The sequence below is a fragment of the Salvelinus alpinus genome, chromosome 20 (assembly GCF_045679555.1).
Source record: "Salvelinus alpinus chromosome 20, SLU_Salpinus.1, whole genome shotgun sequence".
Taxonomy (NCBI): Eukaryota; Metazoa; Chordata; class Actinopteri; order Salmoniformes; family Salmonidae; genus Salvelinus; species Salvelinus alpinus.
The window spans coordinates 22,283,654-22,355,742 of record NC_092105.1 but is presented as its reverse complement, the minus strand read 5'-3'; the positions used below and the strand labels follow the sequence as shown (position 1 = coordinate 22,355,742).

Genomic DNA, 72,089 nt, shown 5'->3' with positions numbered 1-72,089 from the left:
ATAAATACTATGCATGCCATTCTCTCTTGGCTTGAGGAGAGACTGACTGCATCACTTCTTCTTTTTATAAAAAACATTAATGTGTTGAAAATCCAAAATTGTTTGCATAGTCAACTTACACACAGCTCTGACACACACAAACTTACCCCACCAGACATGACACCAGGGGTCTTTTCACAATCCCCAAATCCAGAACAAATTAAAGAAAGTGTACAGTAACTCCATTCCATCTCATATTGCTCAAATGAACAGTAAACGTGGTTTCAAAAAACAGATAAAGCAACACCTCACGGCACAACGCCTCTCCCCTACTTGACCTAGATTGTTTGTGTGTATGTATTAATATTGATATGTAGCTGCTGCTTTTGCAACAGTTAATGGGGATCCTAATAAAATACCAAAGCGAGACATCCTGTCTCACAAACAGGATGATGTTCTCTGTTCTGTAACATGGATATTTCCGTTGTTTTTTTTAAATACATTTGCAAAAATTAATAGAAACCTCTGTTTGCTTTGTAATTATGGGGTATTGTGTGTAGATTGATGGGGGGGAATCAATTTTAGAATAAGGCTGTAATGTAACAAAATATGGAAAAATGTCAAGGGGTCTGAATACTTTCCGAATGCAGAGTATCTCCAACTATAGGACAGACACTTCAGAACACACATCCTTTAGATTTTTGAGGGAACTATCTGTTGTTCCATGTAATGAATCTGTTATTCAATACGTTTGTATGTGCTAATAGCAGGAAGGCCAAAAGTAATTTTTAATAAAATAATTTTTTTATACTTCAAGGGGTCTTAAAATTCCAAATCAAATAGCTAAATGGTCCTTGGTATGACCTTCTTAAAACAATTCCATATTGCTTAGTAGAACCCCCCTCCCTCGGCTTGAACAGGATTTATGGGTGAAAAAAATACTTACTAGTCGCCAAAGTGATGTAGTGTATGTTGCAAAATATTGCATACAACTGCAGGTGATATTGCTTCACATAAGGATTATGTATTGATCCATAATGTTAATACTCTACAAATAATACCACTTTACATCACTGTTCATTTTTGGTCTAAAAGGCAGTCTTATAGAAACATCCAATCAAGTGTAATCGTGACAGCTTATAAAAATACAATTATTTTCAGCATAAAAAGTAAAAATAGACAGCATCTTAATTGTCTCAGATAGAGAAAACACGACTTTCAATCATTCATTAGGCTTCAAGACGTTCTGGGAAGGAGAAACAAGAAATGACAGGGTTTCCATAGCAACTGCACAGAAATGGAAAGGCCAGCATGTGGGGATTGATTGAATTTGGAAACTGGTGGATCCTTTAGTTCACAGAATATATTTTTGGTCTTTCTCCTCTTTAACAACTTGGGAGATTAATATGTTAACAAACAAACTGTTTTACGTTATTCTAGGGATTAAACCAGCTTTATATAGATGACCATAGCAAAGCTTTTATCATTATCATCCAATTAAAACCAATGTTTACCCATTATACTGCCTGGAACTGCAAAGCAGCCCGCCAAGTCTACACTAACTAACTAACAAAACCACCCAATGGGCTCCCGAGTGGCGCAGTGGTCTAAGGCACTGCATCTCAGTGCTAGAGATGTCACTACAGACACCCTGGTTCGAATCCAGGCTGTATCACAACTGGCTGTGATTGGGAGTCCCATAGAGCGGTGCACAATTTGCCCAGCATCGCTGGTGTAGCACGTCATTGTAAATAAGAATTTGTTCCAAACTGACTTGCCTAGTAAAATAAATACATGTCAATTTAATTTCCACCTTTAGAGGTTGGACACAGACTTCATGTGCTACTAGATGTGAACTTATGTGGGGTCCTACTGATGTTAGTGTGTGAGGATGGTCTGGTCATATTGATCTCAGCTCCTTTGTCATGGCTCAAGGTAGCTAGTCTATAATCAATGAGACTGGACTGCTTTGATCCCCCTTGAGGCCTGCCAAGACTGGTTTCCCTGCTGTCTTGGGAATAGTTTCAAAGCACAACCATTATATCATTCTAAATCTCTAGTCCAAAGTGCATAAATAAATATCCCTTTATAATCTCTGAGTTTTACTGCTCAGAGATATGGTTACAAACGAAAGCCGATAAACACTGTTTATGTACCTAATGGGACAATTATAGGAATGATAGGAATTAGATGGAGCAACACCACACTTTCTGACTGTATCTGGAAAGTTCCACTAGTCAGAAGCACAAGAAGTCCAATCAGAAACTAAAAATAATGTGGTTAAAAAAAAGAAGCCTTTTGTGAAATAATACTCCCACTTGACTCTTTCCCCTCTTACTAGCTCTGACTTTGCTGATAGCTACTCTATTGAGGAAACATGTACTTACTGTGATATGTGGTTGTTCCACCTAGCTATCTTTAAGATGAATGCACTAACTGTAAGTCCCTCTGGATACGAGTGTCTGCTAAATAACTTAAATGTAAGTGGTAGAATGTGATAAGGAGGGAACGCAGGGGAATCGCTAAGTTGAACAAATATCAGAATACATTATTGATATTTGATAGAGTTTTCCACTTGCGATTTACGTCTGAGGACTACTTTAAAAGGAGCTGTGATGGTTCCATTCAAACACATTACTGGGAATAGCTTTTAAGATAAAAAAAAAAAATCTGCATAGGAAATTTGGAATTTGGAATACTGCAAGTCTGCCACTTGGAATTGTGGTCAATAAACACAGGGTGAGACATTACTTCCATCGACAATGAGTCGAGGTATAACCAAAATAAATATTCTACGTAGAAAAGCTAGGTAGAGTTGCGCCTACTTCTCTTTTTTGATAAATAAGCCTATGTATTTTCACATACATTTAACTGACATGCCATTGTTTCCCCTCACATTTTTTTCAGCTGCGGTGGCAAGGGTAAAGTGCATACCATTATCCCAGAAATCTGAGACCCACTCCAATTTGCATACCGCCCCAACAGATTGTTGGGTTCTGAGAATATGAAATATACTTATTTATGTCACTGAGGGAGTGCTGAGGTTTAGAGGGTCTACACTAGAAGTGCATTGTTATAGTAGGAAGGTATATAGTGTGTGCAATTAAGCTTGGAATGTGTTGGGTGCAGGGAAGCGATTACATGTGGCAGGCATTGATAAGGGAAGAGAGCCATGGATTAGTGACGGAGGGGGTTGAGGTCAGGTCACCTTAATGGAGAAATACAAGTTTATGGCTCGTATCACTAGTGTCCTGCCTAGCAGTAAAGAACAATGTTTGTACAGATGTGTAGGAGGAGACTCAGCCTTGAGGAACGGTTAAATATCAGTGCTTGTATGAAAATGTTTTTGTCTAATGCAGCCTTATTGATTCTCTGGGAAGAACAAACATGGGTTAAGCTTTCATAGTGTCCAGAGATTTTTAGTATGAAAATTAGAACCTAACAAATTCCGCAGATGATGCAATCTCTATTGCACTCCACACTGCCCTTTCCCACCTGGACAAAAGGAACACCTATGTGAGAATGCTATTCATTGACTACAGCTCAGCGTTCAACACCATAGTGCCCTCAAAGCTCATCAATAAGCTAAGGACCCTGGGACAAAACACTTCCCTCTGCAACTGGATCCTGGACATCATGACGGGCCACCCTCAGGTGGTAAGGGTAGGTAACAACACATCTGTCACGCTGATCCTCAACTGTTATGAGAATTATGTTCTCAATGTTCATGAACTGAACCTCAATTAACTACTCAGTCTGCAACCCATAATTTATAAGATACTGGTTGAAATGAAAACAGACAGAGGCCCAGCCAACAATAGTCGAATGTTTATTCACGAGGACATCCTAGTCCGTTGTACGGAACCATCCATTTTATACAGGCTCCTTACCCACATACCTTCACACACAAACAGCAGGTATCCTACGCACATACTGTATCACTACCCAGCCGACAAAGATTAGGGACCGTGAGAAGTACTCCCTGTCCTCCCCCAAGATTAGGGGGACCGTGAGAAGTACTCCCCGCCCCTCCCAAATCTCTCAGAGGCCTAGCCAGGTCGGCACCGAATTTTGCTCAGACAGTCTGTGTTTAAGATACTATAAAGATATATTGTACAGATATATTGTTTTACCCTAATTCTGACTAAAACTACACACATCATTAATTATAATTTTACTGACTAAAACTACACACATCATTAATAATAATTTTATGATTCTAATCCATTTCATACAATTATAAGGATTCAGAGTGGAATTATTTCATCATTATCTTTCAACATTTAAATTATTTTATCATCAACACAGGGGCCCCTCAGGGATGCGTGCTCAGTCCCCTCCTGTACTCCCTGTTCACTCATGACCGCATGGACAGGCACGACTCCAACACCATCATTAAGTTTACCAATGACACAACAGTGGTAGGCCTGATCACCGACAACGATGAGACAGCCTATAGGGAGGAGGTCAGAGACCTGACGGTGTGGTGCCAGGACAACAACATCTCCCTCAACGTGATCAAGACAAAGGAGATGATTGTGGACTACAGGAAAAATAGGAACGAGCACGCCCCATTCTCATCGACGGGGCTGCAGATGAGAAGGTTGAGAGCTTCAAGTTCCTTCGTGTCCCCATCACCAACAAAATAACACGGTCCAAGCACACCAAAACAGTTGTGAAGAGGGCACGACCAAACCTATTCTCCCTCATGAGACAGAAAATATTTGATATGGGTCCTCAGATCCTCAAAAGTTTCTACAGCTGCACCATCGAGAGCATCCTAACTGGTTGCTTCACTGCCTGGTATGGCAAAATTGTCAAAGACTCCAGCCACCCTAGTCATAGAATGTTCTCTCTGCTACCGCACGGCAAGTGGTACCGGAGTGCCAAGTCTAGGTCTATGAGGCTTCTTAACAGCTTCTACCCCCAAGCCATAAGACTCCTGAACACCTAATCAAATGGCTACCCAGACTATTTGCATTCCCCCCCCCCCTCTTTTACACCGCTGCTACTCTCTGTTGTTATCATCTATGCATAGTCACTTTAATAACTCTGCCTACATGTACATATTACCTTAACTAACCGGTGCCCCCGCACACTGACCCTGTACTGGTACACCCTGTATATAGTCCCGCTATTGTTATTTTACTGTTGCTCTTTAATTACATGTAACTTTTTTTTCTTATTCTTATCTATATATTTTTAACTGCATTGTTGGTTAGGGGCTCGTAAGTAAGCATTTCACTGTAAGGTCTGCACCTGTTGTATTCGGTGCATGTGACTAATAACATTTGATTTGATTTGATAGAGTGCATTGCTACTAATGTTAGCGCAATGACATGCTAGATTTTCCCATAGACTTCCAGACATTGATCCAACGACTATCTATTTATAAGTGCGTCTCGGCAGAAATGTATATACAAAAAATACAGTTGAAGTCAGAAGTTTACATACACTTAGGTTGGAGTCATTAATACTCGTTTTTCAACCACTCCACAAATTTCTTGTTAACAAACTATTGTTTTGGCAAGTCGGTTAGGACATATACTTTGTACATGACACAAGTAATTTTTTCAACATTTGTTTACAGACAGACTATTTCACTTATAATTCAGTGTATCACAATTCCAGTGGGTCAGAAGACTCCAGCCACCCTAGTCATAGTATACACTAAGTTGATTGTGCCTTTAAACAGCTTGGAAATTCCAGAAAATGATGTCATGGCTTTGGAAGCTTCTTGTTAGGATAACTGACATCATTTGAGTCAATTGGAGGAGTACCTGTGGATGTATTTCAAGGCCTACCTTCAAACTCAGTGGCTCTTTGCTTGACATCATGGGAAATCCAAAGAAATCAGCCAAGACCTCATAGTTTTTTTTTGTAGACCTCCACAAGTCTGGTTCATCCTTGGGAGCAATTTCCAAATGCCTGAAGGTGCCACGTTCATCTGTACAAACAATAGTACGCAAGTATAAACACCATGGGACCACACAGCCGTCATACCGCTCAGGAAGGAGACGCGTTCTGTCTCCTAGAGATGAATGTACTTTGGTGCGAAAAGTGCAAATCAATTCCAGAACTTGTGAAGATGCTGGAAGAAACAGGTACAGGTACAGGTACAAACAGGTACAAAAATCTATATCCACAGTAAAACGAGTCTTATATCGACATAACTTGAAAGGCTGCTCAGCAAGGAAGAAGCCACTGATCCAAAACCGCCATAAAAAAGCCAGACTACGGTTTGCAACTGCACATGGAGAAATGTCCTTTGGTCTGATGAAACAAAAATAGAACTGTTTGGCCATAATGACCATCGTTATGTTTGGAGGAAAAAGGGGGACGCTTGCAAGCCGAAGAACACATCCCAACCGTGAAGCACGGGGGTGGCAGCATCATGTTGTGGGGGTACTTTGCTGCAGAAGGAACTGGTGCACTTCACACAATAGATGGCATCATGAGGGAGGAAAATTATGTGGATATATTGAAGCAACATCTCAAGACTTCAGTCAGCAAGTTAAAGCTTGGTTGCAAATGGGTCTTCCAAATGGAAATTACCCCAAGCATACTTCCAAAGTTTTGACAAAATGACAACAAAGTCAAGGTATTGGAGTGGCCATCACAAAGCCCTGACCTCAATCCCATAGAATATTTGTGGTCAGAACTGAAAAAGCGTGTGCAAGTAAGGAGGCCTACAAACCAGACTCAGTTACACCAGCTCTGTCAGGAGGAATGGGCCAAAATTCACCCAACTTATTGTGGGAAGCTTGTGGAAGGCTACCCAAAACGTTTGACCCAAGTTAAACAATGTAAAGGCAATGCAACCAAATACTAATTGAGTGTATGTAAAATTCTGACCCACATGTGATGAAAGAAGTTAAAGCTGAAATAAATCATTCTCTCTACTATTATTCTGACATTTCACATTCGTAAAATAAAGTGGTGATCCTAAGTGCCCAAAGACAGGGAATTTTTACCAGAATGAAATGTCAGGAATTGTGAAAGACTGAGTCTAAATGTATTTGGCTAAGGTGTATGTAAACTTCTGACTTCAACTGTATATATATTTGGCAGCAGTTGCAACAATTTAGCAGCGGTGGGACACTGCTGCTAAATCAATATAGGGGAAACGCTGCATAGTCCTGCAGTGAGAGTAACCTGTGACCTTAGTCAATACATTTCCTTGCAAAAGTATTCATCCCCCTTGGCGTTTTTCCTATTTTGTTGCTTTACAACCTGTAATTTAAATGGATTATTTGGATTTCATGTAATGGACATACACAAAATAGTCCAAATTGGTGAAGTGAAATGAAAAAAATTACTTGTTTAAAAAAATAATAAAATAAAACGGAAAAGTGGTGCGTTCATATGTATTCACCCCCTTTGCTATGAAGCCCCTAAATATGATCTGGTGCATCCACTTCCCTTCAGAAGTCACACAATTAGTTAGATTGCACACAAGTGGACTTTATTTAAGTGTCACATGATCTCAGTATATATACACCTGTTATGAACGGCCCCAGAGTCTGCAACACCACTAAGCAAGGGGCACCACCAAGCGAGCGGCACCATGAAAAGTTGTGGAGAAGTACAGATGAGGGTTGGGTTATAAAAAATAATCAGAAACTTTGAACATCCCACGGAGCACCATTAAATCCGTTATTAAAAAATTGAAAGAATATTGGACTACAACAAACCTGCCAAAACCACCAAAACAAACCACCAAAACTCTCGGACCAGGCAAGGAGGGCATTAATCAGAGAGGCAACAAAGAGATCAAAGATAACCCTGAAGGAGCTGCAAAGTTCCACAGCGGAGATTGGATTATCTGTCCATTGGACCACTTTAAGCCATACACTCCACAGAGCTGGGCTTTACGGAAGAGTGGTCAGAAAAAAGCCATTGCTTAAAGAAGAAAATAAGCAAACACGTTTGGTGTTCGCAAAAAGGCATGTGGGAGACTCCCCTAACATATGGAAGAAGGTACACTGGTCAGATGAGACTAAAATGTAGCTTTTCGGCCATCAAGGAAAACGCTATGTCTGGCGCAAACCCAACACCTCTCATATCACCCCGAGGACATCATCCCCACAGTGAAGCATGGTGGTGGCAGCATCATGCTGTGGGAATGTTTTTCATCGGTAGGGACTGGGAAACTGGTCAGAATTGAAGGAATGATGGATGGCAGGGAAATTATTAAGGGCAAAATGTTTCAATCTTCCAGAGATTTGAGACTGGGATGGAGGTTCACCTTCCAGCAGAACAATGACCCTCAGCATACTGTTTAAGCAACACTCGAGTGGTTTAAGAGGAAACATTTAAATGTCTTGGGATGGCCTAGTCCAAGCCCAGACCTCAATCCAATTGAGAATCTGTGGTATGACTTAAATGTTGCTGTACACCAGCAGAACCCATCCAACTTGAAGGAGCTGGAGCAGTTTTGCTCCAGCTCCTTAAAAACAATCCCGGTGGCTAGATGTGCCAAGCTTAGAGAGACATACCCCAAGAGACTTGCCGCTGTAATTGCTGCAAAAGGTGGCTCTACAAAGTATTGACTTTGGGGGGGTGAATAGTTATGCACACTCGTTCTGTTTTTTTGTCTTATTTCTTGTTCGTTTCACAATAAAATATATTTTGCATCTTCAAAGTGGTAGGCATGTTGTGTAAATCAAATGATACAACCCTCCACAAAAATCGATTTAATTCCAGAATGTAAGGCAACAAAATAGGAAAAATGCCAAGGGGGTGAATACTTTCGCAAGCCACTCTAGCTATAGCAAGCAGACCAGGGGCAGAGCGATCAAGGTTGACATGGAAGACCCCCTGTCACTCAGCATCAACATAAACAATGACTCCACTCCTCTCCACCAACATCACTCATCATTGTTAGTGTCAACATTACAGCAATGATGCCTTTGGAAACAGTCAATCAAGTATCTGGGGCTTGTTTGTCCCTTAAAGACATGCTCCGGAACTTTGGCGACTAATTAGTATTTTTTTACTTCCCGCGTTGGGCTGGATGTGTCAATGTGTAGTTCATACATGCATAATCTAAGACAGAATTACAGTCTTGCCTCAATTAGCCGTGAAATCCCTAGTTTGAATGTACGTTCTTTTTGGAAGCTGTGCTGCGCAATTTTTCCCTACATGTTCCCCCATGTGGGCCAGCACCCTAGTAAGTTGAGTTCAAGCAATGAGCTTCAGCTCCTCGCCATATGAGTGACAGCTAGCAAAATGCACCCACAGCAGAGCGAGAGCAATGATGTGGTATACGTGATGTATTACACAATTTCAGAGACCACTTTTGGCTGGTGAGCGCTACTGGCTAAAAAGTATACAAAAGTACAGAATAATCCCTTTAATAGACTATTAAATTATTAATGTAACAGTAACATAAGGATTCCAATAAATTGTACAAGATGGAAACTAGGCTACAGTGTACATGACTTTGTCTTGTCAACAGATTTAAATCTGTAATGACTGGTCAATTGCCTTCATGTCTTAATAACAACCTACATAAACTATTTTGGCTCTGGAGAAGAAAGATGCAATCCTGCAAGCTTCATGTCTGGTCCTCTTCTACAATGGTGCCTGATGACATCCTCTGTCAGAAACCACATTCTTCATTGTGATGGAAGCACTTCTGCAGATGGAAGGCAGCAGGAGCCCTGCAGTCATCCTTCTCAAACTTAATGAAAGTTAGCATGCAATAATGGGATGACAAAACAAATCCCTATACATTCTCCTCAGCCTGCCAGGCAGTGAGGTTTGAAGAGGGCTCCGGGCAGAAAACCATCCCCAGCTGATACCATAACAAATCGAGCAGGTGCCTCAGTGCAGGCTCTGTATACCTGCCCACAGAGGTAAACCTGAAACCTCTGTCTGTGTGTGTGTGTGACAGTGCTCAAAAAAATAAAGGGAACACTTATACAACACAATGTAACTCCAAGTCAATCACACTTCTGTGAAATCAAACTGTCCACTTAGGAAGCAACACTGATTGACAATAAATTTCACATGCTGTTGTGCAAATGGAATAGACAAAAGGTGGAAATTATAGGCAATTAGTAAGACACCCCCAATAAAGGAGTGGTTCTGCAGGTGGTGACCACAGACCACTTCTCAGTTCCTATGCTTCCTGGCTGATGTTTTGGTCACTTTTGAATGCTGGCTTTCACTCTAGTGGTAGCATGAGACGGAGTCTACAACCCACACAAGTGGCTCAGGTAGTGCAGCTCATCCAGGATGGCACATCAATGCGAGCTGTGGCAAGAAGGTTTGCTGTGTCTGTCAGCGTAGTGTCCAGAGCATGGAGGCGCTACCAGGAGACAGGCCAGTACACCAGGAGACGTGGAGGAGGCCGTAGGAGGGCAACAACCCAGCAGCAGGACCGCTACCTCCGCCTTTGTGCAAGGAGGAGCAGGAGGAGCACTGCCAGAGCGCTGCAAAATGACCTCCAGCAGGCCACAAATGTGCATGTGTCTGCTCAAACGGTCAGAAACAGACTCCATGAGGGTGGTATGAGGGCCCGACGTCCACAGGTGGGGGTTGTGCTTACAGCCCAACACCGTGCAGGACGTTTGGCATTTGCCAGAGAACACCAAGATTGGCAAATTCGCCACTGGCGCCCTGTGCTCTTCACAGATGAAAGCAGGTTCACACTGAGCACGTGACAGAGTCTGGAGACGCCTCCCTGCACCTCTTGAGTCGCTCTGCAGAGCCTGGATCAGGGGGCTCCATCTTTCTCATTCCGCTGCCCTTCCTCCCCTACTTCTCAGTCTCCCCCTTCTCCTCGCCAAGGAGCAGAGACGATCTTCGTACTGGGCGACTTCAACTAGGGCGGTCGGGGAGCCAGAAGATCCCTGTCTGTGGACGTAATGGAGCATGACAGCACATTTGACACTGCCAGAGGTCAGCAGTGGGGTCAGGTCAGTCACAGCGGTCACTGCCAGTCTGTGTGTGTCTGTGTCACAGGCTCCACTGGCACCATCTCGCCTGCTTATCTTGGCCGCAGGCTCTGGGTGAGAGCAGGGAGATGGGGTCTTTGTGTGGGGGGGGGGCTGGGTTGTGGGGAACCAGGACACTTGGCTGTGGGTCTGAATGACCGCAAGCGCCTGGCACTGGCCTGCCTCTGTCAGGATGGATAAAGTCACTCTCCGCTAAGTTGGAACAAAAATATATAACACGTCAGGAACAATCACTTTGGACACGGTAGGTTGCCGCACAGGGAATCAATTACATTTTGCATTCATGAAGTGAGTGAGCTAGTGAGTGCCAGCAGCATACCACCATGCATCCCACTGCTGGCTTGCCTCTGAAACTCAGCAGGGTAGGTCCTGGTCAGTCCCTGGACGGGAGACCAGAAGCTGATGGAAGTGGTGTTGGAGGACCAGTAGGAGCCACTCTTTCCTCTGGTCTAAAAATATATATACAGTGGGGAGAACAAGTATTTGATACACTGCCGATTTTGCAGGTTTTCCTACTTACAAAGCATGTAGAGGTCTGTAATTTTTATCATAGGTACACTTCAACTGTGAGAGACGGAATCTAAAACAAAAATCCAGAAAATCACATTGTATGATTTTTAAGTAATTAATTTGCATTTTATTGCATGACATAAGTATTTGATACATCAGAAAAGCAGAACTTAATATTTGGTACAGAAACCTTTGTTTGCAATTACAGAGATCATACGTTTCCTGTAGTTCTTGACCAGGTTTGCACACACTGCAGCAGGGATTTTGGCCCACTCCTCCATACAGACCTTCTCCAGATCCTTCAGGTTTCGGGGCTGTCGCTGGGCAATACGGACTTTCAGCTCCCTCCAAAGATATTCTATTGGGTTCAGGTCTGGAGACTGGCTAGGCCACTCCAAGACCTTGAGATGCTTCTTACAGAGCCACTCCTTAGTTGCCCTGGCTGTGTGTTTCGGGTCGTTGTCTTGCTGGAAGACCCAGCCACGACCCATCTTCAATGCTCTTACTGAGGGAAGGAGGTTGTTGGCCAAGATCTCGCGATACATGGCCCCATCCATCCTCCCCTCAATACGGTGCAGTCGTCCTGTCCCCTTTGCAGAAAAGCATCCCCAAAGAATGATGTTTCCACCTCCATGCTTCACGGTTGGGATGGTGTTCTTAGAGTTGTACTCATCCTTCTTCTTCCTCCAAACACGGCGAGTGGAGTTTAGACCAAAAAGCTCTATTTTTGTCTCATCAGACCACATGACCTTCTCCCATTCCTCCTCTGGATCATCCAGATGGTCATTGGCAAACTTCAGACGGGCCTGGACATGCGCTGGCTTGAGCAGGGGGACCTTGCGTGCGCTGCAGGATTTTAATCCATGACGGCGTAGTGTGTTACTAATGGTTTTCTTTGAGACTGTGGTCCCAGCTCTCTTCAGGTCATTGACCAGGTCCTGCCGTGTAGTTCTGGGCTGATCCCTCACCTTCCTCATGATCATTGATGCCCCACGAGGTGAGATCTTGCATGGAGCCCCAGACCGAGGGTGATTGACCGTCAACTTCAACTTCTTCCATTTTCTAATAATTGCGCCAACAGTTGTTGCCTTCTCACCAAGCTGCTTGCCTATTGTCCTGTAGCCCATCCCAGCCTTGTGCAGGTCTACAATTTTATCCCTGATGTCCTTACACAGCTCTCTGGTCTTGGCCATTGTGGAGAGGTTGGAGTCTGTTTGATTGAGTGTGTGGACAGGTGTCTTTTATACAGGTAACGAGTTCAAACAGGTGCAGTTAATACAGGTAATGAGTGGAGAACAGGAGGGCTTCTTAAAGAAAAACTAACAGGTCTGTGAGAGCCGGAATTCTTACTGGTTGGTAGGTGATCAAATACTTATGTCATGCAATAAAATGCAAATCATTTCCTTAAAAATCATACAATGTGATTTTCTGGATTTTTGTTTTAGATTCCGTCTCTCACAGTTGAAGTGTACCTATGATAAAAATTACAGACCTCTACATGCTTTGTAAGTAGGAAAACCTGCAAAATCGGCAGTGTATCAAATACTTGTTCTCCCCACTGTATATGCCCTGTGTAGGGTGCCGTCTTTTGGATGGGATGTTAAACGGGTGTCCTGACATTGTGGTCACTAGCGATCCCATGGGGTGCTAAATTCCCAATCTGGCCACCATACTATTATGACCACCTAATCATCCCCAGCTTCCAATCTGGCCCTCATACCATTATGACCACCTAATCATCCCCAGCTTCCAATCTGGCCCTCATACCATTATGACCACCTAATCATCCCCAGCTTCCAATCTGGCCCTCATACCATTATGACCACCTAATCATCCCCAGCTTCTAATCTGGCCCTCATACCATTATGACCACCTAATCATCCCCAGCTTCCAATCTGGCCCTCATACCATTATGACCACCTAATCATCCCCAGCTTCCAATCTGGCCCTCATACCATTATGACCACCCTATCATCCCCAGCTTCCAATCTGGCCCTCATACCATTATGACCACCTAATCATCCCCAGCTTCCAATCTGGCCCTCATACCATTATGACCACCTAATCATCCCCAGCTTTCAATTGTCTCATTCATCCCCTGTAACTATTTTTCAGGTTGTTGCTGTAAATGAGAATGTCTTCTCAGTCAACTTACCTGGTAAAATAAGGGATATGAGTAAATTAAAGAAGTCTCAAAGTGCCTGGAGAGCCCATGTGCTACTTGAGCTGTACCAGCAATTCCATCATAAGGATGATGCTCTCCAGACAACTGGAGAAACTTGGACTTTTGATTGGTCTGCGCTTCCACAGAAACAGCTCCAGGGCTATTGGAGAGCATGTTGCCATGGTGACCAGACAGGCATGTGGCTGCTGTGGAGTATTTTCTCAGAAAGCCTGTAGTTATCGCCTGAGAGAGACTGGCGCTTAACAGTAGCTCTTCTACACTTTAGGCTGTGGAAGGTGAGATGTTATTGACGTCTTGCTTTGAGAGCACTTCACAGGGATAAACAGAGTTTGATGTTAGGTTTGTTTGCTATATATCCTCATCAATGCAATGATCAAAGTCGTGATGTCGAGACAAATGTCCGGAGGGGAAACATTCTCTATCAGGTGTGATTTAAGTGAATGGTTTTGAAGATTAGTATTCAGGCTTTTGGTTTGGGGAATTGCTCTCATTTGTAGATAAAGAAATCTGGTCAGACACCAGTTGTGGGATCTAACAGCTGGTAAGTGGCGCTCACCAGGCAGGAACCATGGTTGACTGAACCCCATTAACACATACAATCATTATATTAACACTGCCACTATCATTCCCATAGACATGCCCTCAGCTCCATAACCTTAACAAGATATCATGAAGATTTGAAGCGTTACAATTCACTACTATTCGCTACTGGGGGTGGCAGGTAGCCTAGTGGTTAGAGTGTTGAGCCAGTAACCGAAATGTTGGCGGATCGAATCCCCTGGCTGAAAAAGTACAAATCTGTCATTCTGCCCGAGTATGGCAGTTAACCCACTGTTTCTAGGCAATAATTGTAAATAAGAGTTTCTGACTTGTTGTCCTTTCTGACTTAACTGACTTGCCTTGATAAATAAAGGAAAAATGAAGTGTTACTGAGGAAAAAAAGATATCTCCTGGCTTCCACACATAACCTACAAGCTGATGCACTGATGCAGACCTTTGTAACATCTACATTTTAAAAAGTCTAATAAATACACGTAATATAGCCTACACCTTCACAATAAATCCATTATTTATTTTAGACAGGTCTAAAGAAACGTGATATAAAGAAAATGCAGTCTATTTCAGAAGAATAGCATACTCTGAGTTGTCCTTATGTTAGGTCCTGATGTGGGCTACACTAGTTCATTTAGCAGACAACATTTGCTTAGAATTCCGTGGCATTATTTTATATTATTTTAGAGTATGAAGAATACAATTGAACAAAGCTGAAAAATATGTGCGCACATGCGGCTATTCTGTGTTGAGCGGTTAACAAAGAAATAGGTACTCCTTTTTGTTTAATTTAGAGTTATTCATGTAACTTTAGTTGTTCTACAAACATTGGGCTATATGTTTTGATTTTTAATACATTTTATGGCTACATGATGAGACTAAAGATGATTTGAAAAAAGTTGCAGGCATGAGAGGCAAGTTGAAAGGCATGAGCTCGAATTAGTTTGTTTCGCAGGCTGTACACACTTCAATTGCCTCATTCACAATTTGACAAGCACTTGATAATGCCTCAAATTTCCTGGCGGCATTCCCTTTGTGGCCGTAATGCACCCTAAAAAAATCCATGCCTTTTGCGGCCCAGAGTGCTGCGTTGTGCCCTTCTCCCTGAGAGCTTCGCAATCCGAAGCGACTCTCACTCATATGTCTCTCCATCACGCGATAGGGTCTTTCTCAAAGGCTACAAGTGAAGACAGACACATCGGGGACGCAACAGCGCGCGTCCTTATCCAATTTCGAGGTGCATATTGAAGATATTGGAAGAACTGTCCACATTTACTTTTGTCAGCCAACAAGAAGAGTAGGCCTAAAAAACATCATTTGAGTCAATTGGAGGTGTACCTGTGTATGTATTTCAAGGCCTACCTTCAAACTCAGTGCCTCTTTGCTTGACGTCATGGGGAAATCAAAAGAAATCAGCCAAGACCTCAGAAAAAAATGTAGACCTCCACAAGTCTGGTTCATCCTTGGGAGCAATTTCCAAATGCATGAAGGTACCACGTTCATCTGTACAAACAATAGTACGCAAGTATAAACACCATGGGACCACGCAGCCGTCATACCGCTCAGGAAGGAGACGTGTTCTGTCTCCTAGAGATTAACGTACTTTGGTGCGAAAAGTGCAAATCAATCCTAGAACAACGGCAAAGGACCTTGTGAAGATGCTGGAGGAAACAGGTACAAAGTATCTATATCCACAGTATAATTAGTCCTATATCGACATAACTTGAAAGGCCGCTCAGCAAGGAAGAAGCCACTGCTCCAAAACCGCCATAAAAAAAGCCAGACTATGGTTTGCAACTGCACATGGGGACAAAGATCGTACTTTTTGGAGAAATGTCCTTTGGTCTGATGAAACAAAAATAGAACTGTTTGGCCATAATGACCATCGTTATGTTTGGAGGAAAAAGGGGGAGACTTGCAAGCCGAAGAACACCATCCCAACCGTGACGCACGTGGGTGACAGCATCATGTTGTGGGGGTGCTTTGCTGCAGGGGGGGCAGGTTCACTTCACAAAATAGATGGCATCATGAGGGGGGAAATTATGTGGATATATTGAAGCAACATCTCAAGACATCAGTCAGAAAGTTAAAGCTTGGTCGCAAATGGGTCTTCCAAATGGACAATGACCCCAAGCATACTTCCAAAGTTTTGGCAAAATGGCTTAAGGACAACAAAGTCAAGGTATTAGAGTGGCCATCACAAAGCCCTGACCTTAATCCTATGGAAAATGTGTGGCCAGAACTGAAAAAGTGTGTGCGAGCAAAGAGGCCTACAAACCAGACTCAGTTACACCAGCTCTGTCAGGAGGAATGGGCCAAAATTCACCCAACTTATTGTGGGAAGCTTGTGGAAGGCTACCCGAAACGTTTGACCCAAGTTAAACAATATAATGGCAACGCTACCAAATACTAATTGAGTGTATGTAAACTTCTGACCCACTGGGAATGTGATGAAATAAATAAAAGCTGAAATAAATCATTCTCTCTACTATTATTCTGACATTTCACATTCTTAAAATTAAGTGTTGATCCTAACTGACCTAAGACAGGGAATTGTTACTAGGATTAAATGTTAGGAATTGTGAAAAACTGAGTTAAATGTATTTGGCTAAGGTGTATGTAAAATTCCGACTTCAACTGTAAGTAACTGTTATCATATTGGTGTTGATGGTAGTCTCTGATCCTCTCTAGTAGGAAGGACTTGTTTCTCTATGGGATGAGGCTGATAAGTCAGAGGATGAGGCAACAGATGAGAAGATGCAGGTTATACCTTCAATTAGGGCTATTGCGGTGACCGTATTACCGCCACACCCGTGGTCACAAGTCATGAAGTCAGTCAAATTCCAGGTGACTGTTTAGTAATGGGAATTAGGCTTTTCCAATCTCTGATGCTGCTGCTGGTCATTATTAGCCTACCAAACTTGCTAACTGCCTGGTACTCAGCACTCTATTGTCCCTCTAATCACTCTGACATTAATGCGAATGTAATCGAAAATCTAATCAAACACTTCATGAGCTCATATTGTACAACATTTCTATAGGCAATGCATTTGCACGAGAAAACAGGGCGATGGCCTCTACTAAAACGAGGAGGATCCCATCAGCTTTCTATAGACTAAACCTACTATATTTATTTCGCAACTTTCCTAATATTAAGCACATTGTTTATCTTTACAACAAGAGTATAGCTTACCTGGCTTGTTTGAAAATGAACCACAGGAAAAGCATCCTCCATTCGCTATTTAAGTGCATAGATGACATGTATTTTTTCCCGCTGCCCCTGTTTCGAGACAGGTGCATGAAAATGGTCCATTCTAAAGCAAAACAAATTTCACACATATTATTTAGCTTATGTAAAGACAAGATTAAATCAAGAATAGTCTGATGGGTGACAATATTAGCCTATCACTTGTGAATTATATATTATCACTTGTGAGTTATTATTATTATTATTTTTTTCACCTTTATTTAACCAGGTAGGCTAGTTGAGAACAAGTTCTCATTTACAACTGCGACCTGACCAAGATTAAGTAAAGCAGTGCGACACAAACAACAACACGAGTTATACATGGAATTAACGGAACATACAGTCAATAACACAATAGGGGAAAAAAGGATACATACAGTGTATGCAAATGAGGAAAGATAAGGGAGATAAGTCAATAAATAGGTCATAGTGGCGAAAATAATTACAATTTAGCAATTAAACGCTGGAGTGATAGAGACTGGAGTGATAGATATGCAGAAGATGAATGTGCAAGTAGAGATACTGGGGTGCAAAGGAGCAAAAATAAATAAATAACACTTTGGGGATGAGGTAGTTGAATGGGCTATTTACTGATGGGCTATGTACAGGTGCAGTGATCTGTGAGCTGCTCTGACAGCTGGTGCTTATAGATAGTTCCAGTCATTGGCAGCAGAGAACTGTAAGGAAAGGCGGCCAAAGTAGGAATTGGCTTTGGGGGTGACCAGTGAAATATAGCTGCTGGAGCGCGTGCTACGGGTGGGTGCTACTATGGTGACCAGTGAGCTGAGATAAGGCGGGGCTTTCCCTAGCAAAGACTTATAGATGACCTGGAGCCAGTGGGCTTGGCAACGAATATGAAGCGAGGGCCAGCCAACGAGAGCATACAGATCGCAGTGATGGGTAGTATATGGGGCTTTGGTGACAAAACGGATAGCACTGTGATAGACTGCATCCAATTTGCTGAGTAGAGTGTTGGAGGCTATTTTGTAAATGATATCGCCGAAGTCAAGGATTGGTAGGATAGTCAGTTTTACGAGGGTATGTTTGGCAGCATGAGTGAAGGATGCTTTGTTGCGAAATAGGAAGCCGATTCTAGATTTTATTTTGGATTGGAGATGCTTAATGTGAGTCTGGAAGGAGAGTTTACAGTCTAACCAGACACCTAGGTATTTGTAGATGTCCACATATTCTAAGTCAGAATCGTCCAGAGTAGTGATGCTGGACGGGCAGGCAGGTGCTGGTAGTGATCAGATGAAGAGCATGCATTTAGTTTTACTTGCATTTAAGAGCAGTTGGAGGCCACAGAAGGAGAGTTGTATGGCAATGAAGCTCGTCTGGAGGTTTGTTAACGGTTTCCAAAGAAGGGCCAGAAGTATACAGAATGGTGTCGTCTGTGTAGAGGTGGATCAGAGAATCACCAGCAGCAAGAGCGACAACCCTGTGGCACCCCCATAGAGACTGCCAGAGGTGCAGACAACAGGCCCTCCGATTTGACACACTGAACTCTATCAGAGAAGTAGTTGGTGAACCAGGCGAGGCAGTCATTTGAGAAGCCAAGGCTGTTGAGTCTGCTGATAAGAATGTGGTGATTGACAGAGTCGAAAGCCTTGGCCAGGTCTATGAATACAGCTGCACAGTATTGGAGGTTATGATATCGTTTAGGACCTTGAGCGTGGCTGAGGTGCACCCATGACCAGCTCGGAAACCAGATTGCATAGCGGAAAAGGTATTGTGGGATTCGAAATGGCTGGTGATCTGTTTGTTAACTTGGCTTTAGAAGACCTTAGAAAGGCAGGGTAGGATAGATATAGGTCTGTAGCAGTTTGGGTCTAGAGTGTCTCCCCCTTTTGAAGCGGGGGATGACCGCGGCAGCTTTCCAGTCTTTGGGGATCTCAGACGATACAAAAGACAGGTTGAACAGGCTAGTAATAGGAGTTGCAACAATTTCGTCTGATAATTTTAGAAAGAGAGGGTCCAGATTGTCTAGTCCTGCTGATTTGTAGGGGTCCAGACTTTGCAGCTCTTTCAGAACATCAGCAATCTGGATTTGGGTGAAGGAGAAATCGGGGAGGCTTGGGCAAGTTGCTGTGGGGGGTGCAGGGCTGTAGGGATGGCCAGGTGGAAAGCATGGCCAGCTGTAGAAAAATGCTTATTGAAATTCTCAATTATCGTGGATTTATCGGTGGTGACAGTGTTTCCTAGCCTCAGTGCAGTGGGCAGCTGGGAGGAGGTGCTCTTATTCTCCATGGACTTTACAGTGTCCCAGAACTTTTTGGAATTTGTGCTGCAGGCACAATGATGAATGATGCCCAGCATAAGAAACTGCCTTTTTTTTGCGACATTTTCGAATCATAGTCGCACACCTCATGTAGCCTAGACCATAGGCCTATATGTTTTGGTAAGCTTTGTATCACAACTAAAGTGGCCAAATAACTTATTAAAATTAAGCACATTAATCCGCTTTACAAGGGTTTTAGATCCTAACTGGCATACAAAAGCCGCGCGTGAGTTTCAAGTTTGGGGAAGATCATTTTCACCATAAAAATGCACCTTTATAATAAAAGCATAATCACATTTGTGGTCACTTTTGATAATGGTGTTTTCCCGCTAATGGAACATGCACGCTTATAGCCTACTGCCATGTGCACATTGCTGCTTGAAGAAAAAGCCTAATAGTTTATCAACATTTTAAGCTAAACTTTCTGATCTGTTGCGTCATCCACATTGGGTAAAAACGTTTTTTTTTTATGCTAGTGTTTGTATTAATTTGGGATCTATTGCACCCCACAAGTGTCCCAGACTATGTTTGGAATATTTATTTATTGCACAGAATAGATCGACTTTTGTACTATGGGGGATGGTAGACTGACATAGGCTAGGGCTTTTGCTGTCAATTAGGCTATCAGAAGCTTCCAAAGCCATGACATCATTTTCTGGACTTTTCCAAGCTGTTTAAAGGCACAGTCAACTTAGTGGTATCTAAACTTCTGACCCACTGGGATTGTGATACAGTGAATTATAAGTGAAATAATCTGTCTGTAAACAATTGTTGGAAAAATGACTTGTGTCATGCACAAAGTAGATGTCCTAACCGACTTGCCAAAGCTATAGGTTGTTAACAAGACATTTGTGGAGTGGTTGAAAAACGAGTCTTCAACTGTACATCTAAATGGCATATATTGAATGGTAAGAAAGATCATGATAATGTAAGAAAGATAAGCGTGACTCTGCGATTGACAATCACCTGCTCTGTCTGGGTGAGAATGTGTTCTCTTCCTGAGACCTCTTCTGTAAGGGCTTGGACTGACTGGCGTAGAACCCTCTCCTTCACCCGTACATCTCTCTGAAGAACCTGGAGCAAGGTCAGGACACTCTATAGAAACACATCGGGGGGGGGGGGTATCAACAACAACATGTTGGATAAACTGGAATATTGTTGCATCTGGACAATAGACTCCAAACATTACAACCGTTTAATAATTGGCACGTCCTCATTAGTACCCAAATACCAATAACAGCTTTGATGCTGCTATCTTTAATGTAACAATATACCTGTAGTCTGGCCTGTAGAATTTTGACAGTTAGGAGGTAGTTCTCCTGAGCTGTGTCAGATGTGTTCCGTCCTTCACTGCTCTCCTGTCCATGCTGAAACATACAACAATCTTCACACATCAGAACTGGGTTATAAGTAGGGTGTTATAAGACTGGTAAAGAACAGCAAAATAGTACAGCGTCTCTCAGAATAGGTTGTCCCACAGAGATCTGTGATGAGGTATTGATCCACTGGGCCCACAGGAGGGCTCTGGCTTCCAAAGACCAGCTGTATCTGATCTGTTCCACAGCCCACAACGTCATCCACATGGAGGGAGCTCACACCTGACCAACATGAGGGAGACAGAGCAGGGCCATGAGAATTATACAGTTTTACACAGTAAGCAATGAGCATGATGATCTCACAAAATAACATTCTAATACCTGAAAAGTATCTTTCCATACCGCACAGACATGTCCATGGTTGAAAGAGATGGCAAACATTTTTATTTTATTTATCCGTTATTTTACCAGGTAAGTTGACTGAGAACACGTTCTCATTTGCAGCAACGACCTGGGGAATAGTTACAGGGGAGAGGAGGGGGATGAATGAGCCAATTGTAAACTGGGGATTATTAGGTGACCATGATGGTTTGAGGGCCAGATTGGGAATTTAGCCAGGACACCGGGGTTAACACCCCTACTTTTACGATAAGTGCCATGGGATCTTTAATGACCTCAGAGAGTCAGGACACCCGTGTAAAGTCCCATCCGAAAGACGGCACCCTACAAAGGGCAGTGTCCCCAATCACTGCCCTGGGGCATTGGGATATATATTTTTTTTTTAGACCAGAGGAAAGAGTGCCTCCTACTGGCCCTCCAACACCACTTCCAGCAGCATCTGGTCTCCCATCCAGGGACTGACCAGGACCAACCCTGCTTAGCTTCAGAAGCAAGCCAGCAGTGGTATGCAGGGTGGTATGCTGCTGGTCACATACCAGCAGCATACCAACATTCATCCATTCCGTCCAGTGTTGACCATCTGAATGTGGTGAGGTTCTTCAAAGGAAACCTGGCATACCTTTCAAATACATCAACTGCTTTTTACTGGTCGCTGCCACCAGTTGATTTCGACACACTGTTCACCTCTCAGCTGAGATCACAAATATACACGGTGTGATGGAAAAATAGGCATTAGGTAAGATCAGAGCACCGTTAAATACTTGTCCTTCCTCTACAAAATACCCCAGGGATTTGCTCCTCCCTGGAGAGTCCAACTGATCATTCAGGCATTCTTTGGATAGTGTTTGGGAATCTAGTATGAATATTTTCCTTTTGTTGAGGGGATCCTCACCAATAAAGTTCAGAGACAGCTTGATAGGCATTTGTCTAACTTCACCTGCTTGTAGAGCAATGTAAAAGACAACACCTTCATGGCTCCAAATTACAGTAGGGCCCTGCAAGACAACATTAACATTATCTTTCATCTGGTATGGTAGTTTAAACTCCATATGTGGCTCTTATCTATTTGACCTGCTCAAAGTGAGAAGCCTGTACTTGAAGACATCCCCCTACCTATCAGTAAAATGCATGGTGAAGTCACTGTTTCCCACATGTAGGGCAAAGATGAATGCCACCATATCAACATCTGATTAACTCTTTCTGTTGATAACAGCCAAATTACCAACATTCCCATTTGAGTAAGTGCAGTCATCCGTTGAAATGCCAGTTCTGATCCTCTTCGACTTTCGCCATCTCTGGGAATTTAGCGTTAGTATTGAAATGTGAGAATATCACCACGGAAGGAAAGTAGTTTCATGTGTTGGCTGGGACAGTCTTGTGTCATTGTGGTATTATTGCCGCGTTCAAGTGATAGTCAGAACAAGGAAACTCGGAAATGTTCGACTTGTAAAAGTTGTACCGTCGTGGCCAAAAGTTTTGAGAATGACACAAATATAGATTTTCACAAAGTTTGCTGCTTCAGTGTCTTTAGATATTTTTGTCAGATGTTACTATGGAATACTGAAGTATAATTACAAGCATTTCATAAGTGTCAAAGGCTTTTATTGACAATTACATGAAATTGATGCAAAGAGTCAATATTTGCAGTGTTGACCCTTCTTTTTCAATAACTCTGCAATCCGCCCTGGCATGCTGTCAATTAACTTCTGGGCCACATCCTGACTAATGGCAGCCCATTCTTGCATAATCAATGCTTGGAGTTTGTCAGAATGTGTGGGTTTTTGTTTGTCCACCCGCCTCTTGAGGATTGACCACAAGTTCTCAATGTGATTAAGGTCTGGGGAGTTTCCTGGCCATGGACCCAAAATATCGATGTTTTGTTCCCCGAGCCACTTAGTTATCACTTCTGCCTTATGGAAAGGTGCTCCATCATGCTGGAAAAGGCCTTGTTCGTCACCAAACTGTTCCTGGATGGTTGGGAGAAGTTGCTCTCGGAGGATGTGTTGGTACCATTCTTTATTCATGGCTGTGTTCTTAGGCAAAATTGTGAATGAGCCCACTCCCTTGGCTGAGAAGCAACCCCACACATGAATGGTCTCAGGATGCTTTACTGTTGGCATGACACAGGACTGATGGTAGTGCTCACCTTGTCTTCTCCGGACAAGCTTTTTTCCGGATGCCCCAAACAATCGAAAAGGGGATTCATCAGAGAAAATGACTTTACCCCAGTCCTCAGCAGTCCAATCCCTGTACCTTTTGCAGAATATCAGTCTGTCCCTGATGTTTTTCCTGGAGAGAAGTGGCTTCTTTGCTGCCCTTCTCGACACCAGGCCATCCTCCAAAAGTCTTCACCTCACTGTGCATGCAGATAAACTCACACCTGCCTGCTGCCATTCCTGAGCAAGCTCTGTACTGGTGGTGCCCCGATCCCGCAGCTGAATCAACTTTAGGAGACGGTCCTGGAGCGTGCTGGACTTTCTTCTTCTTCACAACAATTGAACCGCTTTCCTTGAAGTTCTTGATGATCCGATAAATGGTTGATTTAGGTGCATTCTTACTGGCAGCAATATCCTTGCCTGTGAAGCCCTTTTTGTGCAAAGCAATGAAGACGGCACGTGTTTCCTTGCAGGGAGCCAGGATTGACAGAGGAAGAACAATGATTCCAAGCACCACCCTCCTTTTGAAGCTTCCAGTCTGTTATTCGAACTAGGTCAGCATGACAGAGTGACCCCTAGCCTTGTCCTCGTCAACAGTCACACCTGTGTTAACGAGAGAATCACTGACATGATGTCAGCTGGTCCTTTTGTGGCAGGGCTGAAATGCAGTGGAAATGTTTTTTGGGGATTCAGTTCAAGCATTTAGCAAGTCGAACATTTCCGAGTTTCCTAGTACAGAGTAGCACGTGAACCCAGGCTGAACTTCGCAGCTGCTGACGTTAACTAACGTTACATGCATACATGATTTAGTTATACAAATTATAACAGATTATGCTTACCTACACAGAGTTATTGGTCAATAGTTTGCCGAATACTTATCTATCAGAGTTATTGGGCAACAGTTTCTCGAATACGTATCTATCAAACATCACTGCTCAAAAGTCAAAACATCGCGCCAGCAAACTGGGTGCGCTCGATTCATGTCGCTCGCGTGGAAGACGTTGAGTTATTTTGATGGGCTACATCCAAAATGGTTCATATACGTTTAAATTGATATGAAGGTATAAATATGATATTATAAAAGTTATACGCTCATATAAGTATCATACAAAGCTTTAAATCCGATATGCAACTACTTTTGCTCAGTATTGGCCGCTCATCCGTGTATCCGGGGCAGCACATAACGCAAATGAAGTAAGAAACTTTGCATTGTGGGTTAGCCAGTATTGTCTCCGGCAACAGACTCTTGTACAATACATTTTGTTTTCATCAATGCTTACGTTGATAAATATTTAAATAGTCTATGCAATGTTCTTTACATTTGATTGAATGGACCTGAGATGTCTTATTTTTTTTTCGGTATCACTTTGATGATCTAGCCTAGAGCTAAAATGGCAATACAAGGACAACCGTTTCATACGCTAGAACTGATTTATTCCTCAACTTCAATGTACCCACACTAGCCAGAACAGCAGAGGCACTTGAACATGGCGGAAGTTGGGAAGTTCGAACCAGAGCAGGTAGCTTACCAGTGATTTTTTTTGTTGCAATAATACGTACATTTTGCTAGGCAATTTGTATTGCATTCATTACACATGGCTAACTAATCTCTCTTATACAACAGGACATTGAGAAGAAAATTGAAGAGACGAGACAGAAGTTCAATAATGAGTACGTCCAAGGACAAGGTAAGTTCATGCTAACATGCTAACGTTAGTTAGGTAGCAAAATATCATTTTACAACAACACCCCAATAAACTAAAGGAGTGTAAATTAAAGGAGTGTGTTTTGAATTATTTTTGTTGTATTAATGCTACTTAATCTCTCCTCAGACTAATATTATTCTGTTTGTCCTGTGGGTACCTTTGCCACTGTTCCACCCCTTGTGTGTTGCGCTGTCATGGTGTATTTTATAAAAGCCAGATATCATGGGTTGTTCGATTTCATTCCATCCATCTAGCTATTTTACTTAGCTAGCGCAACAAATTATCGTCATAGCTACTTTACCAGTCAGTTGTCTGACAGATTGTTCTGATATATTAATTAATGGATGAGTAACGTTAATCATTATTAGTTTGGCTACTGGCAGTGACATGACATATGTCTGTATTAACACCATAATTATGATCTAAACTTGTTTTTGTAATAGAAAATACAGTTATATTGACTAGCCTACCTGAGGTGTAGATTTTAAAGCCATACTATATCAAATCAAATTTTATTTGTCACATGTCACAGTGAAATGCTTACTTACAAGCCCATAACCAACAATGCAGTTTTAAGAAAATACCCCCAAACACCCCCTCCCAAAAGTATGAGATAAGAATAACAAATAATTAAAGAGCAGCAGTAAATAACAATAGCAGGGCTATATACAGGGGGTACCGGTACAGAGTCAATGTTAATGTGCTGGGGCACTAAAGTGACTATGCATAGATAATACCAGAGAGTAGCAGCAGTGTTCCAGAGGGGGGGCCATGCAAGTAGTCTGGGTAGCCATTTGATTAGCTGTTCAGGAATCTTATGGCTTCGGGGTAGAAGCTATTTAGGAGCCTCTTGGACCTAAATGTGGTGCTCCGGTACCGCTTGCCATACGGTAGCAGAGAGAACAGTCTATGACTAGGGTGGCTGGAGTTTTTGACAATTTTTAGGCCCTTCCTCTGACACCGCCAGGTATAGAGGTCCTGGATGGCACTGGGCCGTACTCCCTACCCTCTGTAGTGCCTTGCGGTTGGAGGCCGAGCAGTTGCCATACCAGGCAGTGATGCAACCCGTCAGGATGCTCTCGATGGTGCAGCTGTAAGACCTTTTGAGAATCTGAGGACCCGTGCCAAATCTTTTCAGTCTCCTGAGGAGGAATAGGTTTTGTCGTGCCCTCTTCACGACTGTCTTGGTGTGCTTGGACCATGTTAGTTTGTTGGTGATGTGGACGTCAGGGAACTTGAAGCTCTCAACCTGCTCCACTACAGCCCCGTCGATGAGAAGGGGGGCGTGCTCGGTCCTCCTTTTCCTGTAGTCTACAATCATCTCCTTTGTCTTGATCACGTTGAGGGAGAGGTTGTTGTCCTTGCACCACACGGTCAGGTCTCTGACTTCCTCCCTATCGGCTGTCTCATCGTTGTCGGTATGCCTTTCAGTTCCCTGTTAAGCATTGTTGAGAGACCAATCCATCTTTCAAAGAACACTTGTTTCCTAAACAATCTTTATATTGGTAGATACATGTCAGCATTTTAGTAAATGAGGTAGCTGAAGGCAGCCTTGTTTTGTATAGAAGGCTAAGTGCTGTCTTCACTCTATGGTTGGGTCTTGTCATAAAAGGTTATAAGCAACAAACTCATAGGTGCTGTAGGTGTTATGGTTGTAGGTCAGACGTTGGAGTAGGAATTCAGTTTCATGTCAGTGATGTAAGTTTTTTACTTTACTCCCTCTCAGAATCTGACAAATATGACTCCAGAGATGTGGACAGGCTACAAAAGGATGATGCTCTGGTGGAGGCATACCTGACATGGCGACTATACTCTGTGGACGATGCCCTGAAGATGATTGACGACAGTTTCTTGTGGAGGAAAGAATTTGGTTTGAATGGTGAGCGGTCTGGGCACATATTTAACCTCTCGTAAAACTGCACTGCAGGTGCACTTGTTTTCAGAGAATGAAGAAGGTGTCAGTGTCGGTCATCAATTAATCACTCTTGAAGTGATTCATCACGATCTGAGAAGCCTGTGGCTGTATTTGTACCCTACAACATGTGACTTTGGCCTTGTTTAGGGTTGAGTGTAGAAAACAGGAACAGCACACATTCTCATTCCCTGCTAAACTAGTATATAAGTTATACAGTGCAGTTTTATTTGGGCCTATCAGTATCACCACACTGTGGGATGATTCATCAGTAGCTGTCTTTGTGTGTCAATGTGTTATAGATTCTTGACCTTCTCTCAGATAAAGGCTTATTGTGTGCTGTGTGGTAATATTTCCATCTGTTCCGCATGGAGACAATCCTCTCTATTTTTCTTACGTTTCACTTTTAAATTGCTACATTTTACTCATACAAATACAGGGCTTTCGAGCCAGACAACATTCAGTTTGTTAAATCGGTGTCATGCAGAAATTAGATTTACAAACGTTATCTCTTCCAATTGCCTAACTTCTGATATTGACAATGCCTTATTGTCACTTGTTGACAAGATTTGTCTGTCTTGTATGGTGGCGAGGAGTTAGGAATACTTTGGTTTTTATGATAATTATTTTGGCCAATAATTGTTTTTGTTATAAAACATTCTTATTGAATGCTGTTTTATATTGTTGGCTGATAATGTTTTGTCTTGTTTCAGACCTCACTGAGAGCAGCATTCCAAAGTGGATGTTTGAGACGGGGGCTGTCTTCCTCCACGGCTACGACAAGGAAGGCAACAAGCTCTGTATGTTGATTAATGATGCTCATACTGCACCATATGTATAATTTATTTATCTCTAATAATTACTCACAGACACCATTACCCCTTACAAAAGGTTACCAAAAATTGTAAGCTATTGTTTTGTAATATGTTTAACACATAAAGTACCAGTCAAAAGTTTGGACACCTACTCATTCCAGGTTTTATTTTTTATTTTTTGCTATTTCCTACATTGTAGAATAATAGTGAAGACATCACAACTATGAATTAACACATACAGAATCATGTAGTAACGAAAAAAGTGTTAAACAAATTAAAATATATTTTAGTTTCTTCATAGTAGCCACCCTTTGCCTTGATGACAGCTTTGCACACTCTTGGCATTCTCTCAACCAGCTTCACTTGGAATGCTTGTCCAACAGTCTTGAAGGAGATCCCACATATGCTGAGCACTTGTTGGCTGCTTTTCCTTCACTGTTCGGTCCAACTCATCCCAGACCATCTCAATTGGGCTGAGGTCGGGTGATTGTGTAGGCCAGGTCATCTGATGTAGAAAATCGTTTTTTTAAATAATTTTTTTAAACCTTGAATGAGTAGGTGTGTCCAAACTTTTGACTGGTACTGTATGTTGAGGTTATTGAATGCAATGTGTTTTCAGTCTGGTTCAAAGCCAAGCTACATACCAAGGATGCAAAGACCAGCATGGACAAGAAGAAGTATGTTGCCTTCTGGCTGGAGCGCTATGCTAAGAGAGAGCCAGGGATGCCACTGACTGTTGTGTTCGACATGGCCGATTCAGGGATTAGCAATATCGTAAGTGAACACTTACCTTTTTGATTAACATTGTAGTCTTTTCTTGTATTTGTAAATTTAACCTTTATTTAGCTAGTGAAGTCAGTTAAGAACAAATTCTTATTTACCATGACGGCCTACTGGGGGGGAAGGGGGTTAACTGCCTTGTTCAGGGGCAGAACGACAGATTTTTACTTTGTCAGCTCGGGGATTCGATCCAGCAACCTTTCAGTTACTGGCCCAACGCTCTAACCACTAGGCTATTTGATAGTGTTTGAAGAATCAAACCAGGGCTACAGTATGTCAATAGCTCTGATTTCTACCAATGTCACTGTTGATCCACTCTACATAGATTTAAGGAGGGCTTTATTGGTCAATTTCTGTCTTCATAATTAAACATGTTTTCCCCATTTTCAAAAAGAAGTAGCCTACGTCTGTCTGTGTGTGGTTATGAGTGTCATTGACGTCCTGTTGAGCTTTCTAATTTTGCTTACTGTTTGAGCCTAGGACTTGGAGGGATTGATGCTCTTCAATGGTTTAACACATTGAAAGTGACCTTTAAATTAGTTTGGTCATTCCAAGTCGACTGACTGCCTAATTCATAGACTGACTTTGTCTCCATCGGAGCTTCCCAGCAGGCACTCTCCTTTCTGTCAGCCAGCTCGCTTCACAGGCCAAACTCTCTCCTGGAGAAATGTCCTAATTATATACACACGAGCCAGAGAGATAATAAATAACTTCACGAAACCCTAATATGAAATTAGTGTATTAGTAGATCAGTTTGGGGAGCAGTCTTAATGAAGTTTGCTGAAATAGGCACTGTGTGGGCTGGAACAGGCCTGGCTAGTGTTATCTCTATCTTTCTTAGTGAGTCTAATGCAGTGGTTCCCAACAAGGGATACTAGGACCCCTGGCAGTACTTGGCCTATCCACAGGGAGTACTTGAGAAATCTCATGAGACCATTGGTAAAATGCTGGTAAAATACTGGTAAAATGCACATGAGAGGGTAAATCAGGGGTACTCTGAGCAGACCAACATTCAGTAGGTGGGACAGTAAACGAAAAAGGTTGGGAACCATTGATCTAGTGCAGTGTTTCCCAACCCTGGTCCTTAAGTGCCCCCAACAGTACACATTTTTATTGTAACCCTGGACAAGCACACCTGTGTACTGTTTGGGGTACTCGAGGACCGAGTTGGGAAACATTGGTCTAGTGCATAGCAATGAGTCTCTGTAGGGCATAGGATGTAGCCAGGCTGATAGGCTCTTCTTCCTAAGGGTCTGACTAGAATATTGAAAGTGTGTGACCATTATACTTGAAAGTGCGCCTAAATATGTTGTGCGACCTGGAATTTTAGTTTAGGACCACCAATGCACATAGAAAAATTAAGGATTCTAGCTTTAATATCTCAAACATTTTTTGTTGTGCTCCTACATTTCTTTGTGTGCGTCTGCGTTTTTCTACTTAGGCGCACACATGCTCCTTGTGAAAAAGGTCAGCGTAGAGCCCTGCTGAGTAAATTCTCATGAAGGAGGCATTTCATGGTTAGCTGTAATCCATTAAACTGGCTGTGAAATGTTTTAGATACTGTTAGTCTTGTGGGATTGTATAAAAACCCACCTCTGTCTTTGTTTGAGGTTTCCAACACTCTGTCCTGCCCTCCGGAGCATGTTTAATTTTTTTTACCCTAGCACTACACATCTGATTCAAATAATCAAAGCTTGATGATGAGTTGGTTATTTGAATCACCTGTGTAATGCTCGGGCAAAAACCAAAACTTGCACCCAGAGGGGGACCCAGGACCGAGTTTGGGAAACCCTGGTTTAGAGAACACTTTTGCACAGACAAAAAGGAAACATTTGAGTTTCAAAGCTGTCTGTAGTTCTCAGCAAAGGCTTGATACTGTATGTAGAGCAAGTTTATTCAACCTTCTATGAAGATCAAGGTTACGCAATCATAAAGTAAACAACCAGACCAAATACTGTGAATGGATTAGAGTTAATAATCCAATTTGAGCAACGTAAGAGTAAAGTAGTTGTGGTGTTGCATGGGGTGTAGTGGGCACTGCACACACACTACTTTTGTATCACACGTTTTTCCCAGAAATATATTTAATATGATTGAGTTGAGGGAAGGTGTTTGAAAGTATTGACTACAGCTTTGTTCATTTTTGTGACAAAGTTTAAATGGTTATGAATTGGGTCATTGCACAGCTAGATTGAGGCAGTAAATGTCTCCGGCTGAGCGAACGGGTTCCCTATTGAAAGGCCATAAAACGTCTTTGCTAGTCAAAGCCTGCTTTGAGGCTGTATATAGTACTGTACTTTCTGAGTCCTAATTATACTCCCTTTCATTTTTTTCAGGACATGGATTTTGTGAAGTATGTAATTAATTGCTTCAAAGTGTATTATCCAAAGTTTCTATGTAAGTATATAAAATTTGAAACAATATGTAGTTCATTCACAGGTTGATTGATAAACGTTGTATGACACATATATGTAATTGTTCCTATTATTGACCCACATCCTGTTTTAAAATGTTATTTAATGTATTATAAGAAACAAAAGTACATGGAATGCCGTCATATGATTCTGTGTTAGGGCCAATGCTACATTAGTACACCGAGCTTTGGGAACACCATCCTAATATTGAGTTGCAACAGCTCCCCTTTTACCCTCAGAACAGCCTGAATTTGTCGGGGCATGGACTCTACAAGGTGTCGAAAGCGTTCTACAGGGATGCTGGCCCATGTTGACTCCAATGCTTCCTACAGTTGTGTGAAGTTTGCTGGATGTTCTTTGGGTGGACCATTCTTGATACACTCGGGAAACTGTTGAGTGTGGAGAAACCCAGCATATCCCGTTCAAAGGCACTTAAATATTTAGTTCACCCTCTGAATGGCACACATACATACACAAGAGTGGCTTACCAAGAAAAACTTCAGAAAGGACTAATTCGAAGTAAAAAGGAGTTGGCACACATACACAATCCATATCTCAATTGTCTCAAGGTGTAAAAGTGCTTCTTTAACCGGTCTCCTCTCCTTCATCTACATTGATTGAAGAGGATTTAACAAGTGACATCAATATGGGATGATAGCTTTCACCTGGTCAGTCTGTCATGGAAAGAGCAGGTGTTTTTAATGTTTTGTACACTCAGTGTATTTCACCCCTCAGTCATGGTCTTGTCATTTCAGCCAAAATGATCATTGTCGACATGCCATGGATCTTGAATGGTGAGTCATGTAGTTATTAAAACGATTTGCAATAGAAACGTAATCTAATCATCGTAGTTTGAACATCGTAGTTCAAATCAAAGTTTATTCATCACGTACACAGATTTGCAGGTGCAGCGACATGCTTACGTTTCTACATCCAACAGTGCAGTAATATCTAGCAATACAATAACCAAAAACAACAAATTACAAGTTCGGACATGTGTTTTTGTTTTTTTAGCTGCATGGAAGATTGTGAGGACATGGTTGGGTCCAGAAGCCATCAGCAAGCTCAAGTTTGCATCTAAAAATGAGATCCAAACATTTATTGGCCATGAATACCTGCCTCCTCACATGGGTGGAACGGTATGTACCCGCAGTATTCAACTCACTGAAGATGGCAATGATGCCATCTATCTACCTGGCTATATACATTTTCATCTTACTATCATCTGATAAATTCCCTTTTCAAATGTCAACATTTGACAGGTTGTTGCCTCTATTTCTTCCTTCACTTGTCATGAGAAAATGTGACTAACCTGTGATTAGTCAATATTTTTATTTATTGTTGACTTAACAGAATGAGTCCCACTTAACGCCGGTGCGTTTTGGACTTCTAACCCCTTTTAAACATTGTGTTGGATTCATCTGTTTCTTTTGCAGACTAATGGTTGGTACCTATGGCTGTGTGATTAACGGGCTGAGCTAGAGCGGTTTTTGTGAGAAGAACGGATCCCGAAAGGGGATTTTTTTATCTTTAGAGTCCAATTCGTCAGTGACAACTCCACACAGTTGTCACTGACGAATTGGATATTCATTTCCCAGTGAGCAAACAATATCTGTACTTAAAGCATTCATATAAATAATTTTTTTATGAGGTTTTTGTTTCGGCGGACCTTATTTATTTAATTGACGTTCATGAATGCAACTGTTTATGTCAACTTGTTTTGTGTTCTACTTGTAGCCATGGTTCTCCTGAAAAGAAAATGGTAAAACACTTCATTGTGAGACCGAATATAAGGGCTGGACTTGCAGATAAGTGAAAAGCTGATTTTTGGCACTGATAGTATTAACCCTATCGCTGACTTCATTCCAGGATCCCTTCAGATACAGCTATCCTCCCCTTCCTGACGATGACTTCCAAACGCCAGTATGTGAGAACGGACCAATCGTCAGCGAGGACGACAACGAGAGCAAGGACTTCGAATCAGACAGCAAGGAGTTAGAGTCGAGCTTCAGCTCCGAGGTCGCAATCAAGCCCAAAAAGGTACAAAACCTCCCCTTTTGTTTATTTACCAAACTCCTCCCTCTGAATGTAGGTACAGTAACGCATAGAAACGCATGAAATATTCACGCTGGGGCTGCATATAAACTCATACTCCGCCTTGAATAGCCTACTACTTATCCACTTGATTTTCAGAAGTAGTACATGAGTCTTTTGTCATGTTTCTAATGTAACCTATTGTTAAATCTGATGATGGCTGCTGCTATTACTCATTAACAGTAGAGTCAATACAGTTAGTATCTGCAGTGAGCTGATTACTGACGATTTAACCCTGCATTGGGCTCTCTTAGAAACAGCAGAGACCTTTTCTCTTCGTCATTAGCCTTAATTAACATTAAACACACCCCATTCACACTTGTCAGTCAAATAAGACATTAGAGGTTCAGTCAAGTCCCTCCTCACTTTGATGTGCCGTTTTCCTCCCAGACCCTTTCATTTCCCAGCGTTTATTGTGAGATTACAGCATGTAATCGGGCTCCTCTGTGGAGAGAGCTGTGAATTGTAGAGGCGGTAATGTCCTAATTTGGCAGCTGTTACGCTCCTCCTCATTGTCTCAGTCAAGGTGACTCCACATGTCTCCAGCTGCAGCTTAATCCTTCCTGTCCACTGACTGTACCCACATAACACATCACAGTCCCTTCTTCAGTCTCCCTCACTCACCCCACGGCTCCTCTCATCTCCTGAGCACTTCTCTGGTTACTGAGAATGTGTCAAGTCTTACTGCCGTCACAGAAGCTCTTCCTAGCTGTGCTAGAGACTGCTTTCCCCCCCGCATGCTTCATTCAGCATACCTAACTTCACAGGAGTTTTTAAAGCACTTCCCAGAATATTAAATTTATTTTGTGTTGCCACTAATGATTTTGGCTCAACCTTGTTGGAGGCTGGGTGATGAGAGTGAGACAGACTTTGGGGTGATGTGGTTTGTCAGAGGCTGTTATTTGTGTGTGTGATGGTCTCAGCTGGTTAGTTGGCAGGCCCACCGGCCTGGACGGCCCCCGTGCAGCCAGGCACCATCACAGAGACCCTGCAGCTCTTGGCTTTAACACACCTCCTCACAAACACCATCTAGCATTCTCTGCTGTCGTCAGGCTGCTGCACCGTAGCAACGGTCAGGGCTTCATTGTCAGCATATGCAGCACAAATTTATGTATCTGTCTCTGTCTTTCTCTTACTGTAGCTAGGGGTCTTCATTTATTTATCCACAGTTGATATTTGGCCTCTTCTTTGTGACACAGAAAACAAACACATTGTAGTGAGTAGCTAATAGATCAATATCAGCCTGGGATGTAGGGTACACCCTATATATACATTTCTGTCATGAAGACTAGCCTGTATGAGTAGGCCTACCTGTTTCAATAAATATTATTCAGTGTAATGTGAAGTGATTGTGTTAATGTGGCCTCTGGGTGTCGCTGCGCTGGGTGTTGCTGGGTGTCGGTGTCACTGCTCTGGGTGTGTTGTCTCTACCGTGACAGACTCGAAGGAGGGGTGTGTGTGACTGCGCTGTGTCGAAGCAAACTCATCCTGCTCCCTTAAGCCTTCTGGGTAACCTGCACCACTGTCATAGCTCACAGGGGACTCTGTACACACACACACACGGGTGTTTACACACACACACACACACAAACGAGCTTGCGCTCCAGAGTTGCCCTGTCAGCTACACATCACAAAGCTGCTCACATGAGCCTCTTAAGCCTCTTCATTGTCAATGATGATAAATCAGTTTGGCAAACCAGAATCTAAGCCTGATCAAGTTTGTGTGGGTGGTTTTGTGTGGGTGACCTATGTGCAATTTAGTGGATGAATGTATGTCATCAATACACGTGAGCAATGTTCCCTCTAACTTTTTTTCAGCACTATGCAAATTTCAGGTCTGCTGAGCGAAAACCTTAACATTGTGAAGATTCTGTGCAACTTCCAGCACATGATTACTGTGAACACTGAGGCTGTACCCACTTACAGTTTCAGACAGTGGTCAAGTAGCCTACTTTGGCTGTTTGATCTTATTGTAGGCCTATCAGTGGCCTACCATCAAAAACAATGGAGAAAAATGCATCCCATAAAATGTTTACGTGGAATTAGCTGTTATATCATTCAACCTACAGTACAGCCAATGTGTGGTGTTCAATGTAGGCCAACATTAATGAGACTTTTGGGAAAAAAAACATCTAGGTCTTGACATTAAACCGTTTATCCACTTGTCCTTCAGATGAGGAGATGACTGAAAATGTGTTGTTTGATGCAAGAAGCCACTTTACAAAATACAATATCTGTATATTCCCATACCATTATTCCAGAGAATCAGACAACTTATACTACGCACTGCCTGTGGGCTACTTAAGACAGTCTCAAAACACAACACTGCCCCTTTAAGACAAAAAAAAAGCTTAAACTAACAAAGAATATGAACAAATGTGCACACGTGGCTACAGGCAGCTCTCTTTTATTTAAATTAAAGAGAGGCAAGTCAGTTAAGAACAAATTCTTATTTACAATGACAGCCTCGCTTTGATTTTTTTATTTTATTATTTTTTTAAATGCATCTACTCAAGATCGCTCATACCGTAGCCTATACACAGTCCAGTTCAAAGTGAATTGCACAGATCCATATATGGCAATGGCTATTTGCATATAGGCCTACTGCAGCTCTGATTGCTTATGGCACACCGGCCTGTGTAGAGTACGGGCCTGAGTCATGCCTGTCAATGCAATATAATCCTACTCCAATGCTTTCTGCCTACAAGAAATTCTTTCACACTTCATTTTGCGTACTAAGTCTTGCATAGTTTGTTTTGTTTTATTACATTGATTTGAAAGTGGATAATATTGCGGTGACTCAATCACGTTTCTCACAGTAGAGCGAAATGTGATAGTGTTAACTAAAGGGGAAAACTCAAGGAAGGTGAGTGAAGTTCAGTGAAGTTCAATCTCGTGCTTCTCTGCGTGGGGGAATATTTATTCTGCTTGGCAGTCTGAGGGGAGCTACGCGCCCGCGTGCAGCTTTAAGGGAACGTTGCCTGTGAGCAGAATGTAGTCTTTGGTGCCTCTGATTTAACCAGTCCCTAATGATCTACCTAGGCTATAGGCTAGTCTCTTGGCTTGCTGGCTTTAAAGACATACTTCGGGAATTTGACAATGAGGCCCTTTATCTACTTCCCCGGAGTCAGATGAAGTTGTGAATACCATTTTTATGTCTCTGTGTCCAGTATGAAAGAAGTTGGAGGTAGTTTCTCAAGTTAGCATTGGCTCACAACACTACCTCTAAATTCCTTCATACTGGACACAGAGACATAAAAATGTTATCCACAAGTTCATCTGACTCTGAAGTCCCGAAGTATCCCGTTAAGGTCCTAACACCAATCATGATACCCATTGGTTACAGCATGTCTGTCTGCACACATTCTACTGTCATGATCATGTTCTGCTGCTCCTCTCTCTACATAAAGCAAGTCTCAGTACTGAATGAATACCTGTGGCTCTCAACAGTGTGTTGATACAGTAGCTTCCCAGATCAGCTAATTTCCTTTCTCTCTGTTTTGACCCAAGGGCTGGTTTTGGTAAGGCATTGTATGATCTCTGCCTCACCAGCAACACTGATTCCTGGAGAGTTCTGCATTCTGAAAGGGCAGTCTGAGGGTTTTACTCATGTACCAGCCCCACCATCTAATCACCATCATGGACACGTTCAGCCTTTCATTGAATCCAAAATGGACCTGGACCAAACATTTAAAATATGACCCCCACAATGTGTTGCACTTATCACAATGTGATGATTTTGAAGAGATTCATAGCCAGTCAAGTAGGCTATCAGATACATAACTCACAATAGTCTATCAGAAAAGAAGGAATGTTTGCCTCCTTGATTCCTGTTCCTGTGACCAGCATTATAACATGGTGATATTTTATCCAACTTCAGTATTTTACCTTTCTTAATATAACGTTATGGAAATAATGTTTTTGTAGAGAAAGTAAAGCATGTGTGCCAAGTGTATACGTAACATGCCTTATCGAATTGTACTGATCTTTTAACCCAAAAGTATACTTTATTTTATCATTACTGTTGTATTAATATCAACTGTACTGGAATGATGTACTAATGTTTATAATACTAAGAAAAGAGTATTCCACTACCACCAGCATGAAATCCTTTATTTTTACCACACTCAATGTTAGCACATTTGCACTGACACTGAAGTAATACAATGTATACTCAACTACCTTATGCCATATTATAACTGTAATTGAAAGCACTTCCTCTGTGTATCGATGCCTTTTCACATAACGAGAGAGTACTTATTTAAAAATAATCTGTGTTGTGCCTTATTGTCAATACTCTCCAGATGATCAGACTGTCACTCCATGGTCTGTTGGGGAAGCTGCCTACAAGTCATATTATCAAAACAAGTATTTCATACAGTCTACATTTCTGGATCTATGGATTTCTAAATTGTATCTCCTGCTTAGATCAGCCTTATTCATTCCAGTTTGTGTATTTGTTATTGTTGTGATTTTCCCATTTTAGCTAGTAGGATTGGACTGTTTTAGTGTGTTGATATTACATGTTAAGACCTTTTCATTAATGTTAGTTTATGCATGGTTTGTAGTTCTAGTGCCAAAGATTATTCTCAATATCTCAATACTGAGTATTTTGATCCTGGTTTTGACTAACCAGAATGATAAACTGAAAGTGTTGTTTTACTAATGTTTAATTAAAAATACATTTTGTAATGAGTTTTACTTTTATGTAGTTATTTTATACAGTATATAATCAATAGAAATGCTGTATTTTGTATTTATTTAATCAACCAACCAGTCTATTCAAGTCAATTATGGTCATGTATCTTTCAACAGCAGCTAATGAATCCCCATTCTCCCCATATCTTACTCAGTACTGTATTGCACTTGATTTGAACACTGAATAAAAATAAACATTTCAGAAGCAGCTCAAAGTCTCTTGATGTCTTTATTGTGTCTTCTGTGTGTGGTGTGTGTCGCAGCAGCCTGCTGAAGGGGGAGGTGTGTGTGTGTGTGCATGTTGCTTATCACAGCAGAAGACACACTCCATCTGACTCATTAGTGCTTGTACGTACATCACAGGCAGACCCCAGTCACCTCTCTATCAGCTCTCCCATCTTCTCACATCCTCTCCTGCTGTACTCCCCATCTGCCTCACACAAGCTGTGGGACTGGCCTTGGTCAATATGGTATGGAAACCAAATGACGCTCGTCCCACCACAACTTAATCTGTCCTTCCCAAAATTTCTGCTAACATTGCACAAACCATGTGTTTATCAGCTGTTCTGTAGTCTTGTGACATTGTGTAAATGGGTGTATGAGGAAGTCTGTTGGATTTGGGTGAAAGTTTACAGTTGAAGTGAAAGAGCTTACTTTTGTGTTCTCTGTTCTCACAGGATGTGTTTGTAGTGTTCCTGTTGTCTCACTGTACTGTGAACAAGGATCAGGGATTGTTATGGGGATTGATGTATTGATTGTGAAATTAAGTGAACTGTCATACAAAAGCTCCCTATTTTTAAAATGTTTCATCCCATCATTTGAAATGGGCTATAGTTAGGCGTTTAATAGTTTTATTTCGAAATGAATAAAGATAAGTTGATCATTTGTATCTTTAGAACACCTCTCCAAACAAAGCACCGTAGAATCATTTGATCAGTGTGTTGATGAACATTGTCTCACGAAGCCACTGTCGTCCTTGTTTCAGGTGTATTTCTCAGAGGAGAGCCTGAGCAGTCTGAAGCTGGACGACAACGACAAAGGAGACAGCCGGCCGAAGGGAGCCAGGAAGCCACTGACCACATTCAAGGCCCCTCTGCTACACGTCAGGTATTCAAGCCAACCTTCTCAGAACTCCCTCTCTTAGCCATCTCTTCCTGAATATCAAATCAATCCCTAGCCCCTACTCGGTAGATACACATGTATCTCTGAAAGGATCAAATAGGGGTAGTTCTTTCACCTTGCCTTCTGGGTGGAATTTTCAACGTATTATTTATCCAGTAGTTGCAGATGTACAAGAGTTTCTAGGAAGTCGGAAGAGACTAGGGTTTGATTTGGAATTCAGCATATCTCTCAGCTGCACTCAGGGCTTAAAGAATAGTCGACTGGTAGCACAGTGACTAGGCTATAGCCAATCCATGTCCACATGCTGGATTTGAAGGTGTTGTAGAGCTTAGAGTGAATATTGTTGACACTCAAGCCCAGAGCCAGATATCGATACGTTTGTATCTGGATGGGATCGATTAATCTTGTAGTATCTAAACAGAAATAAAGGATGTCTGCGATTGAGTGGAAATCAGTTGGTGCAGTTAATTTGCAGTAATAATCAATGGAATTAATTGATCACACCGATGATCACTGCCCATATTAACCATGGAACAGCCTGTAGTCCCATCATTCAAATTGGATGGCGTAATGAATGTTGCAGTAGTAATCAAGCAACACTTTTGTGCAAAACATAGTTCAAGGTCACTCTGTTACCTAATTGTACTCTTTTGTGATGAAGCTGATGTATCCATTTACGCTGATGTATCCATTTACCCTGACGTTGGTTATAGACCGGCATTCTTTCCCCTGATGTTGATTATAGACCGGCATTCTTTCCCCTGATGTTGATTATAGACCGGCATTCTTTCCCCTGATGTTGATTATAGACCGGCATTCTTTCCCCTGATGTTGATTATAGACCGGCATTCTTCACCCTGAGGTTGATTATAGACCGGCAGTCTTCACCCTGATGTTGATTATAGACCGGCATTCTTTCCCCTGATGTTGATTATAGCCTGGCATTCTTTCCCCTGATGTTGATTATAGACCGGCATTCTTTCCCCTGATGTTGATTATAGACCGGCATTCTTCACCCTGATGTTGATTATAGGCCGGCAATCTTCACCCTGATGTTGATTATAGACCGGCATTCTTCACCCTGATGTTGATTATAGGCCGGCAATCTTCACCCTGATGTTGATTATAGACCGGCAATCTTCACCCTGATGTTGATTATAGACCGGCAATCTTCACCCTGATGTTGATTATAGACCGGCATTCTTCACCCTGAGGTTGATTATAGACCGGCATTCTTCACCCTGATGTTGATTATAGGCCGGCAATCTTCACCCTGAGGTTGATTATAGACCGGCATTCTTCACCCTGAGGTTGATTATAGACCGGCAATCTTCACCCTGAGGTTGATTATAGACCGGCATTCTTCACCCTGAGGTTGATTATAGACCGGCATTCTTCAGGCCTCTATTTACATTTGAAGAACTTTCTCAATATTAATCATCTTCTAAAAATAAAAATCCTGTTCTCGGACATGCTGTAGTTAAGTTGAGTTTGATTTCAGGTTCGTTTCAGATGAGTTGGGTCTGGGAGCCACTTTAAAACACCATAGTTGGGCTGAGTTAGTTGCTGTATTGGTTAATGCATCAGATGAAAGGATAGATGTTGGGGTAATTGTACTCTGGACAACATTCTGGAGGCATTGATGTGAAAGCATATACAGTGCTGAGTTACCTCAAAAGTAGCGTTGATTAGGGCTACGCACTTGCGTATCAGGTGACGTGCCTATCAGGTGGTAATGGAGGAGATGGGAACAAAGTGAAAATGACATGGCTTGGGAACATAGCAGTATTAACAATGTGGTAAGCTATGCATCATTATATATGCATGACAACCCAAAGTTTGATAACATGACAATTCCCTCTTAGCCTGACTATGCCTTCAGGATACTTCTCTGCAGAGTTTGGCAAAAATGTAAGCCCTAAAATGCCTCCTCATGCTTTCGCCCAGTCTTCCCCGTCAGACCACAGGTTTCAAGAGGTGTTCCCAAGCCATGTCATTTTCACATTGTTCCCCCCATCTCCTCCACTGCCACCTGATAGGCACGTCACCTGATAGGCAAGTGCGTAGCCCTAATCAACGGCACTCTTGAGTCTATCACTTGAGTTTGAGCTTCTCAACCTAGCACACATCATCACGGCTAGAATGTACATTTATTAACAGAACCTTTTATTTCCGGTAATAACTCTTTTCATTACAATCCCCTTTGTCCCTGTTTTCCTGTCGTGAGTGGCATGGTAATGAAAGATCGGTATCTCAAGGATTTCTTAGTCTAAATTGTTCGCAGTGTGTAAACCTTCCTCAATACCCGGCACTTCCTCCTTCCCAATGACACATATGTAACTCTTGCCTGTCACATTTGATGGCCCTTGGCAATGTCCTGATTTCAATATAAAGTCATCAGCTTTTCCCACGTACACAAGTCTCTCACCTGAGCCGCTACCACCATTCTGTCTGGTCCATTTCTCCCACCAGTACACCAGCAGCATGAGAGAAGTTTAAATGTTATCTCTATCCATGCTCACTCTACATGCACGGTCTCAGAACTCATGGTGGTCTCCTACCGCCCGTACCCAGGTTTGGCTCGGACTCAGATTGGAGTGTTAAAGTCACTGTCACATTGAACGCCTTTATTGCTAATTTCTTCAGCCGGTTAGGGAGGGTTTTGAGGTTCACACACACTGTTCGTGGTCAAATTATTCCTACCATGCATTTAAGACAACATCTGATGTCATCTGATGTAACTGAAAGGTTGTTAGATCGAATCCCAGAGCTGACAAGTAAAAAATCTGTTATTCTGCCCCTGAACAAGGCAGTTAACCCACTGTTCCTAGGACATCATTCTGAATAGGAATTTGTCCTTAACTGACTTGCCTAGTTAACCTCTCTAGGGTATGTGGGACGGTAGCGTCTCACCTCGTCAACAGCCAGTGAAACTGCAGGGCGCCAAATTCAAAACAACAGAAATCCCATAATTAAAATTACATGTATTTTACACCATTTTAAAGATACACTTGTTGTAAATCCAGCCACAGTGTCCGATTTCAAAAAGGCTTTACGACGAAAGCAAACCAAATGATTATGTTAGTTCAGAGCCAAGTTACAGAAAAACACAGCCATTTTTCCAGCCAAAGAGAGGAGTCACAAAAAGCAGAAATAGAGATAAAATTAATCACTAACCTTTGATGATCTTCATCAGATGACACTCATAGGACTTCATGTTACACAATACATGTAGGTTTTGTTCGGTAAAGTTCATATTTATATCCAAAAATCGGAGTTTACATTGGCGCGTTATGTTCAGTAGTTCCAAAATATCCGGTGATTTTGCAGAGAGCCACATCAATTTACAGAAATAGTCATCATTAATGTTGATGAAAATACAAGTGTTATACATGGAATTTTAGATCCACTTCTCCTTAACCTCTTATGGCTGCAGGGGCAGTATTGAGTAGCTTGGATGAAAGGTGCACAGAGGTGCCCAGAGTAAACTGCCTGCTCCTCAGTCATAGTTGCTAATATATGCATATTATTATTACTATTGGATATAAAACACTCTGAAGTTTCTAAAACTGTTTGAATGATGTCTGTGAGTATAACAGAACTCATATGGCAGGCAAAAACCTGAGAAAAAATCCAAACAGGAAGTGAGAATTCTGAGACTGGTCAATGTTCAACTCATCGCAGGTCGCAATTGTAAATGAGAACGTGTTCTCAATTTGCCTACCTGGTTAAATAAAGGTGAAAAAAAAAAGAAAAAAAAAAATTTGCCTATTCAATTCCCTGTAAGATATGGATCTGTTTGCACTTCCTACGCCTTCCACTAGATGTCAACAGTCTGTAGAACGTGGAATGAAGCCTCTAGTGTGATGTGGGGCCGGATGGGAGGTGTTTCAGTCATTGGTCTGGCAGAATGCCAGTTCCTGGTCACGCGTGTTCCGGTTGGAACGTTATTGGATAGTTATGGTAACAACATCCTGAAGATTGATTCTCTACTTAGTTTGACCAGTTTATTCGACCTGTTGTATAACTTTTTGAAGTTTTCGTCCGAGTTCGCCTGCATCTGTGCGAGCGTTTGAACATGTGCACTAAACATGCTAGCAAAAGTAGCTACTTAGACATAAGTAATGGACATTATCGAACAAAACAACGATTTATTGTGGAACTAGGATTCCTGGGAGTGCATTCTGATGAAGATCATCAAAGGTAAGGGAATATTTATGATGTAATTTCGTATTTCTGTTGACTCCAACATGGCGGGGAAATGTTGTTATTTTTGAGCGCCGTCTCAGATTATTGCATGGTGTGCTTTTTACGTAAGTTTTTTTTTAAATCTGACACAGCGCTAGCATTAAGAACAAGTGTATCTTTAATTCTATGTAAAACATGTATCTTTCATCAAAGTTTATGATGAGTATTTCTGTTATTTGACGTGGCTCTCTGCAATTTCTCCGGATATTTTGGAGACATTTCTGAACATGGCGCCAATGTAAACCGAGATTTGTGGATATAAATATGCACATTATCGAACAAAACATAAATGTATTGTGTAACATGATGTCCTATGAGTGTCATCTGATGAAGATCATCAAAGGTTAGTGATTCATTTTATCTCTATTTCTGCTTTTTGTGACTACTATCTTTTGCTGGGAAAATGGCTGTGTTTTTCTGTGGCTATGTACTGAGCTAACATAATCGTTTGGTGTGCTTTCGCCGTAAATCCTCTTTGAAATCAGACATGTTGGCTGGATTCACAACACGTGTAGCCTTAATTTGGTGTCTTTCATGTGTGATTTCATGAAAGATAGATTTTTATAGTAATATATTTGAATTTGGCGCGCTACATTCTTTCTGGCTTTTGGCCAAGTGGGACGCTACCGTCCCACATATCCCAGAGAAGTTAAACAGTTCCTCTTCCCTTGACGTGACCTGACCTGATCTCGACCCCCTTCATCACTAGTCCATGGCTCTCTCCCCTTATCAATGCTGCCACATGATCGTTTTCCCTACACTCAGTACATTCCAAGCTTAATTGCACACCCCATATACCTTCCTCCTACAGATAACCATTAACTTCTGGTGTAGACCCTCTAAACATAAGCACTCAATATTTCAATAGGATACCTGATAATTAACCCTATCCCAAGTTAAGGACTCAGAACCCAGAATCCATCAAGGTACAGTACTTGAGAGCTGCCTCCATTGATGGGTATTCCGATGTTAAATTAGATCATTTCTATGTTCCTGAGTCATTTCCGTCCAGTTCAGTTTTTTGGAGAGCAGACTCTTTGATGTGAGATTTTTCACAGCTACGGGCTACGTATTAGTGATAAAAAGATTTATATGAGCCTTAAATGCAATTATGTCTTTGAGCTGTGTTAGCCCTGATTCCAGTGAGTCCACGAGGAAGGCAGAACCAGAGCTGGAAGGGCAGAAAAGGGGATGCTTTGATCTTCAGAATGTGTTTGTCAAAATGTTTCCTGGAGTCTAGAGAGTCATTCCGGGCTCAGGGGAGCACTGGGCTCCTCACAATGCTTTACTGGGGCAAAGAACAAAACAATCTGTTGTTTAGAGCTCTGTAGCCTACGGAATGTACAGCTAGACTTTTTATATACGCTACACAGGAATTTTTAGAATGTTGGCCATTTCACTGAGTTTTGAGTAGATACTGAAGCATGCCAGCAGCAGTCCACAGCACAGTGTGAAGAAGTGTTCACTGAGGCTGAATTATCAAATTACAGAATTATCCCTTAAACATGAGCCTGTTGAGGCAGTCGGGGGGGGGGTCTGTTAGGGGCTGGGATTGGGTGCGCTGAGTGTTGGAGAGCGAATTAGAGCGTCTCGTGGCTACTTTCTCAGGCCATGGATTTTTACTCTGCCCCTCCAGATTTCACAGCTTTGATGCAAGATCACAGATGTTTTCACCATAGACTTGGGTAATAATGTGGTTTAATTCTCCATTTTCCCCACAAATGGGTTCAGCTACGCCTGCTAGGCTTGAGCCTGCCTTCTACCCAGGGGCCTGACAGACAGCTCCATATAGGTCAGGAGGAGCACAGCACATCAAATCAAATCAAATCAAATTTTATTAGTCACATACACATGGTTAGCAGATGTTAATGCGAGTGTAGCGAAATGCTTGTGCTTCTAGTTCCGACAATGCAGTAATAACCAACAAGTAATCTAACCTAACAATTCCACAACTACTACCTTACACACACACACAAGTGTAAAGGGATAAAGAATATGTACATAAAGATATATGAATGAGTGGTGGTACAGAACGGCATGGCAGATGCAGTAGATGGTATAGAGTACGGTATATACATATGAGATGAGTACTGTAGGGTATGTAAACATAAAGTGGCATAGTTTAAAGTGGCTAGTGGTACATGTATTACATAAAGATGGCAAGATGCAGTAGATGATATAGAGTACAGTATATACATATGAGATGGGTAATGTAGGGTATGTAAACATTATATTAACATTTAAAGTGGCTAGTGGTACATTTTTACATAATTTCCATCAATTCCCATTTTTAAAGTGGCTGGAGTTGAGTCAGTATGTTGGCAGCGGCCGCTAAATGTTAGTGGTGGCTGTTTAACAGTCTGATGGCCTTGAGATAGAAGCTGTTTTTCAGTCTCTCGGTCCCTGCTTTGATGCACCTGTACTGACCTCGCCTTCTGGATGATAGCGGGGTGAACAGGCAGTGGCTTGGGTGGTTGTTGTCCTTGATGATCTTTATGGCCTTCCTGTGACATCGGGTGGTGTAGGTGTCCTGGAGGGCAGGTAGTTTGCCCCTGGTGATGCGTTTCTGCAGACCTCACTACCCTCTGGAGAGCCTTACGGTTGTGGGCGGAGCAGTTGCCGTACCAGGCGGTGATACAGCCCAACAGGATGCTCTCGATTGTGCATCTGTAGAAGTTTGTGAGTGCTTTTGGTGACAAGCCGAATTTCTTCAGCCTCCTGAAGTTGAAGAGGCGCTGCTGCGCCTTCTTCACAACGCTGTCTGTGTGGGTGGACCAATTCAGTTTGTCCGTGATGTGTACACCGAGGAACTTAAAACTTTCCACCTTCTCCACTACTGACCCGTCGATGTGGATAGGGGGGTGCTCCCTCTGCTGTTTCCTGAAGTCCACAATCATCTCCTTTGTTTTGTTGACGTTGAGTGTGAGGTTATTTTCCTGACACCACACTCCGAGGGCCCTCACCTCCTCCCTGTAGGCCGTCTCGTCGTTGTTGGTAATCAAGCCTACCACTGTAGTGTCATCCGCAAACTTGATGATTGAGTTGGAGGCGTGCATGGCCACGCAGTCGTGGGTGAACAGGGAGTACAGGAGAGGGCTCAGAACGCACCCTTGTGGGGCCCCAGTGTTGAGGATCAGCGGGGTGGAGATGTTGTTACCTACCCTCACCACCTGGGGGCGGCACGTCAGGAAGTCCAGGACCCAGTTGCACAGGGCGGGGTCGAGACCCAGGGTCTCGAGCTTGATGACGAGTTTGGAGGGTACTATGGTGTTAAATGCTGAGCTGTAATCGATGAACAGCATTCTCACATGGGTATTCCTCTTGTCCAGATGGGTTAGGGCAGTGTGCAGTGTGGTTGCGATTGCGTCGTCTGTGGACCTATTGGGTCGGTAAGCAAATTGGAGTGGGTCTAGGGTGTCCGGTAGGGTGGAGGTGATATGGTCCTTGACTAGTCTCTCAAAGCACTTCATGATGACGGAAGTGAGTGCTACGGGGCGGTAGTCGTTTAGCTCAGTTACCTTAGCTTTCTTGGGAACAGGAACAATGGTGGCCCTCTTGAAGCATGTGGGAACAGCAGACTGGGATAAGGATTGATTGAATATGTCCGTAAACACACCAGCCAGCTGGTCTGCGCATGCTCTGAGGACGCGGCTGGGAATGCCGTCTGGGCCTGCAGCCTTGCGAGGGTTAACACGTTTAAATGTTTTACTCACCTCGGCTGCAGTGAAGGAGAGCCCGCAGGTTTTGGTAGGGGGCCGTGTCAGTGGCACTGTATTGTCCTCAAAGCGGGCAAAAAAGTTGTTTAGCCTGTCTGGGAGCAAGACATCCTGGTCCGCGACGGGGCTGGTTTTCTTTTTGTAATCCGTGATTGACTGTAGACCCTGCCACATACCTCTTGTGTCTGAGCTGTTGAATTGCGACTCGATTTTGTCTCTGTACTGGGACTTAGCCTGTTTGATTGCCTTGCGGAGAGAATAGCTACACTGTTTGTATTCGGTCATGCTTCCGGTCACCTTGCCCTGGTTAAAAGCAGTGGTTCGCGCTTTCAGTTTCACGCGAATGCTGCCGTCAATCCACGGTTTCTGGTTTGGGAATGTTTTTATCGTTGCTGTGGGTACGACATCGTCAATGCACTTCCTAATGAACTCGCTCACCGAATCAGCATATTCGTCAATATTGTTGTTGGACGCGATGCGGAACATATTCCAATCCGCGTGATCGAAGCAGTCTTGAAGCGTGGATTCAGATTGGTCGGACCAGCGTTGAACAGACCTGAGCGCGGGAGCTTGTTGTTTGAGTTTCTGTTTGTAGGCTGGAATCAACAAAATGGAGTCGTGGTCAGCTTTTCCGAAAGGGGGGCGGGGGAGGGCCTTATATGCGTCGCGGAAATTAGTATAACAATGATCTAGGGTTTTCCCAGCCCTGGTAGCACAATCGATATGCTGATAGAATTTAGGGAGTTTTGTTTTTAGATTAGCCTTGTTAAAATCCCCAGCTACGATGAATGCAGCCTCAGGGTGTGTGGTTTCCAGTTTACAAAGAGTCAGATAAAGTTCGTTCAGGGCCATCGATGTGTCTGCTTGGGGGGGAATATATACGGCTGTGATTATGATTGAAGAGAATTCCCTTGGTAGATAATGCGGTCGACATTTGATTGTGAGGAGTTCTAGATCAGGTGAACAGAATGACTTGAGTTCCTGTGTGTTGTTATGATGATCACACCACTTCTCGTTAATCATAAGGCATACCCCCCCGCCCCTCTTCTTACCGGAAAGATGTTTGTTTCTGTCGGCGCGATGCATGAAGATCAGATCCATTGTATTGGGTGGAAGGCAAAACACTGGATCCGTTTCGGGAAAGTCATATTCCTGGTAGGAACGATGATGAGTTGACGTTAATCGTATATTCAGTAGTTCCTCCCGACTGTATGTAATGAAACCTAAGATTACCTGGGGTACCGATGTAAGAAATAACACATAAAAAAACAAAAAACTGCATATTTTCCAAGGAACGCGAAGCGAGGCGGCCATCTCTTTTCGGCGCCGGATACCCTCAGAGACTGAGGGTTTGGCCCCGGGGAACATAGAGTTAGTCGGGGGCTATTTCTCTGGAATGAACCTCATTGAAAAATATTCTGAAGAACAAATAAAGAACATATTGACATCAATTGAGTCGGATAAATGGCAAATGCACATTGTATCGATGTAGTGTACAAGGCTTTTTGTTTATTTAAAGCAGAAAAAAACATGCAAGCACAGATGGACATAATCTGCCATGTGTTAGCTAGAATATTGAGCTAGATGGTGATCCAGCAGCTGTTTAGTAAATGTGTAACAATGGAAGCTAACAGAATCTACAAGTCCCTGGGTAATCATACTGCAATCACTCTCAGGAAGCAACATCTAAGCTCACAAAGCTTTGCCAAACAGATCGATTAAGCTAAGATATCACGAAGAGGAACAACAAAGCACGTTGTAAAGCAAGACTTCTAACAGATGTATTGGCTTGTTTTGAACACCAGATAGCCATTGTGGCCGATGCCTTCGTAAAGAAAAATACATTCGTTTGTTAAGTTAGTCACAAATTCAATCGTAGCCTCTCCGCCTTGTCTTCATGTGCTGTTTCTCCTTTAAAATGTAACGTCTTTTCTCTCTTACTTCCAGTCCAGCAGAGGAGCTGAGCTTTGGGTCCAAAGAGTCAGACAGGAAGTGTCTTATCATCCTCGGTAATGTGTCAAAGAATCAAGTGGCCTTCAAGGTATATGCATGCCGCCGTGTGTGCAAGCATGCCACTCTGTTCTTGTGTGTGCCCCTGTGTGTGTATGTGTGTGAAAATTAACAATCTCCAAGCTGACTTGATGGTGTCTCCCTCCACAGGTACGAACCACAGCACCTGAGAAGTACAGAGTGAAGCCCAGCAACAGCTGCTGTGAACCGGGCGCTTCTGTGGATATAGTGGTGTCCTTACATGGAGGTAGAGTACTGCACTTATCTCTCGCTCTCTCTCTCTCTTTCTCCCCACCCACTCCTCTTATCTACTTCCTTCGGATGTTTCCAGATGCACCAGAAGAAACTTCAGAATAATCAAAAGGTCCAGTCTCAGTCTAATAACTTTGGAAAGTGCTGACAGAGTACAGCTTTCTTTTGCCTGACATACATATTTTAAGAGTGATAAAATAATAATCTCTTATCTTCCCCTAAGCTGAGCCTTTCAGAAATCTAACGGCGGGTAAATAAACTTTATTGAGCCAGTCCTCAGTACTCTGTGGAAGGCTGAAACCCCTAAGGTCAATGTTTTCCTCTTGATCACTTGAGACCAACATTGAGTAGGGATGCAGGGACTTGGCTGATAAGACATTCAGAGGCCTTCAAGCATGGAAATGTCAGTCATGGCTTCTGATGTGCTAGATATGGGTTTTTTAAAGAATCAAATTCTGGCATTATTCCAAAGTTTGAGGGTTTCCTTCTCTCTCTAGGTTTAAGTTAATTTAGTTTTCGGGAGCCACCGTCTATCACCTATATCTTGTTCATTTGTTCGAGTTTAGTGGATAAGAACCTTCACTTTTTCTGTTCACAGCTGTGACAGAGTTAGTTCTTTCAGATCTATCTTCTGATTATTGGATTCTGACAGCAGTGGGGTTTAAACTGTATACTTTGTACAGATAATCCCATTCAAATGTAGGAATCTAGATGCATAAACTGAACAATATACTGAGATAAAAAAATAATTCAGAGTTCAATGAGTTCATGGATGTGTTTGTGCAGGCTACCAGGCATCTCTGCAGGACCGCTTCCTAGTCATGGCTGCAGAGATGGAGCAGAACGCTGGTGCTGGATCACAAGAGCTCGCTCACTTCTGGAAGGACGTGCCCAAAACCAAGATCATGGAGCACAGGTACATCATCATCAATGCCTCCTCATGGATGGGAATATACTCTGAGTGTACAAAACATTAAGAACACCTGCACTTTCCATGACATAGACTGACCAGATGAAAGCTATGGCCCCTTATTGATGTCCCCAGTTAAATCTACTTCAATCTGTGTAGATGAAGGGGAGGAGACAGGTTAAATAAGTATTTTTAAGCCTTGAGACAATTGAGACATGGATTGTGTACGTGTGCCATTCAGAGGGTGAATGGGCAAGACAACATTTTTAAGTGCCTTTGATATGATAGTAGGTGCCAGGCGCACTGGTTTGTGTCAAAAACTCCAACACTGCTGGGGTTTTAAAGCTCAACTTTTTCCCGTCTGTATGAGGTATTGTCCACCACCTAAAGGACATCCAGCCAACTTGACACAACTGTGGGATGCTTTGGAGTTAACGTGTACAATCCATTCCCCAACGAATTGAGGCTGTTCTGAGGGCAAAAGGGGGTGGTGCAACTCAATATTAGGAAGGTGTTCCTAATGTTTGGTATACTGAGTGTATGTAAATGAGTAAAACAATTTATTTTGAGCCAAATGGCAAGCAGTCATTAATATGCCACCATCAACATCTATAATGACCTCAAGATAACTTTGATTCACTAAACCCATCGTGGTCTTGCAGTGTACAGCACAGATTGCCTCAGCATGGCTGGGGTATGTCAGTGACCTAGCAGGCTGATTATCCCCTCTCCTCAGTCTTCCCTGATGTGACCAATGACGTATAGAAACCCTGGATTGCTGACGCTATGTATTGGCCACTGAGAGGCTTTGAAGCCAGCGGTCGACCATATGGGCAATCCCTAGTAGGAGCAGTCTTCCATAGTAATTAATGGAGTTCTACAGTATTTCAAATGTTTCAAGGGCAAAATTACATGTATTTAAAGCTGCAATATGTAACTTTTTGCGCGACCTGACCAAATTCACATATAAATATTTGTTAAAAATCTGTCATTCTCATTGAAAGCAAGTCTAAGAAGTGGTAGATCAATTCTATGTGCGCTAAGTTTCCTTTTTGTATCTTTTACTTCCAGCTTCAAACAGCTGAAAATACAATATTTTTTACTTTGGAAAGATATTTCACTGCGCTTTAGATGGTACAGTGATTCAATGTAAGTGCTTTATTGGCATGGGAAACATATGTTAACATTGCCAAAGCAAGTGAAGTAGATAATAAACAAAAGTGAAATAAACAATCAAATGAACAGTAAACATTACACTCACAAAAGTTCCAAAAGAATAAAGCAATTTCAAATGTCATGTGCAAATAGTTAAAGTATGAAAGGGGAAATAAATAAACATAAATATGGGATGTATTTAAAGTGGTGTTTGTTCTTCACTTGTTGCCCTTTTCTTGTGGCAACAGGTCACAAATATTGCTGCTGCGATGGCACACTGTGGTATTCCACCCAATAGATATGGGAGTTCAAAATTGGGTTTGTTTTCAAATGATTTGTGAATCTGTGTAATCTGAGGAAAGTATGTGCCTCTAATATGGTCATACATTTGGCAGGAGGTTAGGAAGTACAGGTATTCTGCCACTGTGTACTCTCTGTTTTGAGCCAAATAGCATTCTAGTTTGGTCTGTTTTTTTGTTGCTAATTCTTTCCAATGTGTCAAGTAATTATCTTTTAGTTTTCTCATGATTTGGTTGGGTCTAATTGTGTTGCTGTCCTAGTAATTCTCTACACTATACTTGCTTGTTTTGTCACAAACTGAAATTGTAGTCGGGACAATAACATTAGTACATTTTTAAATATATATATTTTTTAAATTATTCTTATGTTTAGCTCACATAATATAATAAAAAATGATGCATTAAGGCAGGGGTGTCAAACTCATTTCACGGAGGGCCGAGTGCCTGCTGGTTTCGGGTTTTTCCATTCAATTAAGACTTAGGCCCTCTGTGGAATGAGTTTGACACGTGCATTAAGGTGTCTGTAATAGAATAAACGTGTCAAACTAATGTAGACATTTAATAAATGCAAAATCTTTTTTTATAATTGAGGAGGAGTACCAAGATGGCTGCGCGGTGGCTTCAATACAGCGCCCACGGTCAGTCATCCAGGGTTTGTACACATCATTGGATGTGACTGTGTCCTGTCCTTCCTGTAGATTACGATGTCACATCCTGGAGAGCACTAAGCCCATCCTGACCTGTGGAAGTGACAGCCCAATTGAAGGAGGAGCCGATGGCCACCCGGACCTGCACACAACGGTGAGCTCTCCACTCCTATTGGATGATGCTCCTCCACCCACAAGAATACAGTAACCTATATAATATTAATCAATGTACAGTATTTGCTGTATTTTAACTTATTTTTCCCCCCTTTCTTTTTACACTATTACAATCATTATACATTTTCATGGTGTCATTGATATGGGAAACTGACAAGTGAATACATTAATTAGTAAGATGAAGTTACCAAATGCTCTCCTCTGCAGCTAATGCGTGTGATGGTGTGTAACGCCAGGCTGGAGCAGAAGCTAGACCAGTATCTGTGGGTCCAGCAGGTTCTGATTGGTCTGGTACTTGTTGTCATGATGTTCACCTTCCTGTGTCTCTACAACCTTCCTGGGACTTCCTGACCTGACAACATGGCCTACCTCCTCCTCCCATCTAACATAGAGACTACAGCAGCTGAAAGCTTAACCAACAGGAAGAGGGCTGGTGTTGTACTCAGTGATAAAACAAGAGTAGACTCTCTTCTCTACAAGGGCTGTCATCATGGAGATGGAGGGCTGCTCTGATCCGTAGCAGTGAGCTTGTGGAGTTGCCCAGAGAGATTCCTCATAGTTTCCTGGGTGTTGTGAGAGGTACTGTACCTAAAGAGTCTCGACACTGTGAAATGAAATCAATAATCTATTTTTATTACTGATCATGGAATTATACAGTGCCTTCAGAAAGTATTCATACCCCTCGACTTATTCCACATTTTGTTGTTAAATCCTGAATTCAAAATGGATTAAATCATATATCATTCTCACACATCTACACACAATAGCCCATAATTACAAAGTGAAAACATGTTTTTAGAATTTTTTTGCACATTTATTGTAAATGAAATACAGAAATATATAATTTACGTAAGTATTCACACCCCTGAGTCAATACTTTGTAGATGCACCTTTGGCAGCTATTACAGCTGTGAGTCTTTCTGGGTAAGTCTCGAGCTTTCCATACCTGGATTTTGCAACGTTTGCCCATTTATTCTTTTAAATATCCTTTAAGCAATGTCAACTTGGTTGTTGATCATTGCTAGACAACCATTTTCAGTTCTTGACATTCATTTTGAAGTAGATTTAAGTCATAACTGGAACAACTCAGGAACCTTCACTGTCTTCTTGGTAAGCAACTCCAGTGTAGATTTGGCCTTGTGTTTTAGGTTATTGTCCTGCTGAATGGTGAATTCATATCCCAGTGTCTGGTGGAAACCAGACTAAACCAAGATTTCCTCTAGGATATTACCTGTGGTTAGCTCTATTGCATTTATTTTTTATCCTGAAACTCCCCAGCTCTAACGATTACAAGCGTACCCGTAACATGAAGCAGTCACCACTATGCTTAAAAATATAGAGAGTGGTACTCAGTCATGTGTTGTATTGGATTTGCCCCAAACCAAACACTTTGTATTCAGGACAAAAAGTTCATTGCTTTACCACATTCTTTTGCAGTATTACTTTAGTGCCTTGTTGCAAACAGGATGCATGTTTTGGAATATTTTTATTCTGTACAGGCTTCCTTTTTTTCACTCCGTCAATTAGGTTAGTATTGTATTAGGTTAGTATTGTAACTACAATATTGGTTGATCCATCCTCAGTTTTCTTCTATCACAGCCATTAAACTCTGTAATGGTTTTAAAGTCGCTATTGGCGTCATGGTGAAATTCCTGAGCGGTTTCCTTCCTCTCCGGCAACTGAGTTAGGAAGGACGCCTGTATCTAAGTGCAATTAATAACTTCACCATGCTCAAAGGGATATTAAAAATGTCTGCTTTTTATGTTTTTGGTGCCTTTCTTTGCGAGGCATTGGTAAACCTTCTTGGTCTTTGTGGTTGAATCTGTGTTGGAAATTCACTGCTCGACTGATGGACCTTACAATTTTTTGTATGTGTGGGGTACAGAGAAGAGGTCATCATACAAACATAATGTTAAACACTGTTATTGCACACAGAGTGAGTCCATGCAACTTATTATGTGACTTTTTAAGCACGTGTACTCCTGAACATATTTAGGTTTGCCATACAAAGTGGTTGAATACTTATTGATTCAAGACTTTTCATCTTTACATTTTTTTATTAATTTGTAAAAACACAATTCCACTTTGTCATAATGGGGTATTGTGTGTAGGTCAGTGATAGAATTCATTAAATGTATTTTTTTATTTACTTCATGTTGTAGTACAACAAAATTTGGAAAAAGTCAAGGGGTGTGAATACTTTCTGCAGGTATTGTATATGAGGTCTATTTATTTCAATATGTAACATGACGTAGAAGATTTAGTTGTTCATTTTTCTGATCCTAATGTACATTTCATTTGAAATATATGAACATATCATGTTTAAGAATAAACTTTAACAAATTAGTTTTTGTTTGTTTAAACAAATAGCATTTTCCTTTTGTTGAACATGACTGTTGTATTGATGGGTTGTATCTGAAAATGGCTTATAAAAATAGGGTTATTTCTTAATGTGTACAGTGCAATGGGTAGAATATTATGAGGGGGTCATGTAGAGTTATACCAAATAGCTTTGAAAGCCAGTGTGTGCTGGCATGAACAAGGCACCACCAACATGAGCACAGCTCTATCCTGATACAGTAGATAACCATCTCACTCCTGAAGCAGGCCTGAAACCTCTTTTGTCTCTTAGCCCTTATTTTACATTAACAGTCTCACTGTGTCCATGAAGCAGCCTCACCCCCCCCCCCCCCCCCCCTCCCTCTTCAATAAAAGCCTCATCGGTGCAGTGGTGCCTAATTGAAAACAGCAGCGTGCGTAACCTCTCCCCACTTACCCCTGGAGAGCCCAGGGAGATCTCTGTCTGTGCCATCTCCCTCTATTTGTTTTAATTACCCTATGCTGGCAACCTAAAAATACCAAGCAATTACTGTGGAGGATGAGGAGATGGCAGAACTCACTCACGGGGCTCAGTGGGAAGGCTGGGTATCTATAACAAGATCCAGTGCAGAGCAATCAACCACAGAGCCAATGCACAGAGGGGATCACACTTTGAATTTTAAATACATGCACCACTTATAATAACACTCTGACTTACACCAAGGCTAGTTTGTTCTGCTGTTGGTGTCTGATTTGCCTTTTGTCCTCTCAAAACAATGTGCTGTCTGGTGGTTATATGTTTGATCTGTCATTGAAATCAAATCAAATCCAATTTTATTTGTCACATGCGCCGAATACAACAGGTGTAGTAGACCTTACCGTGAAATGCTTACTTACAAGCCCTTCACCAACAATGCAGTTGTAAGAAGAAGAAAAATATTTAAGAAAATATTTACTAAATACATTTGTGTAAAAAAAATAAAAGTTAAAAAAAAAACTTGTAAGTCTACAATCATCGCCTTTGTCTTGATCATGTTGAGGGAGAGGTTGTTATCCTGGCACCACACGGCCAGGTCTCTGACCTCCTACCTATAGGCTGTCTCATCGTTGCCGGTGATCAGGCCTACCACTGTTGAATCGTCAACAAACCTAATGATGGTGTTGGAGTCGTGCCTGGCCATGCAGTCATGAGTGAACAGAGGGAGTACAGGAGGGGACTGAGCACGCACCCCTGAGGGGCCCCTGTGTTGAGGATCAGCGTGGCAGATGTGTTGTTACCTACCCAACCTGGGGGCGGCCCGTCACGAAGTCCAGGATCCAGTTGCAGAGGGAGGTGTTTAGTCCCAGGGTTCTTAGCTTAGTGATGAGCTTTGAAGGCACTATTGTGTTAAACGCTGAGCTGTAGTCAATGAATAGCATTCTCACATAGGAGTTCCTTTTGTCCAGGTGGAAAAGGGCAGTGTGGAGTGCAATAGAGACTGCATCATCTGTGGATCGGTATGCAAATTGGAATGGGTCTAGGGTTTCTGGGATAATGGTGTTGATGTGAACCATGACCAGCCTTTCAAAGCACTTCATGGCTACAGACGTGAGAGCCAGAAATCTTGCTTGTTTGTAGGTGACCAAATACTTATTTTCCACCATAATTTGCAAAAAAGTTCATTAAAAATCCTACAATGTGATTTTCTGGATTTTTTTTTCTCATTTTGTCTGTCATAGTTGAAGTGTACCTATGATGAAAATTACAGGCCTCTCTCATCTTTTTAAGTGGGAGAACTTGCACAATTGGTGGCTGACTAAATACTTTTTTGCCCCACTGTATCCTGGTAATCCGTCTGAATGTTGACCTGTTTAAAGGTCATACATCAGCTACAGAGAGCGTGATGTGGTAGCAATTCTATAGGAAGAGAGAGACTGTAGATTCCTTTAACAACAACTTTATTATAAGATTTGCAAATATGAAGCAAACAACCATTACAAAGAATGGTACAGAGTTGAAAGCTAAACACAGTCTTCTTTTATAGAAAAAGTACAACCTCTTTTGTCTATGTGGCAGTTTAGCAGATGTGTGGAAACAGGGGCGTAAAATAGTGTAAAAGGCGATTGGTTTGTCTGTGCAGATTAAGGTAGCCCAAGGTTGATAGCACAAGGGCTCAACTGTATAACTTTGTTGTGTCACAGTTCACACTATAATGTGTTCCTTTCTGCAAGGTTCCACATAGCTGACTTCCTGCTGATTGTAAACTCACGGGATGCCTCACAGGCTTCTGTCGCACCTAACAGATTTTAGCTACAGTTGAAGTCAGAAGTTTACATACACTTAGGTTGGAGTCATTAAAACTCGTTTTTCAACCACTCCACAAAGTTCTTGTTAACAAACTATAGTTTTGACAAGTCGGTTAGGACATCAACTTTGCATGACATAAGTCACTTTTCCAACAATTGTTTACAGACAGATGCTTTCACTTATAATTCACTGTATCACAATTCCAGTGGGTCAGAAGTTTACACACACTAAGTTGACTGTGCCTTTAAACAGCTTGTAAAATTCCAGAAAAGGATGTCTTGGCTTTAGAAGCTTCCTGTTAGGCTAATTGACATAATTTGAGTCAATTGGAGGTACCTGTGGATGTATTTCAAAGCCTACCTTCAAACTCAGTGCCTCTTTGCTTAACATCATGGGAAAATCAAAATAAATCAGCCAAGACTTCAGAAAAAAATTGTAGACCACAAGTCTGGTTCATCCTTGGGAGCAATTTCCAAACGCCTGAAGGTACCACGTTCATCTGTACAAACAATAGTACGCAAGTATAAACACCATGGGACTACGCAGCCATTATACCGCTCAGGAAGGAGACGCGTTCTGTCTCCTAGAGATGAACGTACTTTGGTGCAAAAAGTGCAAATCAATCCCAGAACAACAGCGAAGGACCCTGTGAAGATGCTCGAGGAAACGGGTGCCAACGTATCTATATCCACAGTAAAACGAGTCCTATATCAACATAACCTGAAAGGCCGCTCAGCAAGGAAGAAGCCAATGCTCCAAAACCGCCATAAAAAAGCCAGACTACGGTTTTCAACTGCACATGGGGACAAAGATCATACTTTTTGGAGAAATTACCTCTGGTCTGATGAAACAAAAATATAACTGTTTGGCTATAATGACCATCGTTATGTTTGGAGGAAAAAGGGGGAGGCTTGCAAGCCGAAGAACACCATCCCAACCGTGAAGAATAGGGATGGCAGCATCATGTTGTGGGGGTGCTTTGCTGCAGGAGGAACAGGTGCACTTCACAAAATAGATGGCATCATGAGTGAGGAATGTGATGTGATGTGGATATATTGAACATCTCAAGACATCAGTCAGGAAGTTAAAGCTTGGTCGCAAATGGGTCTTCCAAGTGGACAATTACCCCAAGCATACTTCCAAAGTTGTGGCAAAATGGCTTAACTTCACTAGGGTAGGGGGCAGCATTTGGAATTTTGGATGAAAAGCGTGCCCAAATTAAACTGCCTGCTACTCAGGCCCAGAAGATAGGATATGCATATAATTAGTCGATTTGGATAGAAAACACTCTAAAGTTTCCAAAACTGATTTGGCAGGCGAAAACCAGAGGAAAATCCAACCAGGAAGTACTATTATTTTGAAAGGCTGTTTTTCCATTGAAAGCCTATCCACCATACAAAGACTTAGGACCCAGTTCACGAGCTCTGTGGCTTCCTCTACATGTGGCCAGTCTTTAGGCATTGTTTCAGGCTTTTACTCTGAAAAATGAGGGAGATACAGCACTTTCAATGAGAGGCCAGTGGAAATTTCCAGACATCAGCCATGCGCCTGATCGGGAACGCGCCTTTCTTGTTGACGAAGCTTTTGTCTGGTTGAAATATTATTGATTATTTATGACAAAAACAACCGGAGGATTGATTTTAAACATCGTTTGGCATGTTTCTACTAACTTTTATTGTACTTTTTAAAAACTTTGTCTGGACTTTTGGATTACTGGACAAAACGCGCAAACAAAAAGGAGGTATTTGGTCATAAAGAGGGACATTATCGAAACAAAACAAACATTTATTGTCTAACATGGAGACCTGGGATTGCCACCAGATGAAGATCATCAAAGGTAAGTGATTAAATTTAATGCTATTTCTGACTTTTGTGACACTCTCCTTTGCTGGAAAATGGCTGTATGGGTTTCTATGGCTAGGTGCTGACCTAACATAATCGCAAAGTGTGCTTTCGCCGTAAAGCCTTTTTGAAATCTGACACAGCGGTTGCATTAAGGAGAAGTTTATCTTTACTCGTATGTTTAACACTTGTATCGTTTATCAATATTTATGATGAGTATTTCTGTAATTTGATGTGGCTCTCTGCACTTTCACTGGATGTTTGTTTGAGACAATGCATTTCTGAACATAATGCGCCAATGTAAACTGAGATTTTTGGATATAAATATGAACTTTATCGAACAAAACATACATGTATTGTGTAACATGAAGTCCTATGAGTGCCATCTGATGAAGATCATCAAAGGTTAGTGATTAATTTAATCGCTATTTCTGACTTGTGAGCCCTCTCCTTGGCTGGAAAATGGCTGTATAGTTTTCTGTGACTAGGTGCTGACCTAACATAATCGCATGGTGTGCTTTCGCAGTAAAGCCATTTTGAAATCGGACACAAGAAGTTTATCTTTAAATTGGTGGATAATACTTGTATGTTTGAGGAATTTTAATTATGGGATTTCTGTTGTTTTGAATTTGGCGCCCTGCAATTTCACTGGTTGTTGTCGAGGTGGGACGCTAGAAAATGTGTGGGCAGAACTGAAAAAGCGTGTGCGAATAAGGAGGCCTACAAACCTGACTCAGTTACACCAGCTCTGTCAGGAGGAATGGACCAAAATTCACCCAGCTTATTGTTGGAAGCTTGTGGAAGGCTACCTGAAACGTTTGACCCAAGTTAAACATTTTAAAGGCAATGTCTACCAAATACTAATTGAGTGTATGTAAACTTCTGACCCACTGTGAATGTGATGAAATAAAAGCTGAAATAAATCATTCTCTCTACTATTATTCTGACATTTCACATTCTTAAAATAAAGTGGTTATTCTAACTGACCTAAGACAGTGAATTTTTACAAGGATTAAATGTCAGGAATTGTGAAAAACTGAGTTTAAATGTATTTGACTGGGATTGGATTAGAATATGTTCTGGTTGCTGACAAATCACCATTAATGCATTTTCCCCTCAAAGTTTTAGCCTTTGAAGGTTTACCCCATGAAGTTTCATTTGATAAGAGCACCTCCAGTGCACATAGTGTCGTTAATGCTGGCCTCTACTGAATACTGTAAGAATTGTGAGATCTCTGAGTGTGGAAAAATACTACATACATAGCATGAGGTGTTTTCTACCATCAGTTCAGGTTTTACTGTATGATTAAGCAGTGACCAAGTGTTTCCCTCGTGATTCCGGCTGGGATGCTCGTCAAGTGGATGCATTGACCTCCTGCTTCTTCTGGTATCGGGGCGGCTTTTGTTTGCTGGACTCCCGTACTTAGCCTGCCGTTGGCTCGAGCTGGAGCGGCTGTTATTTCAGTCCCGCCGTGGGACTATGCTGGTGTTGTATACTTCAGTTGCATTGTGGCCACTTCTTGCTCTGGGCTGTTCAACTCCTCCCAGGGCCCATACAACAGCTGCAATGAGAAGACTCACCACGAAAGCAACCAACATGATGCGTAGAGACCGGTCCTGGTTCTCCCATGGAATCTAGGGTTGCCTATGACAGGACATCAGCTGGTACATCCTCGTCTGGGTTGTGGGGCACCTTCCTGCAGTGGCTGGCATGAACCCACGTAGACCTCTCTGCAACTGAGGTTTGAGTCATCAGGAGCACCTGGAATGGACCAGTCCAGCTCTGTTGGTGCCAAGTCCTTCTGCAGAGGTCCTTGATGACCACCCACTCACCTGGCTAACTTTTACTTGGTACTCATCCCGGATCCGGGAGCACCCTCATCAGTAAAAAAGCTGACTAGCATAGCCTAGCATAGCGCCACAAGTAAATACTAGCATCTAAATATCATGAAATCACAAGTCCAAGACACCAGATGAAAGATACACATCTTGTGAATCCAGCCATCATTTCTGATTTTTAAAATGTTTTACAGGGAAGACACTATGTATTTCTATTAGCTAACCACCATAGCAAAAGACACAACTTTTTTTTACAGCGAAAACACAATATAGCATTATATTAGCCTACTACAATAGCCAACCACACAGCAGCATTGATTCATGCACGTTAGCGATAGCGAATAAACCAGCAAAAGATATTAATTTTTTTACTAACCTTCTCAAAACTTCATCAGATGACAGTCCTATAACATCATATTACACAATACATATATGGTTTGTTTGAAAATGTGCATATTTAGCGGCACAAATCGTGGTTATACAACGAGAATAGTAGCCAAGCTGCAAACAAAATGTCGGGAGAAATCTTGGGAGAGGCACCTAATCTAATCAATAACTAATCATAAACTTGACTAAAAAATACAGGTTGGACAGCAAATGAAAGATACATTAGTTCTTAATGCAACCGCTGTGTTAGATTTTTAAAATTAACGTTACTACGACGTTACCGAAATTAATGGCGGAATAATAGTTTAACATTTTTCAACAGAACAACGAATTAACATCATAAATAGTTCTTACTATTTGATGAGCTTATATCAGAATCTTGTGCAAGTTGTCCTTTGTCCAGAAGAATCATTGCTCGGTTGTAGATTGTCGTCTTCAACTTTGGAATTAGCAGCAAACATTAGCCATGTGGCGAAGACGTGTCCAAACTCACTATAACGCAGCACAAATGAAATACCGAAAATCGCAATATACTGATATAAACTGATATAACTCGGTTTAAAATAACTACATTATGATGTTTTTAACACCTATATCGAATAAAATCAGAGCCGGATATATCTAACGCCTATAACGAGAGCTTTTCAGAATGCAATCCTGAGGTCTATCTTGCGCCATGACGAACGTTGAAAAGACTGCACACCCGGTTCCAATAGCTTTTATACGGCCTCAGAACTACCCAGACACCCCATTCCAATTCTCACTGCTTACTGACATCTAGGGGAAGGCGTATGCAGTGCATGTAGACCCATAGATTACATGCAAATTTATAAACTGACCCTGGAACAGAGCCCCCGATTTCAGATTTTTCAGTTCCTGACAGGAAGTTTGCTACAAAATGAGTTCTGTTTTACTCACAGATATAATTCAAACGGTTTTAGAAACTAGAGAGTGTTTTCTATCCAATGGTAATAATAATATGCATATTGTACGAGCAAGAATTGAGTACGAGGCAGTTTAATTTGGGAACGAATTTTCACAAAGTCGAAATGGCGCCCCCCTATTGAGAAAAGGTTTTAAAGTTTGTGGAGTGGTCCTCCCTTTGATTCAGATAAAGCTGGAAACCTGGGAAAAATAGACTTTACAACATTGTTAAGTGCAGCACAGTAACTTAACATTTGATCCTCGCAACCCATCAATGTCAACCTGTTCTGTGGGAATGGAGTGTTAAGCATTCTCATGGGTTTTCCTGTGAGTATTTCATGAGATGCTAAACCAGTGGTACGATGCGCGCATCCACACATGTACATCGGAGGCATTACTGTTACCCATGGCAATCTGGTCTCAGCCATCAGTTCAGTCAATTTAATTTTCAGCGTTTGGTTGGCTCTCTCTACGAGACCACCACTGGATGGATGATAGCTACAATGTGTTCGCAGGTCAATCTGCAAACTTTCAGAGATGTTCTGAATAACATCTGGCGTTCATTTGGACGGCAGACCCCACCTAGGGATGATTTCCCTTAGTAGGTTCTTTGTTACAGCCATGGATGTGGCATGCTTACTTGGGACATGCTTCTACACATTTGGAGAAGGCATCAACCACAACCATGCAGTACTTATACCCCTGGCATGGAGTAAGCTCAATGAAGTCCATTATGTGCTCAAAAGGTCCTTCAGGCCTTGGGTGGGCTTTCTACAACTCCCCCCTTTGACACATGGTCTTGGCCATGAGCCAACTTAGCCACATAGGGGAAGCAAGATCTGGGTAAAATGGGAAGGCTGTTTGGCCCCAGCCAGAGGTTCCTCTGTGTGTCAAAGGAACACTTCTTCCTCCACTGTCTCACCTCCCCAGGCCCTGCACCTGATTGCAGATCAGAAACATCCTGTAATGAAAACATATTTGCAGCAGAAACAGGAAGTGAAACCATTTGGAGAGTTTGGGAAACAATCGACATGACAGCTGCTTTTGCAGCCATATTAGCCATAGCATTCCTTTTAGAGACAGGGTCAGATGCGTTAGTGTGAGCTTGACACTTGCAGACAGAAATGGATGTAGGCAAGATAATGGCTTCCACCAGGTTTGCAATCAGTTTAGAATGTGAAATTGTCTTACCAGATGAAGTAAGGAACCCACGATGCTGCCACAATGTTCCAAAATTGTGTACCGCCCCAAGCGCGTATCTGCTATCAGTATAAATTGTAACAGTTTTATTCTTAGCTAGAATGCACGCCCTAGTCAGTGCAAACAATTCTGCTGCCTGAGCTGACAGATGTGAAGGCAGTTTTGCGCTCTCTAGAGAATCTATAGCAGTGGTGATTGCGTAGGCCACCAATGGTTCACCCTGTGGTGATTTTTGGGCAGAGCCATCAACAAACAGCTCTTAGTCAGCATTTTGTAATGGCACATCAGGGAGGTCAGGGCGGGGTTTACAGACCTGGTCCATAAGGACAGCACAATCGTGTGGTTCCCCATCATCGTCAGTTGGCAAAAGGAAGTTCTTTAGCAATGTCCATTTCGTCCTGTCTCCAAGTCTTCTGGATGTCGACAAGCAGGTAACATCGTCATGACCCTCTTCACCATCCGCAGGTTGAGGTTGTGGATTATGGAATGTTACCAAAGGTGCCTGGAGAAAGGTTGTGTTTGGGTCCCCTTTTTTTCCTGTTCTGGTCGTGACTGTTGGGGGTGAGGGACTTTGCTGCGTGGTAGGGGTCGAGGTCGATGGTGGACTAAGTTCCCAGAGTCCATCAACACCAGAGACAGGACTCAATGTGGGTGGTGCACGGAACGGATTTCCACTGCTCACGGGCCGCCTCCGAATTGTCTGCTGGTAGAGCTGTGGTGGGGGAGACGGCTGAGCAAGTTGCTGTCGGACAACCGGTGCTGGTGCAGTGGATACAGGTGTATACTAGGGGGGTGGAAAGTCATTATCATCATCCCTGTTTCTCCTTTTCTTATCTTCCTCCGTCTGTTTCTTCTTCATACTTTCTTTCACCATTATTCTTTTAACTTTCCGGTCTGACTGTCTTTCGGCTTCCCTCTCCCACTTTCTTAACTTACCCCAATCTATTTTACTTTTCTTCCCTTTCTTGGTTCCCTCAAACTTCTTAAGTTCTTTCTAAATTCTGCTAATAAAACTTCACTCAATGTGCCAAAAGGAACACTTCTTCTTCCACTGTCTCACCTCCTCAGGCCCTGCACCTGATTGCAGATCAGAAACATCCTGTAAAAAGTTCTGGAAAACGGTTAAAGACCTGGAGAATAAACCCCCCTCCTCACAGCTGCCCATGTCCCTTAATGTTGATGATGTGGTTTTTACTGACAAGAAGCACATGGCTGAGCTCTTTAATCACCACTTCGTTAAGTCAGGATTCCTATTTGACTCAGCCATGCCTCCTTGCCCGTCGCACATTTTCTTATCTCCCACCCCTTCTAATGCGACTATCCCCGATGCTTCTCCCTCTTTTTCCCCTGCCCCGCTACAAAGTTTCTCCCTGCAGGCAGTCACTGAGTCCGAGTTGCTAAAGGAGCTCCTTAAAACCTGTTGAGGATAGAGGGCGCTATTTTCACTTTGTGGAAAAATCGTGCCCAATTTAAACGGCCTCGTACTCAATTCTTGCTCGTACAATATGCATATTATTATTACTATTGGATAGAAAACACTCTCTAGTTTCTAAAACCGTTTGAATTATATCTGTGAGTAAAACAGAACTCATTTTGCAGCAAACTTCCTGTCAGAAAGTGAAAAATCTGAAATCGAGGCTCTGTTCCAGGGCCTCCCTATCAATTTGCTTGAAATTTATGACTATACATGCACTTCATACGCCTTCCACTAGATGTCAATAGGCAGTGAGAGGTGAAATGGGGAGTCTAGCTATATCTATGGTCAAAAGAGAGGTCTTGGAATGACATGACCCCAATTTCCTTTGTTCAGGAAGACGCGGGAAGGACATCAGCTTTGGCTTCTGAAACGCTTTCCTTATAGATGGCTAATATCTCCGGCTTTGATTTTATTTGATAAATGTGATAATATCATCGTAAAGTATGTTTTTTCAATATAGTTTTATCAGATTATGAAATTTTTTCGGGAGTTTTGGCGTGTTCCGTTCTCTGCGTTTGGTGACGATGGACAGCTTCGCGCCACTTGGCAAGTTTTGGTTGCTAAATCAACAGACGAAGAGGACATTCTAAATCCAAACAACGATTATTCTGGACAAAGGACCCCTTGTACAAGATTCTGATGGAAGCTCACCAAAAGTAGGACCCATTTATGATGTTATTTCGTATTTCTGTCGAAAATGTTTACTATTAGTTTCCGCCCAGATTTTGGGCGCTCTCTCGCTATAACGTAAGCTGTATGTCGTACTAAAGTTATTTTTAGAATTCTAACACGGCGATTGCATTAAGAACTAGTGTATCTATCATTTCCTGTACAACATGTATTTTTTAGTAAAGTTTATGATTAGTTATTCGGTCAGAATAGGTGAGTGTCAGAAATATATCCGGAGATTCTGGAAAATAGTTGCTACGTTTTCACATTGTATAACCACGGATTTCAGCTCTAAATGTGCACATTTTCGAACAAACCATAAATGTATTGTGTAATATGATGTTATAGGACTGTCATCTGATGAAGTTTATGAAGGTTAGTGAAATAATTAATATCTTTTGCTGGTTTTGTCGCTATCGCTACTGTTGCCTTGAATCAATGCTGTTGTGTGGTTGGTAAGCTAATATAATGCTATATTGTGTTTTCGCTGTAAAACACTTAAAAAATCTGAAATATTGGCTGGATTCAGAAGATGTTTGTCTTTCATTTGCTGTACACCATGTATTTTTCATAAATGTTTTATGATGAGTATTTAGGTATTTCACGTTGGTCTCTATAATTACTCTGGCTGCTTCGGTGCTATTTGTGATGGTAGCTGTGATGGTAGCTGCAATGTAAAACTATGATTTATACCACAAATATGCAACTTTTTCGAACAAAACATAGATTTATTGTATAACATGTTATAAGACTGTCATCTGATGAAGTTGTTTCTTGGTTAGTTTGGTTGGTTCTTGGTTAGTTTGGTTGGTTTTGTGCAAGCTACCTGTGCTGTGAAAGAAATGTCTGTGCTTTTTTGTATTTGGTGGTGAGCTAACATAAATATACGTGGTGTTTTTGCTGTAAAACATTTTAAAAATCGGACATGTTGACTGGATTCACAAGATGTTTATCTTTCATTTGCTGTATTGGACTTGTTAATGTGTGAAAGTTAAATATTTCTCAAAAATATTTTTTGAATTTCGCGCTCTGCCTTTTCAGTGGAATGTGGGAGGAGTTCCGCTAGCGGAACCCCGAGGCTAGACAGGTTAAACTTGACCCCAAAAACATCTGGGTCCGATGGTTTAGACCCTTTCTTCTTTAACTTCTGGCTGCAGTCCCGTTAACGGGATCGATATGACAACAGCCAGTCGAAGTGCAGGGCGCCAAATTCAAAAAAAAGAAATCTCATAATTAAAATTCCTCAGACATTCATGTGTCTTATATCATTTTAAAGGTCATCTTGTTGTTAATCACACCAAAGTGTTCGATTTCAAATAGGCTTTTCAGCGAAAGCACTACAAATGATTATGTTAGGTCACCACAAAACCACAATATCCACAGCCATTTTTTCCAGCTAAAGATAGCTTTCACAAAAACCAGAATAGAGATAAAATGAATCACTAACCTTCGATTATTTTCATCAGATGACACTCATAGGACTTCATGTTACACAATACATGCATGTTTTGTTAGATTAAGTTCATATTTATGTCAAAAAATCTGAGTTTACATTGAGGCGTTAGATTCACTAGTTCCAAAAACATCAAGTGACTTTGCAGAGCCACATCGTTTCAACAGAAATACTCAACATAAATATAAATGATAATACAAGTAATACACATAGAATTATATATATACCTCTCCTTAATGCAACCGCTGTGTCAGATTTCAAAAAAACTTTACGGAAATATAAACCATGCAATAATCTGAGACGGAGCTCAGATGATTAGCCAAATTAGCCACCATGTTGGACTCAACAGAAACCAGAAAATACATGATAAATGTTTCCTTACCTTTGATGAATTCATCAGAATGCAGTCCTAGGAATCCCAGGTCCACAATAAATGCTTGATTTGTTCGTTCATGTCCGTTATTTATGTCAAATTAGCTACTTTCGAATTGTTTACCAAATACCCTAACCAAAGTCTCAAAGCGCGACCACTATAACGTGACGAAATGTCCAAACGTTCCGTTACAGTCAGTAGAAACATGGCAAACGATGTACTGAATCAATCTTTAGAATGTTGTTAACATACATCTTGAATAACGTTCCAACCGGAGAATTAAATCGACTTCAATTGAGAGATGGAACGTAGCTGCCTCTCACGTGAACGCGCGTGTTGAATGCATGGTCACCTCATGGAAGTGATTACTAAATTCTGTCTCCTTCGACCCCCCTTCACATTAGAGTCATCAGACTTAGTTCTATTGACTGCTGACATCTAGTGGAAGCCGTAGGAATCTAGTGGAAACCCATCCATATCTCTCTTTATATTCAATAAGAGCTTGGTTGAAAATATGGCACCCCCAGAAAAAATCCAAACAGGAAGTGGAACTTCTCAGGTTTTTGCCTGCCATATGAGTTCTGTTAATCTCATAGACTTAATTCAAACAGTTTTAGAAACTTTAGACTGTTTTCTATCCAATACTAATAATAATATGCATATATTAGCAACTGAGACTGAGGAGTTGGCCGTTTACAATGGGCACCTTTCATCCAAGCTACTCAATACTGCCCCTTCAGCCATAAGAAGTTAAGGTTGCTGGCCCTATCATCGCCAAGCCTATCTCCAAACTTTTTAGCCTGTCTCTCTTCTCTGGGGAGGTTCCCATTGCTTGGAAGGGAGCCACGGCTCGTCCTTTATTTAAAGGGGGAGATTAACCTCTCTAGGGTACGTGAGACGTTAGCGTCCCACCTCTTCAACAGCCAGTGAAACTGCAGGGGCGCCATATTCAAATACAGAAATACTCATTATAAAAATTCAGAAAACAAAACATATTTTACATAGGTTTAAAGATGAACTTCTTGTGAATCTAACCATGGTGTCATATTTTTTAAATGCTTTACGGCGAAAGCATACCTTACGATTATTTGAGAACATAGCCCAGCAGACAAATCATTAAGAACAGTAACCAGCCAAGTAGAAGAGTTACACAAGTCAGAAATAGAGATAAAATGAATCCCTTACCTTTGATGATCTTCATATGGGTGCACTCAGAAGACATTAATTTACTCAATAAATGTTCCTTTTGTTCGATAAAGTCTCTTTATATCCAAAAACCTCAGTTTTCTTTGCGCGTTATCTTCAGTAATCCACAGGCTCAAACGCAGTCAAAACAGGCAGACAAAAAATACAAATTGTATCCGTAAAGTTCATAGAAACATGTTGAACGATGTTTATATTCAATCCTCAGGTTGTTATTAGCCTAAATAATCAATAATATTTCAACCGGACAATAACGTCATCAATATAAAAGGTAAACAAGAAATGCACTCTCTCTGTTCGTGCGCATGAAAAATCTCTGACACGGCAGGTCCACTCATTCAGACTGCTCTTATTCCCTCATTTTTCAGAATACAAGCCTGAAACAATTTCTAAAGACTGTTGACATCTAGTGGAAGGCAATTTGAGTCCTAAGTCAATGGATACTGTAATGGCATTGAATAGAAAACTACTAAACCAACAAAAGAAACTACTTCCTGAATGGATTTGTCTCAGGTTTTCACCTGCCAAATCAGTTCTGTTATACTCACAGACACTATTTTAACAGTTTTAAAAACTTTAGAGTGTTTTCTATCCAAATCCACCAGTTATATGCATATCATATCTTCTGGGCCCGAGTAGCAGGCAGTTTAACTGGGGCATGCTTTCCATCCAAAATTCCGAATGCTGCCCCCTACCCTAGAGAAGTTTTAAGCTGATCCTAACTGTTATAGTCCTGTATGTATTTTGCCCTGTTTATCAAGTGTTGGAAAAACTTGTCAATAATCAACTGACTGTTTTTCTTGATGTCTATAGTATTCTCTCGGCTATGCAATCTGGTTTCCGCTCAGGTTATGGATGTGTCACTGCAACCTATTCTTGTGGTGTATTGGTGTCTCTGAGGAGTCTTTGGCTTGGTTTGTTTAACTACCTCTCTCCATGAGTGCAGTGTATAAAGTTAGAAAATCTGCTGTCTCAGCCACTGCCTGTCACCATGGGAGTGACAACAACGTAGCTCAGGCAGTAGGAAGCTCTCTCATCCATTTGTATGCAGATGATACAGGCTTATACTCAGCTGGACCCTCCCCGGATGTTGTGTTAAATGCTCTACAACAAAGCTTTCTTAGTGTCCAACAAGCTTTCTCTACCCTTAACCTTGTTCTGAACACCTCTAAAACAAAGGTAATGTGGTTTGGTAAAAAGAATGCCATCTCCCCACAGGTGTGATTACTACCTCTGAAGGTTTGGAGCTTGAGGTAGTCACATACAAGTACTTGAGAGTATGGCTAGACAGTACACTGTCCTTCTCTCAGCACATATCAAAGCTGCAGGCTAAAGTTAAATCTAGACTTGGTTTCCTCTATCGTAATCGCTCCTCTTTCACCCCAGCTGCCAAACTAACCCTGATTCAGATGACCGTCCTACCCATGCTAGATTACGGATACATAATTTATAGATCGGCAGGTAAGGGTGCTTTCGAGTGGCTGGATGTTCTTTACCATTCGGCCATCAGATTTGTCACCAATGCTCCTTGTAGGACACATCACTGCACTCTATACTCCTCTGTAAACTGGTCATCTCTGTATACCCATCGCAAGACCCACTGGTTGATGCTTATTTATAAACCCTCTTAGGCCTCACTCCCCCTCTGAGATATCTACTGCAGACCTCATCCTGCACTTACAACACCCGTTCTGCCAGTCACATTCTGTTAAAGGTCCCCAAAGCGCACACACCCCTGGGTCGCTCCTCTTTTCTGTTCGCTACAGCTAGCGACTGGAACGAACTGCAACAAACACTCAAACTGGACAGTTTAATCTCAATCTCTTCATTCAAAGATTCAATCATGGACACTCTTACTGACAGTTGTGGCTGCTTTGTGTGATGTACTGCCCTTTGTGCTGTTGTCTGTGCCCAATAATGTTTGTACCATGTTTTGTGCCGCTACCATGTTTTGTTGCTACCATGTTGTTGTTATGTTGTGTTGCTACCATGCTGTGTTGTCATGTGTTGTCTCTCTTGTCGTGATGTGTGTTTTGTCCTATATTTATATTTGATTTATTTTTTATTTTATTCCCTGCCCCCGTCCCCGCAGGAGCCCTTTTGCCTTTTGGTAGGCCATTGTAAATTGTAAATATGAATTTGTTCTTAACTGACTTGCCTAGTTAAATAAAAAAGGGGAAATCTGCTATTTTGTGCCAAAGCGGTACCTGTTCCAGAATGTCCCTGCCCCATTTATCCGCCATTATTTTCACTGGTCCAATCAGCTGATCGGGCAGGCAAGGTTCTCCCTTGCTGCTCTTGCCTCCTTGTGAAACTCCATAATACACAAACACTCAAACACAAACACACAAAACAACAGTGTTTAATGAGGAACGTCTTCCTTTCTTATAATTCTAAAATATTTGTTATATACAGTACCAGTCAAAAGTTTGGATTTACCTACTCATTCCAGGGCTTTTCTTTATTTTTCCTATATTCTACATTGTAGTGAAGACAAACTATGAAATAACACATATATATGTTATATTTGTTATATTTGAGATTCTTCAAAGTAGCCACCCTTTGCCTTGATGACAGCTTTGCACACTCCTCGGGAATTAATAGCAGCACAAACGTTGCATATTGTCACGCCCTGACCAAAGAGAGCCCTTGGTTCTCTATGGTGTAGTAGGTCAGGGCGTGACTAGGGGGTGTTCTAGCTCAATATTTCTATGTTGGTGTTTTGTATGGTTCCCAATTAGAGGCAGCTGGTAATCATTGCCTCTAATTGGGGATCATATTTAGGTAGCCATTTTTCCCACCTGTGTTTGTGGGATATTGTTTGTGTTTGTTCTTGTTGCACCACTGAGGTTACGTTTCGTTATTGGTTTATTGTTTTTATTTAAAGTTTCACCGTAACATGGTCCGCTCATTACGACGATCGTGACAGAATATCCCAACAAGCAAGGACCAAGCAGCGTGTGACGGAGGTAAAGGAGTTTTGGACCTGGAAAGAAATTATGGGAGGTTGTGAGACCCTTCCTTGGAAGTAGACACCAAGGAAGGTGGAAGGACAGCGACGATGCCAGGGACCGCGGCCACAGAAACCCCAAGATTTTTTTTTTTGGGGGGGGGGGGGGGCGGAGAGTGGAAGTGGAAGAGCGGGTCATCAGTCCGGTGCCATCTGTACCAGCTCCCCGTACACACCCTGAAGTGCCAGAGACCGTCAGGGAGGCGATGGAGAAGTTGGGAGAGAGAGAAATGTTATGTAGGTGTGTTCTGCACAGCATCCGACCTGAGGAGCCTGTCAGCAGTCTGGTGAGTCCTGTGCCAGCTCTCCGCACCCTTCCTGAGGTGCGTGTCACCAGTCCGGTGCCACCTGTGCCGGCTCCACGCACCTGGCCTCCAGTGCGCCTCCCCAGTCCGGTACGTCCTGTGCCAGCTCCCCCACTAGCCCTGAAGTGCGTGTCACCAGTCCGGTGCCACCTGTGCTGGCTCCACGCACCAGGCCTCCAGTGTGCCGCCCCAGTCCGGTACGTCCTGTGCCAGCTCCTCGCACTCGCCCTGAAGTGCGTGTCACCAGTCCGGTGCCACCTGTGC

At 42.1% G+C, this 72,089-nt stretch overlaps 1 protein-coding gene and 1 pseudogene across 2 annotated transcripts; one reads left to right on the top strand and one right to left on the bottom strand.

Annotated features, from left to right (window-relative positions):
- Window positions 1-17,043: 17,043 nt before the first annotated feature.
- Window positions 17,044-22,664, bottom strand: LOC139547087 (Fanconi anemia group B protein-like; annotated as a pseudogene).
- Window positions 22,665-24,781: 2,117 nt separating this feature from the next.
- On the top strand, window positions 24,782-55,568 carry LOC139546489 (motile sperm domain-containing protein 2-like). 2 transcript variants are annotated; one of them, XM_071354919.1, is made up of 15 exons: window positions 24,782-25,106; window positions 25,211-25,257; window positions 27,019-27,171; window positions 27,918-28,004; window positions 28,639-28,793; window positions 31,136-31,196; window positions 31,969-32,007; window positions 32,228-32,352; window positions 33,083-33,253; window positions 38,991-39,112; window positions 49,039-49,132; window positions 49,252-49,348; window positions 50,140-50,269; window positions 52,416-52,518; window positions 52,746-55,568. In XM_071354919.1, the coding sequence occupies exons 2-15, from the start codon at window positions 25,254-25,256 to the stop codon at window positions 52,887-52,889; spliced, it is 1,485 nt and encodes a 494-aa protein (XP_071211020.1). In that variant the 5' UTR covers window positions 24,782-25,106; window positions 25,211-25,253; the 3' UTR covers window positions 52,890-55,568. The 2 variants fall into 2 exon arrangements, with proteins under 2 accessions (XP_071211020.1, XP_071211018.1); XM_071354917.1 differs by having other exon boundaries at window positions 24,783-25,106; window positions 25,211-25,274.
- Window positions 55,569-72,089: the final 16,521 nt, after the last annotated feature.

Excerpts from the sequence above, each read along its gene's own strand:
- LOC139546489 (XM_071354917.1), top strand. The coding sequence starts at position 25,074 with ATGGCGGAAGTTGGGAAGTTCGAACCAGAGCAG. Across the intron at positions 32,353-33,082 it reads CTCCTCACATGGGTGGAACG|GATCCCTTCAGATACAGCTA; the intron begins GTATGTACCCGC and ends ACTTCATTCCAG. Across the intron at positions 39,113-49,038 it reads GCCCCTCTGCTACACGTCAG|TCCAGCAGAGGAGCTGAGCT; the intron begins GTATTCAAGCCA and ends TCTTACTTCCAG.